Source organism: Nelumbo nucifera, chromosome 3, assembly GCF_055504915.1.
Source record: "Nelumbo nucifera cultivar China Antique chromosome 3, China Antique-T2T, whole genome shotgun sequence".
Lineage (NCBI taxonomy): Eukaryota > Viridiplantae > Streptophyta > Magnoliopsida > Proteales > Nelumbonaceae > Nelumbo > Nelumbo nucifera.
The window spans coordinates 110,419,713-110,490,631 of NC_142651.1; the positions used below are offsets into that span (position 1 = coordinate 110,419,713).

General features: G+C 36.8%; 5 protein-coding genes and 1 pseudogene across 9 annotated transcripts in view; 4 read left to right on the top strand and 2 right to left on the bottom strand.

The window, feature by feature from the left end:
- Positions 1-2,506: 2,506 nt before the first annotated feature.
- LOC104607159 (two-pore potassium channel 5-like) lies at positions 2,507-7,672 on the bottom strand (annotated as a pseudogene). The gene is made up of 2 exons (XR_016084138.1): positions 6,245-7,672; positions 2,507-2,967 (listed from the first exon to the last, which is right to left on the bottom strand). The product of XR_016084138.1 is annotated as a two-pore potassium channel 5-like (transcript).
- A 139-nt stretch (positions 7,673-7,811) lies between these two features.
- On the bottom strand, positions 7,812-13,265 carry PDE320 (pigment defective 320). Of its 2 annotated transcripts, none has more exons than XM_010272712.3 (5): positions 12,786-13,265; positions 11,515-11,761; positions 10,024-10,378; positions 9,046-9,383; positions 7,812-8,195 (listed from the first exon to the last, which is right to left on the bottom strand). In XM_010272712.3, exons 1-5 carry the CDS (start codon positions 13,055-13,057, stop codon positions 7,998-8,000), a joined length of 1,410 nt encoding a protein of 469 aa, XP_010271014.1. In that variant the 5' UTR covers positions 13,058-13,265; the 3' UTR covers positions 7,812-7,997. The 2 variants fall into 2 exon arrangements, with proteins under 2 accessions (XP_010271014.1, XP_088757537.1); XM_088901411.1 differs by having other exon boundaries at positions 11,515-11,769; positions 12,786-13,255.
- A 4,836-nt stretch (positions 13,266-18,101) lies between these two features.
- LOC104607161 (acyl transferase 4-like) lies at positions 18,102-20,812 on the top strand. The gene is made up of 2 exons (XM_010272713.3): positions 18,102-18,574; positions 19,776-20,812. The coding sequence occupies exons 1-2, from the start codon at positions 18,116-18,118 to the stop codon at positions 20,649-20,651; spliced, it is 1,335 nt and encodes a 444-aa protein (XP_010271015.2). The 5' UTR covers positions 18,102-18,115; the 3' UTR covers positions 20,652-20,812.
- A 2,101-nt stretch (positions 20,813-22,913) lies between these two features.
- LOC104607166 (ABC transporter B family member 21-like) lies at positions 22,914-30,459 on the top strand. The gene is made up of 12 exons (XM_010272726.3): positions 22,914-23,732; positions 24,363-24,417; positions 24,512-24,687; positions 24,807-25,028; positions 25,148-25,386; positions 25,597-26,122; positions 26,963-27,236; positions 27,447-28,333; positions 28,729-28,995; positions 29,124-29,387; positions 29,562-29,855; positions 29,946-30,459. Exons 1-12 carry the CDS (start codon positions 23,379-23,381, stop codon positions 30,303-30,305), a joined length of 3,918 nt encoding a protein of 1,305 aa, XP_010271028.1. The 5' UTR covers positions 22,914-23,378; the 3' UTR covers positions 30,306-30,459.
- A 10,597-nt stretch (positions 30,460-41,056) lies between these two features.
- LOC104607165 (ABC transporter B family member 4-like) lies at positions 41,057-49,110 on the top strand. Of its 3 annotated transcripts, none has more exons than XM_010272723.3 (13): positions 41,057-41,197; positions 42,036-42,444; positions 42,638-42,692; positions 42,799-42,974; positions 43,079-43,300; positions 43,424-43,662; positions 43,919-44,444; positions 45,452-45,725; positions 45,908-46,797; positions 47,287-47,553; positions 47,673-47,936; positions 48,100-48,393; positions 48,508-49,110. In XM_010272723.3, exons 2-13 carry the CDS (start codon positions 42,097-42,099, stop codon positions 48,865-48,867), a joined length of 3,915 nt encoding a protein of 1,304 aa, XP_010271025.1. In that variant the 5' UTR covers positions 41,057-41,197; positions 42,036-42,096; the 3' UTR covers positions 48,868-49,110. The 3 variants fall into 3 exon arrangements, with proteins under 3 accessions (XP_010271025.1, XP_010271026.2, XP_010271027.1); XM_010272724.3 differs by having other exon boundaries at positions 41,086-41,162; XM_010272725.2 differs by lacking the exons at positions 41,057-41,197; positions 42,638-42,692 and having other exon boundaries at positions 42,306-42,444.
- Positions 49,111-53,123: 4,013 nt separating this feature from the next.
- LOC104607164 (ABC transporter B family member 4-like) overlaps positions 53,124-70,919 on the top strand; it is a 19,016-nt gene continuing 1,220 nt past the window's right edge. The window contains exons 1-14 of the mRNA XM_010272721.3: positions 53,124-53,820; positions 53,948-54,024; positions 54,344-54,755; positions 55,358-55,412; positions 56,839-57,014; positions 57,150-57,371; positions 57,503-57,741; positions 57,974-58,499; positions 58,635-58,908; positions 59,109-59,992; positions 60,185-60,451; positions 60,554-60,817; positions 60,897-61,190; positions 61,284-70,919. The exon at positions 61,284-70,919 is cut by the window's right edge and continues 1,220 nt beyond it. Coding sequence (XP_010271023.2) covers positions 54,420-54,755; positions 55,358-55,412; positions 56,839-57,014; positions 57,150-57,371; positions 57,503-57,741; positions 57,974-58,499; positions 58,635-58,908; positions 59,109-59,992; positions 60,185-60,451; positions 60,554-60,817; positions 60,897-61,190; positions 61,284-61,649 — 3,903 coding nt within the window. The 5' untranslated portion in view covers positions 53,124-53,820; positions 53,948-54,024; positions 54,344-54,419 and the 3' untranslated portion in view covers positions 61,650-70,919. The remainder of the gene's footprint in view (positions 53,821-53,947; positions 54,025-54,343; positions 54,756-55,357; positions 55,413-56,838; positions 57,015-57,149; positions 57,372-57,502; positions 57,742-57,973; positions 58,500-58,634; positions 58,909-59,108; positions 59,993-60,184; positions 60,452-60,553; positions 60,818-60,896; positions 61,191-61,283) is intronic.

Consider the following 70,919-nt stretch of genomic DNA (forward strand, 5'->3'; position numbering starts at 1 on the left):
TTTTCTTTTTGGGTAAACAGTTTCTGGAATGACCTTTAACAAAATCTGGCAAAGCTTTAGGGATGAAATTTTACCCATGATTAATTGATTAGAAGCCATTTAAGACACAATTGGAATCCCAACTAAACAACTAAATTGCCACACGGGAAAGTCTGTCCTGGTCATTTAGGGAAGCTTACTGGAACATGTTACTTATCCAGTGGGTCCCCTTTTTCATGGTTGTTGGTTGGTTTAGGTTTACTATGGACTATGGGATCCATCTACATGGCAGAACCGTAGAAATAGGTAGGATTAAACCCAATTAGGTAATGTTTTTTCCACGTAGGGAAATTTTACTAAGATTTCATTCTCTCTCTTTTTAAAGAAAAGAAAAGTTTATTAATGATCAAAGAAATACCCTAGAAGGGGGACATAAAACCTACCCCTCAGATCTATATAGAAAGAAATTATATATAGGGTCACAAAAAAACATTCAAGAAGATAGCTTAGAAGGAGGAGGAGGAGGAGAGACATAAAACCTGACTGACCCCACAAATCTATGCAGAGCAGAGAGAATAACTCTTATATATAATTATAATTTAAATGCCTACAGATCTAATCTGCGGCCAGTTTGCAAGAACCCGGCCCGATATTGGATGCTTATGACATTGCAGCTATAAATAAATGGCATGGATGTCAGGGTCTTGTCTCTTGAAGGAAACCACAACCAGCAGCCTTCACATATTGTAGAGGCTCAATCCCAAATAGGCATCTTGGATCATAATGGAAAAAGGCAAGGCATTGGGCTTATGTGGAGTGGGGGAGTACTAGTAGTAGTGAAGGAATGGCTGATCTAGTAGTGGGTCCAATATCTGATGGGTGGTATGGATCAGCCACAGGATTCCTTCACATGACACCCTCCCCCCCCAAAAAAAAAAAAAAAAAAAAAATGCCGTCTGGGAGTGGCTAGTGGGAGGTTCTCTATTTCACCCCATTTTTAAACATTTTTTCCTGACTCTGTACATAATATGATGTGTACATGCATCATGCATGCTACATACCACCCTTAACCCTCCCTTTCCATAATAACTAATGGGAATGGAATGGGTTTGCAAGTCCAATCATTCAGAGTCAGAGAAGACGACTCCAGAGTCCATGTTCCCATCTCAACTCCCCCCTGATCTCTCTTCACGCAACAGCCAACAGGTTAGGTTTCAGTTTGGAAGCCCACAGAACTTATCACCCTTCCTCTACAATAACGTATGGGAATGAGTTTGCAAGTCTATAATAATGAATCAATTAGAGAGATGAACTGTAAACGACCAAGAAAAGCAAGAAGCTACATGACATGAAACCATGGAGCAAGTTTCTTAAGAGGATGATGATGACTGTCGCTGATTTGGATTGCAGAAACGAAGACGTTGTCATTCCACAGTGTCCCCTCTCTGTTTTTTAAATATGCTTATATGCCCATCCTTTTGACTCTACTCCTTTTACTTTCTAAGTTACTAATTTGATTAAAGAAATTGCCTTGTTCTTCTTTCTCAACAAAATCAATAGTTTATCATTTAAAACTAAGACACTGTACATTAATTCCTTTATTACTAAAACTTTTACTTCTATTTTTTTCTAAGTTAGCCCACCTCCTGACCTCCACCACACTGAGTATGTATTAATGCTCTTGAGTCTTAAGGAGACGAAATTTCAATGTTGGGCGTGGGCCCCATTTTGATATCAATGCATATAGAGGTTCTGTCAACTCCTCTCCTCCTTGGCACAATATTGCTTCTTATACGTGGCCGATTGCACCTTCATTTCAACTCAATCTCGGTTTTACTTTTACACTCTCACAGGAGCTGTAACTCGTTTGCTCACTCACTCACTCGCTAGATTTGCTGTAACCACTAATGATTTCCATTCTTCTTCTTGGGTGGGTGATACCCTCATACCCCTTTGTGTATTGTCCCTCTTATCATCTCCTGTAAACCGAGATTCTTTGGTGCAATGAAATTTGGCCTTTGTAGCCTCAGAAATTCATTCATTCAAACAAACAAAAAAAAAAAAAATGCATACAGAGATTCTACTTCTATCCAATTTATGCCATATACTATTTCTAGGTAACGGTTTATATGAGGTTTAATTCCCTCCCCGACCAAATTTAGAAATTTGATGACCTCCGAATGAACTACAAATTAAAACATGGGTTTTGACGACTTGCAATTCTATCACAAGCTATTATTGTGAAATGGTAATTTTGTATGCATGGGCGGACTAATTATCCCTGATTTGGCTGTGCTCTGTGTAGAGACTAGAGATGAGATCTACAAATTGTATTACAATTTTATGCTCATGTTATTCCAACTTATATATAAGAGACCTGCATAATATCGGCAAACTTAAGTATGACAAATTAGTTTGATTCTTCATGGTGATGTCTAAGCTCCGCCTTGGCCTGGCATCATGGTAAGTATTCTAACACCCAGCCTCAGAATATAAATACTCCCGTAATCAAGCAGAAAGACTGAAATAAGAGAATCAACCCAATCTTCAAATGTTTCTCTTTGGAGATCACTACAATAACATAAAGGGCATCACACATTTGAGTCATTCCCTTGGCAAAAGCTTGGTTTAATACAATGAGAAGCCACTTTGCTCCTAAAAAATTTCAATCAGATGTTTATATACATCCTTCCTTGACATATTTTGGTAATTTCCAGCTACAACTTATGGGCCTAAAACCCAGACATCTTTCTTCCCCATTCCCCTCTCTTCCATATAAACAAAGAATCCTGCTTCTTCTACCTCCCCATCACCCAAGTCTCTCCAATAGATCAGGCAGTGTTATCTTCCCAGTGTTGTTGGGGTCAATCTTCTTGAACTGATTGCAGATCTGCAGTATATCTTTTTCACCAAATTTTCTCATCTCCTTAAGCTTGTATACAACAAACATACTCTGACTTACTGGGAAAAAATGGAACTTTAAGGCCTCTTCAACAGGATTAATAAAAAAAGGTAATTATTAAATAACAACACAATAAATTTTACTTTTAGATTGTAAAAGTTTTCAAAATCTATGCTTAAAGCAGAAACAAATAGAGCAAAAATTGCATGAATGATGAACCACTAGTTCTACAGTAGACATGGCTCCATTATCCTTTGTGTGCTAATAGGGAGTTCATAGAAGCATAGAAGGAAAACTAAACAGTCAGGATATTCCAACCAAACAATAAGCATACATTTCTATCCAGGAAAATAAATAGTTATGCGGTCTTAGAACAAACCAAAAGTACAAAATTACTAAGAAACTATCCAATTCACAATATTTTTACCTAAAATCTCTTCTAGGTAATATTTATACTGTATCAATGCACCCCTGCATATGTGCTGTGTTGTTGCTCCACCATCTAGATGATCCAATGCCATTTCTTTTGTGAAATTACAGATACACATGGATTTCCATATCAGAAACATGCATGTAGACGTTATTCAACTGTATTTTTTATAAGCTTCCCCATTTATTAATTTGGTACCGTCCAGTTGAAAAGAATGGATGCGGCTATATTTCTCCTTCAAACAGATCCAGTTAGAAAATACCCAGTTTCATTAATACATGGGAGACTGCTTGGATCCACCCCAGAGTAGGCCAAACAAAACCACATCCTAAGCAAAATCTCATCATTAGCAATTTATTCTAATATTAACATGATAAATTTATGCCTGGAAGAACCTTTTCTTTTCAGGGCAATTGCTTGGTGTCATGCCAAAGATCAGGTCCATATCCAGTATACCCCTCCCAAGACCGCAGGTAGATGGACCAACACTGGGTAATTGCCTTTATGAATAGCGTTTTTTTTTTAAAGTTTTTATACTTAAATGCTAACTAAGTTCGTATCAAAAGAAAGCAAGAAATTCAGTTGTATGATGATTATAGTGACATGAAAATAAATTGCCAGGTCAAAAGATCATGATGATTGGTACTTATCTGTTATAACTTTCTTAATTAGTGGAGGATGGTTTCCTTTCATTCCATGTTGAAAACAGCAAAGAACATGATGATGATGATGAGGTAAATTATCTGTCATTTTGGTGGATGATATGGAAGATGTAATGATTTACAGGGTTTTATGCTTCTATATTTCCTAATTACATTGTATACATGTTTTAAATACATCTGGCAAGACCCATCCGAAACCTAACCAGTGGTTAAATGAGATGGATCACAGTTAGTCTAGTCCTAGGGCTTTGTTATGATAATGTATGAGACTTGGGGCTTCTTCAGTTTCCTACTTTTCAACAGTATAGTCCAGGCGTGATTAAATGCAAAATAATTTGTTCTCCAGACCAAAGTTGTTGGTCCTAATGCTTAGTTTGGAAGGAGTACAAATACAAATATGTAGAGTGCAAAACCTTGTCTTTTGTATGTATTTGCACAGTACATATTTGTATTTGTACTCCTTCCAAACTGAGCCTAAAATGCAAGTACAGTACTGGTGGGAAAATTAAAGGGCATATTCTACATAGAGACAGAAGGAAGCACCCAACACAATATTTGAATTGATGTCATCAACACTAGCTCATACAACTTCAGCTCAGCAATCAGTTGTGCCAACTTACATTAAACTAAGATGGCTTGGTCTTACTATGACATAGGAAACTTGGAGTCTAGGGACCCCAGAAAATCCAGATTGCTCAGGCGAATCACTTACAAAAAAGGGCAGCCCAGTGCATGAGGCTCCCGTCAATATGGGATCTGGGGAGGGATAAAAACACACAGCCTTACCTCTGTACATACAGAGAGGCTGTTTCAAGAATCACCTACAACTTGAGGAAAATTCTATCACAATCAAATTGCTAGTGAACTGCTATGAAGGGTGGTTCGTGCCCAAAAAATGAGAATCATTTTGATACTACAAAATAAATGGTTGCCTCTTTCATTACATCTCCAAGACAATCAAAGAATATCCGTATGGTCAAATGGTTTCTTGGACTTGGAAATTTAGTGTTTTCAATTGGTAATAAAATGGGGTTCTATTATCAAAATCCCATGAGTAACAAAATTCATATGAAACCACTATCAGAGTCAAAACAAGGACACACCAAAAGAGAAACGGGTAAAAGGACACGAGTGATTTATACATAGACAAAGGAAGAAATAGATATACGCACAGACACATGATCAAAAGTATATACAATGCCATACCTGTCAAAAAAAAAAAAAAAAAAAAACAACACTATGCAGCAATTTACTTGCTGTTAAAAAAGAAGATTGTTGTTTCCTCTTAACTGCAAAAAATCTAGAACTACCATTAACCTTTCCACAAAAAAAGCCAGTAGCCTTTTTTAAACTAGAAGGTAATAACACTAAAAACTGGCCTCAACAAGACCGAGACTAAACAATATGCAAGCAATGTTGTCAAAATCTTGCGATTTACAATATGATACACAGTTTGAATCATGAATCCCAAGGGTTTTGATTCGAATCTTATGTCTGAATCATTTTCTGCAAAATCCTACGATTTGATTCATAAATCTTACGATTTCTATGATTCACTAAGATTCAATAGACTTGATTAAGAATTAGTTCTCTACTTTGGCTTTTTTTTTGTTTGTTTATATTTAGTTTTGTCAAGGGAGACTTTTTTAAAGCCCTTACTAGAAAACTATTTATTTATGTTATTTAAGACAAGAAGTTGAGTTTATTTTCCATATATGTAGGTTAAAGAGCCATTGTATGTATATTTGTTTGATTTTCAAGTCCAACTTCATTATATCATCTTAGGCTTCTATTGTATGAGTGTTAAATTCTATTGTTTTAAGTACATATATGGTAGATATAGATTAAAAACAGAGTAAAGTCACTTTCCTATATATGTTTAACCTTTTAGCATATCTATATTTTATTTTTTGACATGTTTGTAAAAAATAGAAATAATCTTACGATTCGATTCAACTTTCTCTACGATTTACGATACGGTTACGATTTTCAAAACATTGTATGAAAGAATGTAATAACAGTTCAAAGCCTTAGCTAGTTCAACTTATATTTCCTGTTTCACAAAATTATCATAGAACAAAATTCTCAGTAGAAACAGATATCCCAGATCTATTATGTAGACCAATAATTTGTTCTCAGTTCATAGGATCTGAAAGAATTCTAAGTTAAATTACTATGCTATAAGAATCTTAAATTCCACCCAACAACACAAAATAAGCAGGAAACAGTTGGTGGAACAAATGAAAGAAAAAGGACAACAGAACACCCAACCTGATGAACCCATTGTTATTCAAATTGGCAGCAAGCAAATCTTCAACAGTAATGTCTCTATGCAAAACCCACTTCGCAATTGTGTTGTGCCTCTTATCAATCCTTGCCTCAGCCAAATACAGAAATGCCCGAGCCACCGCCAGCATCAATAACAGAAGCCAAGCCGAAGCAAACAACCTCCCGGCTCCCGGGCAAAGTCTTCCCCATATCCAACTGTCGTAACTGACATACCCACCAAGTAAACAGAATCAACGCAGTCCAACCTCTCCACAAAGCACAAAACCATAGAACCCGTGCCAATACACAGCACAGCCACCCCAAGTGCAAGGCCCACCTTCATCCTGATCCTCATCCTTCCTTTCTCCACATCAAAAATGTAGTCCTTGGCAGAGAACCTTCCATGTCCATAGCTTACACTGACTTGAATGCTGGTTAAGATCATGGTTTCCTGTAAGTCCAGCACATAATTCACAGCCCCAGCAAGCAGTATATCTATGAAGCCGAACCCTACTAGTACAAATCCACAAGCTAGCACCTTAGTTGCCGGGGTCAGTGGAGTGATGATGTCGCCAAAGCCGATAGTGCACATGGTGACGATTCAGAAGTAGAGTGCATCAACGACAGAGTGCGTCTCGATGCCGGAGAAGCTTTCACGATTGAAGTAGAGGTTTGTGAACCTCGTTCTGGTTTTGTTTGAGGTCCCGCATAACTGCCTAACATGGCCGGGGCCGTCTTGGACCGGTGGAGACCGGCCTTTCTTATTACGGGCATGTGGTGGTGACGTGGTGTGGACTCGGTTGAAGGTTCTGAAGGCGGAGTGAGGACGTTGAGGGGGTATCTCCAAATGAGTCTTCGATTTCTTCGAAGATGCCTTTGTTTTTGAGTGATTTGAGAAAGATTTGAGAGGTGGGTTTTTGTTGGGGAGGCAAGAAACGGCTCTTCGGCTCCCTATCCATCAAAAATTTGGAAACGCATGCAATATTTTCTGGGATATTGTTTGTTTCCAAGACTATTTTTGGTTTGAAGGTTCCTTTCCTTTCCCTACTTTTTTTTCCTTCAAACCAAACAAAGCCGAAAAGAGAAAGCAACTACAGAGATTTTTGTTGAGTTGAGCGTTCAATTTACTGCGTACATAGCAGAGATATCATTCATGGGGAGTTCCCATGAATGAACCATAATACAGCAGCTCCAGCTCCAAGGGAGCCAGATAATGCCTGGCCCTGTGACCTAGTCTCGATTCTCGAGGGCCTACTCAGCCTCGCTAGCACTTTAAGGTCCTCAACTCCTGAGGGACATTGGACTGGTACCAATCACCAAGCCTCCGACCTCCTTATGGCATGTTCTCAGCACAACCCACCAAGACCAAACATTGTCGACAAGTTCACGTTCCAAGATGTTTGCCCCTCTTCACTCTTCAGCTAGTAGGTAGTGTAGGGACTAGGGTGTCGACCCCGCTCCCGCTCCCTGGAAAGCATGAAAAACCTTGGCAAAACACACTTTTTGTGTGGCATCTGGTGATGAATCTCAACTAGTAAATCATTTCTTTCCCCATAATGCATCCCACAAGGAAACAAACTCCACATGTTTTGAATTTTAAAAAGTACTTCTGTTTAATGCATGTCCATGCCATGAATAAACCATGCATTGAAAAAGAATTGAAAACTTAATATGCATATATAGCCACTGATTAAAAAACCAATATAGTCCACAGTCCAAAAAAAATAAGGTCGTTTCCAAGTAAATGGTGTGATGCTTAGGTCTCAAAGAAACGAAGCTCCACCATGGCTTCACGATGCTTCGTGGAATACCAAGCAATCGCCTTTGCCGAGCCAAGAACTTGCAATGCATACTCAATGGCAAACATTGATTCATCAACATGGGTATGCCACCCTCTGCTGTTGAAGTCGAATGAAACTCTTGAATCAATTCGGAAACTGAAAGGTCCAACAATCTGCATCAAATAAATACATAGATGCTTTACTGCTTATCAAAAACTGAATAGGCAAATTCAACCTCGTTGTAAATAGAATGAAAATACTGACAGCATACATATGGAGAACAACTGATTGATATCATCTATGGTCGGTCAACAAAAAAAAAAAAAAAAAGAAAAGAAAGAAAAAAACAGACATTTGGCCCTGCCCAGCATATATACATCTTCACTGGGTAAATGCCTATCATCCAATCAAGTCTCACTCAATTGTCAAGAAAGTGGAGGATGGAAGTGCCAAGGCTTCAAGAAATAGTTCTAATTGACATTTATAAGGTAGCCAACCACTAAGACATTATTCCTGTGCCATAGCAGAGAAGATCAAAATAAATGGAAAGATTGCCTTACTCCCAAGAGCAACTTGCCCACCATTAGCACTCAATAAATGTCCAGATGAGAGTAACCAATTAGGTAATTAAATGGGAATCACAAATAGCTAAATGAATGTAAACTCAAATCCCCCCAAATACCCTGCAACGCAGGCCATTTTATCCAAGAAAGTGAACCAGACAGGCCAACAAAGTGTTGTTCCTAAAACAGGTAGTTACCGAGCAATGTTGTGCATCACTCCCAATGTTCACATTCTCGTTTTCATCTTTTCACAAATCACGCTTATGATATGAAGCAGTGAGATCTTTTTGCTTCTTTTGCACAACAAAAGAGATTTTTTTTTTCACTCTTTTCACATACATGCAGTAGCAGTAGTTGTGCTGCATGTCTGTTAGGACATTATGCTAAATTGCACCAAGTCCAGTGACAAGGTTTTCCAAGGATAGATAGATTAAGGAGGCCAGGAACCAAAATGAGGTACCTGTTGCTGAAGTGAAAGAGTAACATTTGGGCAAATTGCATGAAGAGCAGCCAAATCAGGTGGTTGAGAATTGTTAAGATCTTGTACCAGACGTGCGGCCCCAGATAGAAACTTTGAACCTGAAGGAAAATCCAAACGAGCATGCAATTGGCTAAGATCCAGGAAAAGCCTTTGAAAGTTTCCATGCTGAGCTGTGCAAGAAACAGATGCAAATAAATCTGCCAAAAAGGCACATTTTTTCCCTGGAAAATTTACATCGAAGCGCCCATAACCCTGCAACTCGTCTTCCCTCTTTAATCTCACTGAATTATCTCTGAAGGATGCAGTAGCTACAGTACCTGTATCATGTCAAATCAAGGTTTCTAAGTGTGTAAAGATGGTAGTAAATCATTGAGCCATTGAAGTTCAGATTAACGATTATGTATACCATAGTTAACCAAGTTCAAAGTATAATACTAAAAAGTAGCATCTTCGAGTTAGAATCAGATCCCAATTTATTACATTATTTATCAGGTAGCACTCATCGGAAAAAAAAAAGAAACGAAAAGAATAAAAAAGGCAACATTACTCAGCAGATATAGGGTGAACAAACACCACATCTAGCAAGAATATGTGATTCAGGATAGGATGTGTGGTATACATGGAGATCAAGACCACCATTCAATGTCCTAGCTAGATATAAATACTCATGCATGAAATTTGGGATCATTCAATTTGGGAAGAAGAAAAAAAAGAAAACCCTTCTTGGCCTAAGTGGTCTCTATCATTTGGACTCCATAATGCTGGATTGCCGGGTCCTGAGATGCTGCACCAGATCCATTAGATTGGCACAGATAAGAAGTTGAGTTTCTCATCATTCCGTCTGATTTAAGCCTTCCTCTAAAGGTGGTTTTTGGAATGCACAAACAAATATAGCTATTACTTAAACATGTGGAAACCCAAAACTAAATTTCAAGGAGTGCAGTTGCTGTAACTTACCAACAGTGGCTGATGCTGAAATATGTGGATCTGACAGGAAAATGTCAAATGGTTGTACCATTTTCAATTTGCCTGATTTTCTTCTCCAAATGTCAACATTCTTTTTTATGGAAAACGCGGATTTGACATACAACCCAGGCAGTAGAGATGGAGGTATTGGACCAGTTTGATCACTATTAAACTGCTTAGCAGCCCCACTAATATAATGTATGCAAAAATGATCATTGAAACCAGAATCAGAAGGAACAGAAGCCAGATCAGCTGTTATCAACAATGGAACATCCCAGTAAGTACCAACCTTGTCAACAAAAAGTCCTGGTGATGTTGCCTCTACAGTTAAATTGTGTTGTGGAAACTGCAGACATGTAAAGAACAAAATCCTAGTGAAGATACATTTCAAAATGTGGGAAAAGAGGCAGGTTTTGCAGATATATGAGAAATCTTCAGTACAGAACAACAAAGTTGATCGAATTGGCAGATTTTTGAGGTGAAACCTAGAAATGATTATAAGGGGGGACAGACTCCACCAATTCCAGAGGGTTTCTTTTTCTTAAAAAAAAAACGTTTGGATATGGTGTTCAAGTCATCTTGGAAACCTTCAGCAGGTTATGGAAATCAATAAATGTCTGTTTCCATTTCTACTACTTGATCCAAAAACATCCTAAGATACCAAAACATGAAGTACAATTGACATTACAGATAAATAAAGGGACATTACCCAATGATGGTCCATGTTAATTGGGGTCTTGGTAGGGATAGACTGGATACAGACCAACTTTTTGGTATTTATCCTTTTTTTTGAACAAATAGGCAATAGCCACACTCAAACCCAAAGCCTCATCCTCACACTTGTCAATCCAAGATTTAACCATTGGACCAACCAATGGCCCTTTGGCGTAATAGCTAGATGAAGAAAAGAAATAAGACATGGAAGAGAACAGCAGTAACAGCTACTATGGCATTGAATTAACAAGAAAAGCAAAGATCCATTAAGGCTCAGTTTGTTTGCAATGCAAATTTCTTTTGCTAGGTGTAAATGCATGTGAGTGCAAATAGGCAGAGTGTAAATTCTGGTTTACTTTTGCTTCATATTTGACTCTATTTTTATTTGTTTGTGAGAACTAATTGAGGAAGTAAAATGATGCAGTCACCACCTTATATGGAGGAGAATAGAGATAGGAGGAAGGTTATTTATTTGGGAGTGAGGTAGGAAGCAAGATGATGTGCTATCTACTTTACATGAGAGAGAACTGAGGTAGCAAGAAGGTGGTACAGATTTTCCATCAGTTTTTGAGATGCAAAATTTGCACTTCCAATAATGAGACAATAAGTACAATTTTTGTATCAGATATGCATGCAAACAAATGGATGCAAAACCGAACCAGGGAAAATATGTGCATTTGTTTAAGATTTGCACTGCAAACAAAAATTAAAAGATAAAAAATATAATTACTTAGTGCCACATCAACCTTAAAGCCAATAAGTCCTTGCCTTGTGATCTAAAACTGCTTTCTTCCGATACCGCTTCTTATCACCACATGCTTCTGAGCTCACGAGCAATGTGTCATTTGGTGTGATCAAGAATTCTGAGCAGAAACCAAAGGCATACATTGATTTATCACAAAGGTGCTTGCCAAGGTTTTTTAACCATGAGGATTCTGGGGGCTCTCTTGATCCCTTGTCTTTCAAAGAAGATGCTAATTTCTGCAAATTGAATTGGCCTAGGAAAGTGGCAATCCTGCATGGCTTTAAAGTCAATTATTAGTAAGCATCAGCAGGCCAGTACCATTGAGCACAAATAGCAATGTTACAATTGGAAAGGAAAAAAAGTGATACGCTGTTTCTCTGTAAAAGAGATTTAAATATTTTCAATTGAAATAATCAGTTCTTATTTCCACCCCCTTTATAGAAAAAAATTTACACCCAATTTTATGGAGAAACAGATGCAGCCTAATGGTAATAGTCAGACTGGTTCACCAAAGACAGACAATATAAGTTACAAAGGCATACTGATTTATACATGGTACACATGTATATTAAGAGTGCATTGCCAATATTGCCAAACTACTCACAATTTAATCTTGAACTCAAGGGTTTCAATTTAAATATTACATATGAATTCGTTTCTGAAAATATCCTACAGTTACTGTTTGAATCTTATGATGCAATTCATGAATCTTATCATTGATATGATTCAGGAGATTTGGATCAGTTCAACTGAAACCTAGTTATTTACTTTGTCATTTATATATTTACTTTACTTATTTTTCAAGGTGTAACATGTTTTAAGTTTAACAACCTTACTAGAATAAGATTTGTTCAGGCTACTTAATACCTATAATTGAGTTTTTTTCTTCCCATAATACAATCAATTACACCATTACCTTCTTAAAAAAATTTGAATGCTTACTTGTTTTGGCCAACAGGCAAGTGAAGCAAATTGATCGCAGTTTAGAAGTCATTAACCAACTAACCATCAAATTTTCATCAAAGATGAAAACTACGTTACAGTAGAGATATAAAATTCGGGAATTCTTCAAAGTTGAGGATGACAAAAGAAATAAGTTCGAAGATAACTAATCCAAAACTAGTCCTTATAAAAGCCCCATTAACCAATCCCACCTACTTTACCTTCATCGAAAAAGTTAGCTATAACTTAGAACAGAATGGTAATATATGAATCCTGCCCATTGTTATCAAAAGAAAGACCTTGCCACGAGCTAAGATGTGGGGTTTGTTTTATTAAAATACAGAATAATTACCAGTTTTCGCCAAATGGGAAGGTGAGAACGCGTTGCAGAGCGAGCCCATCACCAACTCGAGCAGGATGGTCAGCGTAAGAAGGAAGGAAGAAGGCTGACATGAACCTCTGCATGAAATCGATCTGCTTAGGCCTTGATAGCTTGGTTCCTCTAGATAAACCCAAGGGGAGTGAGTCTCCAGGGACTGGTCGTGCGATTCCGTCAATCGTAATCGAGGTCGACATGTCCAGGTCCCCGAAGCCGTCGTCCATTGTCCATCTCAGCTTCTTCATTTTTCTCTACAGCTGAATCGAACGCTAGAAAACACTTGTAAGTCCTCTTTCTATGTCTTTTAAACCATAGAAAACCCGCTTCGACAGTTCAAGGAACTGAAACCCTAACTCAGCTACGACAGTTTTGGGGAAAAAGCTTTGAGTAGGTAGAACTGTAGGAGTGCTCCTTTATTCAAGGGCCACCGCCCATGAAGGAGAGCACATGAAAACCGTGAGAATTGAAACACTATCCAATTCTACCGAGTACTGAGGTCTGACGTCTGAGCTTGCGATGAGTCCGGTTGAAGTTTGGTTCATTTCGGGGTGAGCAATAAAACCAAAAAACCATACCGAACCGATGAAACCGAACCCAAAATTTCGGTTATATGAATCGGTTGGTTCGGTTTCGGTTCAGTATTTAAAAAAAACCGAAAATGTCAGTTCAGTTTCGATTAATCAATATAAAAAGAAAAATGGCCATTAACGTAACCGACTGGCATACATATATTTCTATATATTATATGTATATTATATATATTTTTAATATATTTTATATTATCCATATATTATAAATTAATAAATATGTATCATATATAATATATTATTTATTATTTAAAATATAATATGTTATATGCATTTCTAGTTTTTATTATATATTTAGTTATAATATATAGTATACATATAAAAAACCAAAAAATCAACAAATCAACAAATCAAATCGATGGTTAATCGAACCAATTAATCGATTGCCATCGATTTGGTTTCGATTACCAGTTTTCCAAAAACCAATAGTATCGATTCGGTTTAAAAAATAAGTTCACAGTTTGACCGTGGCACCCCAATTATTATTTGAGATTTGAGAAATGGAGAGACTTAGAGAAAGCCCTGACTTAACCTAGTGAGTATAGGCCAAATTTGAATCCAAATCATTATTATTATTATTTTTAAATATTTTCTTTTTGACTAACAAGTGGACTGAAATATCCAATTAATCATAATTGGATTAAATTCAAATATTACTTGCCTCTTTAGAATCACGTTAGATTTGAGATTTAGAAAAACTTATTATTTTATTTTATTTTATTTTATAAATTTATGCTGATTTTTATGTAGATTTATCAATAATTTAATGCAAGGTTCAAAGTATCGACATGTATCAGCTTGTATCGGTCGATATGTATTGTTCCGGGACCCCTCCAATATGCCCCTATAGTGGGTGTATCGGAGGTCTGACCGGTTCAGGGGGTAGAGGAGACCTAAACTGGTCCCCCTGAACCGGTTGCAAAAAAAAAAAAAAAAAAGGCTTGAAACATTGTATCGATTTGCTCGATACGCCCATACCTGTGTATCGGGTGTATCAATATTTTGAACCTTGATTTAATGGGAAAATGGCCGATCAGCCCAGATTTGGAATTTATAGGCTCAAAGTACTATCGGGGTAAGTGCCAGCTCAGAATTGATGCTAATTCACGGATGGACGTTGGTGCATAGAATGTGGATTATTGACCTTTTGAATGTTTATAGTTCTACAGTGAAAATCAGAAATTTGCATTGGGCAAATCCGTACTTCTCCGTAATTTAATTAGATTCAAATAAAATATTTGAAATATATAAACAAATCAAATTGAAATTTATGTTTTATGTATTTGTTAGATATTGGATCTAATTCTTATCATAAGAGATTCGAATAATTCCCCCATGTGAATTTCATCCATTCTATTTGCATTCGTTTTCTTAATTAATTCCTCCCAGTCAACAATTAGGTGGCTTTTGATAATTCAACTATAAAATTTACTTATATTGTTCAACTGCAAATCTAGAAAATAGGAAAAATGCTTTTCTGTTTTTCAAAGGCATTGAAAAATTATGATCGTTTGGTTGAATCAATTCTCCAATGTATGAAACTGTAAAATTTACAATATTTTACCATTGAAAATAGATTGTTTGATACACACGCACACACCAAAAACTTCTAACAATATAGATTTTGATCCGCACACAACCCCAAAAATTTGTAGTTTCATAAAATGAAATAAAAAAAAAACAGAAAATAACAATTGAGCCTGGCGGAGGATGCGCCTATTTCAGAACTCGCCAAAATCTAACTACTATCCTTTGGATTGTTGGTGTGTGTGCATTTGTATATGTATGTGTGTGTGTGCATTTATATATGGCAATATTTTTGAGATAAAATTATTTATAATTTATGAACAATTTTCCAACAGTTATAAGAGGGCAGTTTCTAAAATGAGAGTAAAGGATATATATATCCTCTTTATGCCTATTATACGTTTAGACAAGGAAAACATAAAACATCCAATAAATACTTTGGACCATTAAGTATGGACTGATCTAATTCAATGTCTTCTTGGTTCGTCCAATTCATCCAAATTGATATTAGTTGGGTAGAAGTGACCTCTAGTAAAGTCTAAACATGTGACATCTCTAGGGCACCCATGCCTCTACCTACGAGTGCTCACCTTAGACTAACAGAGCTTGCCTCGAGCAGCCGAGCCTCTGCGATAGTTAAACACTTAAACTATCATCCCAGTAAGGGTAAAGGGCAGTTTAGCTTACAAACTGAACTATATGTGTAAGAAAACACAGTTCACTAAGACGAGCTGCACCAGAAGAAACACCCAAGCTTCACCATGCACAAACAACGTGGTTTTCCCATGCACAAACAACGTCGCATATAAACCACTTGAATGTGTCTCATAGCTCAGGTGTCTTGGCCTACCGCCAGGTATCCAATACTTCTCCGATGCGTTTCTTTTGGCACGAGCATCCCCAATCTATATAAAGGTTAATTGAGCGTTCATTACACACTTTTGGCTTCATTTATTACTACCTTTCACAACCTTTCACACCTTAGATAGCACAACCTCCTACTGACTTGCTCGTCCAAGTTACAAGCTCGGGGTTTTACCCTAGGCCCTTTGACTTCCCTTTTTCTTGCAGGTACCTTACTGATCTCAAATTGTCTCCAAGCCTGTATAGCGACATTTGATCTTCATCAATATACTTGATGTTTTTCTTTTTTGCTGCAAACTAATTGATAGTTGACAATTGTTGGATTTTAATCTCATTAGAGATTAAGTCCAATGGGCTTTGATTGATTAATTACATGAAAAAAACACCTGCACACATGTCTTGAAAAATAGTTTTTTCTCTTACTAAAACCAATTTTTAATGTGGGGCACATTGGAAAATTACAAAATTTGTTTTGTGTTTTTAAATAGGAGCTTATTTACACTCCTTAGATATGAAGAGGAGAGTATAGAGGTTTGCTAACGCACAATGCATGTGTACATGTGCGGTACAATGAGATGCTTTAGAGACGCACTTTTCTCGCACTTCACGTGGCTCGCAAGGGACGACTTTCACTTTTGGTGCGAGGTTGACCGTTGGTGTTTTCAATGGCCACGATTCGATCAGGTGTGATCAAGAAAAACTATTCAAAGTTAATAGTTGATGTAACGGTTTCTGGTCACGTATCAATTTTTTGGCTAAGTACCTCGTCAGCTCCCCAGAGGCCTATGACTCAGAGGCTGAAGTGGAGCTCCCTGGTGGCGAGCTACCTAGTGGCGAACTGCCTGGTGCCGAACTGCCTGGTGGTGAGCTACCTAGTGGCGAACTGCCTGGTGGTGAGCTACCTTGATGAGTTGCTTGGAGGTGAGCTACCTTGATGAGCTGCTTGGTGGTGAGCTACCTTGATGAGCTGCCTGGTGGTGAGCTACCTTGAGGGTTGCTCTTTTAGAGGCCTGTAAGGAACCAAATGTCAGAGGACCCAAGGTGGCTAACCCGATGAGGTCACTCCGATGCCTAAGTTAGCACTTAGTGGAGAGCTGAGAATGATATTAGAGAATGAGAGAGCTAGAGAGCAGAGGTTACCCATCCTCCTTTCGCCCCTAGGGGGTGAGGTCTTTATATACTGGAGTCCTTGTGGGTTAGGTGGAGCAGTTCCTGGATTCCCGCTGTGATGAGACCTGCTTTCGTGTTAGGTGGGGATAAAGCCACCAACTGGTAAGGTTGCCCATTTCCGCTTGACTCAGGGAGTGGGTGAGCTAATATAGCCGTTACAAATCACAATCCCGTAAAATGCGGGGTACGGTGGTGAGCTCATCGGGGTTGTCAGGTTGGCGCCTGTGTCAGGCCGCCAGGTCGGTGCCTGGGCCAAGCCGCCAGGTCGCGCTTGGGCCAGGCCGCCAGCTTGTGCCAGGGCCAGGCTGCCAGCTCGTGCCAGGGCCAGGTCGCGCCAGGGCCAAGCTACCAGGGCCAGGCCACCAGGTCGCGCTTGTGCCAGGCCACGCTTGTGCTAGGCTACGCCTGGTGGGACACTATCAACTTAGCAAAGGTAGGTTGTTGCCAAAGTGGTCCCGGGTGTCACCTAGTTGTTCTGAGGTGCCAAGTGTCATAATGTCATTGGAGGGCCAAATCCTTCCTCATCAACAGTCATTAACTATTAGGAGCCTTTTCTGAACCAACACATTCTTCTACTCCATGACTTTAAAAATTATTTAAAGAGCGTGAATCAAGCATTTGCACACACAAGTTTCGAAAATCACTTTTGTCACTCTCAGTCTGATCTGCTACTGTCTCATAGAATGTTTCTTCGAAGACTCTTCAACTTTGCTGGTTGCATATTCTCGCCCAAGGCTTTGTTGTATCCTGTGTATAGACTTGTCTATATCCCAACAACAAACTCAGTAGAATTGAATGAGGGCAAATAACATTTTAAAGACAATATCTTCATACGCGCATCATATAACTTCTCCTCCAAATTTCAATGTCCCCAATAACCAACAATAATTATTAATTATTGCTGTGTTTGCACCTACTCTACTAGAATATTATCCACAAATAACTAAAAGAATATAATAAATGTACTTACGTTTTAGTTTTACTCGAGCTTGTGAGTCCAAGCAAAGCTAAGGAAGTCATCCAATCCCCAAGTTCACACTACATACATATGCAACTTAACCTACTCTTCTAAGTTAAGCATTTTCGACCTTTATCTATATCTATATATATATATATAGCGTGCGCTTGCTTCATCAATTGCAATTGCTTGTGTGGATGTACTTCCCGGCCCCCAAGAAGCAAGAGCCCATCATGGCTTTCTCTGTGAAGCGAACTGCTGGAGGATTGGTTCCACCATCTAAAACGACGCCCACAGGAGGCACCCTCCATCTCTCAGCCATTGATAGGCTGCCGGCCTTGAGATGCTATGCTAGGACATTGCATGTCTTCAGGCATGGCCCAGCTGAAGTTGCCACGCTCATCAAACATGCCTTGTCCAAGGCACTGGTTCCATACTATCCTCTTGCAGGGAGGCTCAAGGAGTCGAGCAGCCTAGGCGGCGTCCAGGTTGCCTGTACCGGAGAAGGTGTCTGGTTTGTCGAGGCATTTGCTGATTGTGGCCTTGACGCTGTCAATTATTTCGACAATGTTTATAAGGTCCCCCATGATGATCTCCTTCCCGACTTTGTTCCCCAAACCCATGCCCTTGCCATGAATCCTCTTGTGCTAATGCAGGTATATAGCTAGAAGAGCCGTGATTCAGTGAGAATGGGTTTTTGATGAATCAGGGATATGATTACTGCACTTCACACCGACCTCACCCCATCATTAGACCTGTTCATAGGCTGGGCTTTAGGCCTAACTTTGCACTGTTTTGGGCTTGAGCTTCGGGTTGGGCCCATTCAATTTTTGGTAAAAACCAAACCCAAGTCCAGAACATGAATAGGTCTACTCCCCAATCCCCATGAATAATAAATAATACACACGTATAGAAGATTTTCCCGGTGCATGGTTGGAACGTGTTGTGAGGTTGGTGTGAAGAGCGATATATGAGGAACATATGGAATATGTGTATGAGTATCTTTTCTAGGTTTCCTAACACTAAGGCCATGTTTGGGAGTGCTTAAGTTAAAAATAAGTGCTCATCAAATAAGCACTTATTTAAAATAAGCACTTATTTTATATTGGCCGTTTGGTAATCTTTTTCTCTAATAAGCACTTAAATAAGCATTTGTGACTATTTTGTCTTTCATTTTCTATCAAGTTTTCAAAATATACCCTTTAAAAGAACTTTTACGAAAGCATTTTTACAAAAGCACTTTTATAAAACCACTTTTACGAAAGAACTTCTAAGAAAGTACTTTTATGAAAGTATTTTTTTATAAAAAACACTTATAAAAGTACTTTTACGAAAGCACTTTTATTCGTAAAAGTACTTTTGTAAAAGTGCTTTCGTAAAGGTGCTTTCATAAAAGTGCTTTCGTGAAAGTATTTTTATAAAAATGCTTTTTGTAAAAATCCTTTCATAAGAATACTTTCTTAAAAGTGCTTTCTAAAAGTACTTTTATAAAAGTGTTTTCATAAAAGTATTTCTATAAAATTCAAGTAGGGATAATTTTATAAGGGGTATTTTAAAATTCAACTAGGGATAATTTTGGAAGAAAAAAACTGAATAAGTACTTATTATATAAGCACTTAAAAAAAGCTAGAAATTTAGACTTAAAAAATAAGCACTTGAAAAAATTTTAAAATAAGTACTTATTTTGAGCTTATTTTCCAAATATCAATAAGTGTTTAATGGCCCAAATAAACACTTATTTTAAATAAAAAAAAACTCCCAAACATGCCCTAATACATCTAATATTACTTGTCAATTCATTCACTAGTCATAATTCATGAGCTTGCTTTATTTATTTATTTTTACATTAATTGTCAGGTGACTCAGTTTAAATGCAACGGGTTTGTGATGGGGCTCATATTTTGCCATAGTATTTGTGATGGCCTTGGAGCTGCACAATTCCTGAATGCTATAGGCGAGATGGCCAGAGGTCTGCAACATCCCAGTATTGCCCCAGTTTGGCACAGAGAAGCCCTCCCAAGTCCACCACCACCAACAGGCGTGGCCAGAGACGACCCAAATCTACCATCACCACCACCATTTCCATCCCTACCGGACTACCAGCTAGAGCATGCGTCCATAGATGTTACTCTAGACCGAATCAATCAACTCAAGCTTGAATTCTCAGAGCTGACAGGTGGTCGACGTTGCTCCACATTTGAAGTCGTAGCTGCCACAATGTGGAGGTGCAGAACACGGGCGCTAAATTTCAAGGGCGATACCAAAGTCGATCTTGTGTTCTTTGCGAACGTTCGTCACCTCCTTCACCCTCCACTGCCAGATGGTTACTATGGTAATTGTTTCTTTCCGGTAACGGTGACGACCAATTGTGAGACGGTCTCACGCGCATCAAATGCGGAGGTTGTGAAATTAATACAAGAGGCCAAGGCTCAGCTGCGGGTCCAATTCACCAAGTGGATGAAGGGTGATGATGCGGGGGAGGGTATGGACCCATTCGCCCCACCTCTGGCGTACACCACACTGTTTATATCCGAGTGGGGCAGATTGGGGTTCAACCAGGTGGACTATGGGTGGGGTCCCCCAGTTCACATGGTCCCCATACAAGGCTCTAGTATCATCCCCGTGGCAATTATAGGATGTCCACCAACACCAAGGAAGGGAGTCCGTTTGATGACGTGGAGTGTCCAGGGGGTCCACCTACCACAGTTGCTTGATCAAATGTCAAGGCGTTAGTGGTAACCCCAATTAGAAAATAATTTCTTCACCGAATGAATAATGGGTGCAATTAATATTGCATTGAGAAAAATTGCCATCAAAATTTTATAATGATATGCTACGTACGTACTTATTTTCATTATCATCAACTCTCATCAAGGGCTAAGATTTGTGCTGTATATGATATTCACGATGCGAGGCTTGAAAATTAAGACATAACAATGGAACTGACTCAGACTGTATATATATTATGGGTATGGGTTAGGGGTTGGGGTATCAGGTATGCCTTGCCGCAGCTCATCAGTTGGGTGAGAAATCCCATTTCTATTTCTGCTCTTTCTTTTCTTGGAATCCATTTGAAGTGGAAGCAAACATTTTCGTTGGTTAAGATAGATAGAGGGATTATTTCCATAAACCTCTATTAGAGGCATATGGCCCATACATGAGGAAATGGCACTTGCAATCACCGTCTCCTACTCCTTTAGCCATTGAAAGCCCAAATGGTATTTCCTTATTAGTTTATGAAAACTCGTGCTATATAGCCTGTAGAAACATTGAAGGATCCAATGATCCAATCAAACTACTTGCTAGCTAGATCATTATACGTGATGCCCTTGAGTTCATCAGATGTCAATATCAAGATAAGTTGTATTTCTGTTAGGAATGATCATTCTTAGGGTCTATTCACTCTTATCTCTTTTATGTATTCATTTTCTCTTAGCCCTTTTTAGAATTTAGAATTCAACGTTCAAGCCTTAGTCTGGCCCAGCCCAACAAAGCATAGGTTTTTGTGCTTGCAACGAACTTATGATATATTATTCAATTATAATTATATTATTAAACATATACTTATATATATATATATATATATTAATTTATGTGTATCCAAAAATACATCTTTTAAAATTGTTCTTTACAATACAATTTATATTTCTGATGCTTTATACCATGATTGATTTCAATTAGATTCATTGAAATGAAAGCCTTGCAACTTGCAGCAACTAGAGGGGTGATCATTACAAAAGCTGTGGGTTAATGGAGACCAAAGACTTGGACTAAAATGGGTTGGAGGCTCCACCAATGCTGCACATTCTAAAGAATTATTTATGGTCTGTACGCACCGGCATTTTATGGGTTTGACTAACCCCATCGACATCATGAATACTGAAAACACATGTCATATCAACCACCAATGCCTCCGTTAGGCATTAGGCAACATTATTGGGTCCTTTCTGTCAAACTCCACTAATTCGCATCGAAAGGTTTTTCCCTAGACCTAGGGTTAGGTCTAGGTGAGGTGAGGTGAGGTGAGATCACCGTAGTATCAAAGACAGCCAACAGTGGACATAATGCGCATGGTATATTCAATATTCAATTTCCATCAATCTACAATCTTCCAAACTGTATGGAATATGGATTACTACGTACGGCCCACCATGGCCAGCCCCGCACACCCAGATTGCATTGTTTTGTACATCGTGGATACTGTCGTCCAAACCCAACTTGAATGCATCAAATTAAAGTGCGGGCTGGGCTCAGGTTGGAAAGGTCCAGGTTAACCTCGGGCTTGATCTGGACTTGGGCCTTAAGCCCGGCCCAACCCGCCTGACTTGGACAAAGAATTAAACTATTAAGTAATAACAAATAAAGTTGATTTCTGATTTATATTGAGAAGGAACTGGGCATTTTTGACTGATGAAAGCTGCACTTCAAGCAAACTTTGCTGCTGCACGAAACAAGTAAATCCAGGTGCACAAACGACAACCTACATATAAATTTCTACTCAAGTAAGTCCTTGAACCGAATCCTAAACAATGGAAAACTAACGAATTCTCGTAACTTAAAACATACAAGAAGTTTGAAACTTAGATGCCAATTCTAGTGGGTTCTGTACATGATGTCCTTCTCTCTTTTCCAAATTTGTAGTTTTTAGGCTATGTTTCCAACTGTAAATATCTCCACCTTTACCTGAAAAGTTGCAGAATATATTTTTATTAGTTGAAAATATCGTGTAAATACCCCCCTCCCTCTTTACCTGAATATTTTTTTAGTTAGATTGAATATTATTAATGACCATCAGTTGTTGGAACAACAGAAACAGGAACTGTGAAAGATATTTTGGATCCACCCATTTCCTCCTTGTGCGATATATGGTCTCATTTTTTATATTGGTATAAATGAAATGGAATGGGAAAAGAATCTCAAAGTGCTCAACTGCTTAACAACGCCTTATCACAACTACTTTATGTTAGCTACAAGGCTCCTGTTCTGCAACAATGGTATCTTTTCTGGAACCATCATTTTTCACTACATCACAACCCACGTCCCACAGCCTTCCATGTACATGGTCTAACTATTTTCATCTCATGAGTCATCACTCGCTCAAAGTTACTTCTTATAAGTTCACACAAGCATGCTTCTCTTTATAGTCATGATATCCTTCTTGGTTCTGTCATTCACCCATCTCAACGCTCTCCTCTAGGCTATTCTTATTTTATGGTTACGTTGGTTCCTCATTGCCAACATTCTGTTCCTTACGACACTCTAATAATTATCAAATTCTAGTATCTTGTTGGCCTATGATCATCTTCCAATACATCATCATATATCTATTTACTGCTTATAGGTTGCTCATTTCCTTCAGTATTTTCTTCTTATTGTCTTGCAGCTGTGATTTCAGTTCAAAAGACTTGAAATTTTGTGGCGGATGATAGGTAGCAATTAGAAAACCTTCAAGTTGGAAGTATGTCCGAAGAGAATGGTTTGAATGGTGATAAAAAGACCCACCAGGCCAACATGTCAACGAATCATTCACCAGTATATGTGACAAATGAAAACCCAGTCCTAGGAAAAACCAATGGCCAACATGATTTTCAAAAGAACAATGGCGGAGAAGAGGCTACTAACTCTAACACTGTTCCATATTACAAGCTCTTCTCCTTTGCAGATTCCAAGGATGTTGTATTGATGACTATTGGCACAATTGGAGCTCTTGGAAATGGTGTCTCCATGCCCCTCATGACTGTACTTTTTGGGAAGCTAATTGATTCCTTTGGAGAAAATGCCAACACTAGCCATGTGGTTCATGCAGTTTCCCAGGTATGTATCAGCAAATAAACTTGATAATTATATCCACAGGGACATCTCTAATGTGCATTTGTGATTTGTTTTTTGTTTTTGTAATCAAAATATATCATTACTAAAAGAAAATAACACAAGCACAGAGAACACCATAAAAAAGCCGCTTCCTTCGACTAAGGGAGACTAAGGCAGGGGGGAGGATGGTCAAAAAAGAGATTACCGTCACTAATTCAAACCCTGTTAGCTATAGTATGAGCCGCTATATTTTTTAGATTTTTTACATGATAAAAACTGAAATTAGCAAAAAAGGAAATGGATTCTCTATCTGAATTTGTCTGTTTGACCCTAAAGGTGTGGAAGTATATTTAACTTGAAATTTAACTTTGAATACTAATTTTCAAAGGTATAAGGATTCATGTAGTTGGTGAGTAGAGCTCCAAGTTTGTTTTTTTTCGATATGGCATTTCTTCAATGTTCAGAATATCTCATCTTTTTATACTCATTCAACTATTATCTCCCTTTTCAATAGAAAGTCCAACTTCATAGTACAATTTATAAGTTTGTCATACTTTCTCTAGAAGCCAGAGGGAAATATCAAAATGTAGACAAGCTTAAATTAGTTATAACTTTATCTTATCATGCCTTCAGGTATCCTTAAGGTTTGTTTACTTGGCTGTGTATACAGGTGTTGCATCATTCTTGCGTAAGTAAACCAATCACTTATTACACAAATCCATTGTTAATAGAGAATATCTTGACAACTAACACTTAGAAAGCCTCTCTCTATTATCTGCCAGAGGTGGCCTGTTGGATGGTTACAGGGGAAAGACAAGCAGCACGGATAAGGAATCTATACTTAAAAACCATATTGGGGCAAGATATAAGTTTCTATGACAAGGAAACAAACACTGGAGAAGTTGTAGGGAGGATGTCAGGTGATACTATTCTCATTCAAGATGCCATGGGTGAGAAGGTATTGACACTACCACTTCAAATTAATGAAACTAACAATCATCAAATTATACTATATTTACATTGAACATTAAAGATTAAAGTTGAAGGTAAACTTCCTTTCTTTATCCTAATTTTCAGGTTGCCAAGTTTATACAGCTTACATCAGCTTTTATAGGAGGCATTCTTGTAGCTTTTATTAAAGGGTGGCTTCTCACCCTTATTCTGTTGTCATCTGTTCCTGCTCTTGTGGTATCTGGTGCAGTGACATCCATCATTACATTCAAGATGGCATCCTGTAGACAAACTGCTTATTCACAAGCATCAGTTGTAGTAGAACAGACAGTTGGCTCAATAAGGACTGTATGTAGACTTGCTGTTATAGAAGATTTATATGTTGTATTGGACTCTAGTTTGACATAAGGCATTCTGTTTTTCGTTTTGGATTTTTCAAGGGAGACTGACAATGAGTTTGTATACAGGTTGCATCATTTACTGGAGAGAAGCAAGCTATTTCTAAGTATAATAAATCTCTAATGAATGCTTACAAGTCTGGTGTTCGTGAGGGATTGGCAATTGGATTAGGTACTGGCATGGTTATGTTTGTGGTATTCTGCAGTTATGCTTTGGCTTTATGGCATAGTGGAAGACTGATACTAGATAAAGGATATACAGGAGGTGATGTCATTAACATAATTTTTGCTCTATTGACTGGCTCCGTGTAAGTTCCAATTTGCTTCTTCCTTTGCTTCCAACATTCTTGATTAATTTATTGAGCTCATTGTATCAGAAAAACTAAAGACGCTTGCCTCCATTTGTTTGAATGTATGTGCATGAAAATAGAGAGCTCATCATGAATGGTAGTATTGTTGGTCTTTAATTTGATAAAGGTCTACTTGTTCACCCTTTTGCATGCTTCTGATCTATTTAGGAATCTGGGTCAGGCATCTCCGTGCCTTGCTGCATTTTCTGCTGGACAAGCTGCTGCATTTAAAATGTTCAAGACAATCGAAAGAAAACCTGATATAAATGCTTATGATAGTCATGGATGCATGTTAAATGATATTTGTGGTGACATTGAGTTAAGAGATGTTTGCTTCAGTTACCCAATTAGACCAGAAGAGCAAATATTCAATGGATTCTCTCTCTCCATTCCTAGTGGCAGAACTGCAGCTTTGGTTGGACAAAGTGGAAGTGGGAAGTCTACAGTGGTTAGTTTGATTGAGAGATTTTATGATCCACAAGAGGGTGAAGTTCTTATAGATGGTATAAACCTCAAGGAGTTTCAACTAAGATGGATGAGAAGGAAAATTGGGCTTGTCAGCCAGGAATCTGTGCTGTTTGCTTGCAGTATCAAAGACAATATTGCCTATGGGAAAGAAGATGCAACTATAGAAGAAGTCAGAGCTGCTGCTGAGCTTGCCAATGCTGCCAAATTCATAGATAAGCTACCTCAGGTTCCCCTCTTTTTTATTATTAAACCAATGTTTTGGAAAACTTGATGAGGCATTGAATGAAAAAGTGTCTGATTCCTGGTTGGGGTCCAACTCTGGTTTGACCGCTTGGTCTGGTCCAGTTTCCAACAATTGCCCTTAATCACTGCTATGAGTTTTTATTTTATTTTTTTTCTTATTGAAATAGTGTATAAACAGAGGAAGATGCTGCTACTCATTTTAATCTGAATACAGAGAAAGAATTCTTCCCTCTAGTCCACCGAACTTGGAGTTTCCAAAGTAAAAGAGCCTTTAGTAGAGAAGTAGAGAATAACAACTTGAGATGGAATATCTCTTATTACTAATTCATTTTTACTCCATTCACTAATGATTCACAATCCAAAATCTTACCATCGTACCAATCAGGTTTTTCTAAACTCTCATGTGCATTCACTGAACATAGGGAGATATTTTCAGTTGAAAGGTTTTATTAAATTGAAGATTCTGTTTTAGCTGTTTGACAGAAAGAGGATAAAAAGGATGCTAAAATCCCAGACAACTTTAGGAATCAAGAATACCTATATTTCGAAAAATTTATACTTACAGGTTATAGGTAGTGAACTCCATTTTCGTAATCATGAATTCATTAGACAAAGTTGTACCTGTTTCATGCAGTGTAATGGATGACTTTTCTCGACCTATCTGTGCCTTGTCATTTTCTTTTTCTATGTAAACATCTATTCAAATGAATTTGCCTGGTTTGTAATTTTGGAATCATCAATTGTTGACAACTACATCTGATTGATGAGAATAGTGATCTGTTTACTTTCCAAATCTCATTTTTTTATTCATTTACTGTATTAGGGATTGGACACTATGGTTGGTGAGAATGGCACTCAGCTGTCCGGAGGCCAAAAGCAAAGAATTGCAATTGCTAGAGCAATCTTGAAAGACCCACGGATTCTACTTCTAGATGAAGCTACAAGCGCACTTGATGCAGAATCTGAAAGAATTGTGCAAGAGGCGCTTGACAGGGTCATGGTCAATAGAACTACTGTCATTGTGGCTCATCGCTTAAGTACTGTGAGGAATGCTGATATAATTGCTGTCATTCATCAGGGAAAGATTGTTGAAAAGGGTAAAGTATTTCGTTTAATACTTATAGTCAGGGTACACTTTACTGAACTCCTTTACTAGAAGAGACATCTCATAGGTTCAATATCTACTGAATATGAGGTCTTTCTGCTTTCTTATTTTTAAATTTTTGAATGATTGGATTGTCAGACATTTTTCTGTATGTAATTAAAAGAGAAACAGGCACTTGAAGTTGTTTGTTTCTGCATACCAGGCTCACACTCAGAGCTGCTTAAGGATTGCAGTGGAGTATATTGCCAGCTTATACACCTTCAAGAAATGAACCAAGAGTCAGAACAGCATGCGATAAGTGTTGAAGACAGACCAGAAATTACGATGGATTCTGGCAGGCCATTGAGTGAACTAATGTCATTCATGGATTCCATAAGTCTAGAGTCATCTGGGGCTGGACATAGTAGCTACCACTCCTCAGTTTCATTTGGCTTACCTACTGGACCCAAAATCCAAGAAAACGCAACTGCAGAACCTAGAAGCCTGCCTGAAGCACCACCAAAACAGTCTCAAGAAGTCCCACTCCACCGGCTTGCCTATCTCAACAAGCCAGAGATCCCAGTGATGCTACTTGGTGTTATATTTGCAGTCATCAATGGCTCTATCTTTCCAGTTTTTAGTATATTACTTTCTAGCATAATCAAAACATTCTACAAACCCCCAAGTGAGCTTCGGAGGGATTTACAGTTTTGGGCTTTGATGTTTGTCATACTTGGGCTGACAACATTAGTAGCATCTCTTGCACGGACATACTTTTTTGCTGTGGCTGGGTGTAAGTTAGTAAAACGGGTACGGTCAATGTGCTTTGAAAAGGTTGTTCTCATGGAGATTGGTTGGTTCGATGATCCTGAGCACTCAAGTGGTGCAATTGGTGCAAAGCTTTCTGCAGATGCAGCAACCGTCCGCAGTTTGGTCGGTGATGCACTTGCTCAGCTTGTTCAGAACACCGCAACGGCAATTGCTGGTTTGATTATTGCTTTTGAAGCTAATTGGCAACTCGCTCTTATATTCCTTGCTTTGTTGCCTATGATAGGAACTAATGGATGGATTCAGACGAAGTTCAAGAAAGGATTCAGTGCAGATGCAAAGGTTGAACTTAAACTCATGGTGATTCATTTTATGTCTGATTGCTAATGAATGCTAAGCAATAGTCTGTTTTTCAAAAGGAAAAGAAAGGTAGAATAAAACCATATAATATGAATGTAAAAATATGTAGCATTTGATCCTGTTTTCTTTGAAGAAAATGAGGTTGCATTTGGTGGTTTGGGTGTCATTTATGATCACAATTCAAACTAAAATGTTGGAGATTCTAGTACTTAACAAATCATACTCTGGAGTTTCATTCTGATGTTCATATGACCAAGACCATCAACAATTTTGTCACTATCATTGTCTATTTCACACACTTACTGTCCCACATACATTGAGCACCCTTTGGTAAGTAAAACCTGAAATTTCTAACATCTATATGATTTAACTTGCAGCTGATGTACGAGGAAGCAAGTCAAGTGGCTAAAGATGCAGTTGGGAGTATAAGAACAGTTGCTTCTTTCTGTGCTGAAGATAAGGTGATGAAACTGTACAAAAAGAAATGTGAAGGCCCTTTGAGGGCAGGGATGAGGCAAGGGGTAATAAGTGGAGTTGGTTTTGGGCTTTCTTCTTTCTTTCTGTATACTGTATATGCAACTATTTTCTATGCTGGAGCCCGACTTGTCGAGGATGGAAAGACAACATTCTCCAAGGTTTTCCATGTAAGTATTCATTTTGTATTTTCAACATTTCATTTAAGTTGTGTGAAGATGCTTTTGAATTTCATACAATTGAGATTCAATATGTTTTCTGATTTAATATATGGGCCGTCTCTCAACCTGACTGGCAGGTTTTCTTTGCTCTTACCATGGCTGCTACAAGGATTTCTCAATCTAGCTCTTTCATAAATGATGCCATTAAGGCCAAGACTTCTACTGCTTCAATATTTTCTATTCTTGATCGAAAGTCGAAGATAGACCCAGGTGATGGGTCTGGAATGACATTAGAAAATGTGAAGGGAGAAATAGAGTTTCGGCATGTCTGCTTTAGGTATCCCAGAAGGCCTGACATTCAGATTTTCCGAGATCTTTGCTTGACAATTCATTCTGGCCAGGTAACTCTTGTTGACATGTTGTCTTTCATGTTTAACTCATTTGAACATATGGACTCTTGTGTATAAAGTATTGATATAATCAACAGTTACTAGACAATTCAAACCATCACTTAGACTAGTCAGATGGCTCACTTGCAAATTAAAACTAATGATCTCAAAGTCTCATTTTGTCAGACAGTTGCCTTGGTTGGAGAAAGTGGATGTGGGAAATCGACAATAATCTCCTTGTTGCAGAGATTTTATGAACCGAATTCAGGTCTCATCACTCTGGATGGGATTGAAATTCAGAAGTTTCAACTGAAGTGGTTGAGGCAACAGATGGGATTAGTGAGCCAGGAACCAGTTTTGTTCAATGACACAATCAGAGCCAACATTGCTTATGGGAAGGAAGGAAATGCATCAGAAGCAGAGATTTTGGCTGCAGCAGAGTTGGCAAATGCCCATGAGTTCATTTGTGGATTGCAACAGGTGCAACACTGTAATTGAACTATATATATTTGATTCTAAATTGGTTTCTGTTTTCTGTTTCTCAAAACTGAAAATGAAAACAAAATGCAGGGGTATGACACGATAGTAGGAGAAAAAGGAGCGCAATTGTCGGGAGGGCAGAAGCAAAGAGTGGGAATAGCCCGTGCAATGGTGAAGGGATCAAAGATATTACTCCTAGATGAGGCGACAAGCGCACTTGATGTGGAATCAGAACGAGTGGTACAGGAAGCATTGGACCGGGTCATGGTGGGCCGGACGGCAGTGATGGTGGCTCACCGGTTGTCAACAATTAAAGGTGCTGATCTAATAGCGGTAGTGGAAAATGGAGTCATTGTGGAGAGAGGAAAGCATGAGAATCTGATCAATATTCAAGATGGTGTTTATGCCTCTTTGGTAGCACTTCAAACGAGTGTTAGATGTCAGCACTAGCAGGGGAGTCCGGTTTTCTTGCAATACTAGCGGGGATCCGGGCTTTGTTGAGTGAAAGTGAATGGAAATAAATAATAGTAAATACATTTTTTCTATTTTCCATTGTAACATTATGCACTAATATCATCATAGGTAAGGATTATAATGTTTAAATTATATAATTTATAATTTATACGAAAAAGCAAATGTATTTTATTTTAAATACACTATGAACTAATTACATTTACTTCTTGAAGATTATTGATAATTAGTACATATTTTCAAAAAGTAATTTTAATGGTTATATATATTTTTTTAATTTTTTGTAATTTATCATATTAATTGGAAATCATGTTAATCCATTTTTGGTAATTTCTTGGAAATTTTTGGTAATTATGACAAAATTATTGGTACTCTATTTTTGGTTATTTTCTTGGCTAACTTCTGTTCATTAAATATAATCTTCTGCTATTTATAGCTTAAATCATATTTAAATATAATTGCTTTTAATTACAGTTTATAATTTAATTTTATTACTTACAGTTTCAAATATAATTTAAATAATATTAAAATACAATTTAAATTATAAGTTACGTTAATTAACAATTTAAAAATATGTTAATTATTGAATTAATAAAAAATATTAATATTTTTTAATAAATAAAATATTTCAATAAACAATGTTAATTAATAAATACTGTAATTAATAATACTACAATTATTGAAAATATTTTAAAATATGGTTAATTATTAATACTGTAATTATTAAAAAAACTATTGACAAAAATATATTATTTTTAATAAATAATGTTAATTAATTAAAATACTATAGTTACTAAAATTAATATATTAATTAAAAATAATGTTAATTAATAAATTCAGTATTTGAATAAATACTTTTAATTAATTAATAATACTATAATTATTAAAAATACTGTATTAATTAAAAGTACAGTTAATACTGCTAATGAATAAAGTACTATAATTATTTAATTACTATATTAATTAATATACTTATTAATATTTTTTAATAAATTATAATTTACATTATATTAATTAATAAATACATTATTTCATACTATTTTTGAATAAATACTGATAATTATTTAAAAAACAATATATTTAATAAAAATATTATTAATTAATAAATACAGTTAATTAATAAAAATACTATTAATTATTATTAATACTGTAAATTTTAAAATATTGTAATTATTATTACTACTCCCTCCCACTCTCTCTCTTAAATCTCTTTTTGAAATGTATTAATAACATGCATTAAAATAAAAGGCCTTGGAAAACCCAAAGGTCTCTCTCTCGAATAGTGTGCAGCTTTATTAATCTAATCAAGATAAGCAATGATTACTCTTTTTTATTTTTAAAACAAAAGAAAATAGAAAAAATGCAAAAAATTGAGAAAATAGATAAATAGCTTCTCTCAAAAAGTAATTTTAAAGGTTATATTTTTTTAATTTTTGGTAATTTATCATATTTATTGGAAATCATGTTAATCCGTTTTTGGTTATTTTCTTCGATAATTTCTATTCATAAATGTAACTTTCTGCTATTTATAGAATAAATTATATTTAAATAAATAATTTAAATATAATTACTTTCAATTACTGTTTAAAAATGTAATTATATTACTTACAGTTTCAAATATAATTTAAATAATATTTAAAATACTATTTAAATTATAACTTACATTAATTAACAGATTTAAAATATTAATACTGTAAAATATGGTTAATAAGTAATATTAATATTGTAAAACATGGTTTTTGAACCGCCATTGACCCAAATGGTCGGACTGTTCGGCCCAAGAACCGTTTAGGCAACTAGTTCCATTTTACCCCAAACCCGGTTCCTGGCCAAAAACCATTGAATCGACCAACGGTTGATCATGTTGACCCAGGCGGTCGAACCGTCGACCCGTTCAACAGTTTTGGCTATTTTTATTTTTAATTATTTTTTTAATTTTTTTTGTCAAAATGGGCTGCCCGTTCAAACCGAATGGTCGAACCGTCAACCCAGAAATCGGTGGCTAGAATGGTTCCATTTTTGTGTTGTTTTTTAAAACCATGCTATAAAATACATTATTTTAATACTGTTAATTAATAAATACAATAATTATTGAAAATATTATAAAATATGGTTAATTATTAATACTGTAATTATTAAAAATAATGTTAATAAAAATACATTATTGTTAATAGATAATGTTAATTAATTAAAATACTATAATTATTAAAAACGTTGTAATTATTAAAAGTACTATATTATTTAAAAATGCTGTTAATTAATAAATACTTTTGATTAAATAATAACATTGTAATTACTAAAAATACTATATTAATTAAAAGTACAATTAATACTGTTAGTTAATAAAATACTCTAATTATTTAATTATTGTTAGTTAATAAATACTATTTTTAATAAATTATAACTTACATTATATTAATTAATAAATACACTATTTAATATTGTTTGTGAATAAATACTGGTAATTATTTAAAAATACTATTAATTAATAAAGCCATTATTTTTAATAAATACGGTTAATACTATTGTTAATTATTAAAAATCTTGTAATTATTATTAATACTGTAAATTTTAAAATACAGTAATTATTATTAGGGTAAATTTCTTAAACTACCCTTATGGTTTAAGTAATTGACTAACTATACCCTTACTGTTTCAAAATTGATTGAGGCTACCCCTACTGTTTCTCACAATTGACTAACTCTATTCTTATTGTTAACTTCCACCAAAACCTGTGAAAATGCCTAAACTACCGTGCCGCTTAAAAAATAGAGCTCTAAGACAACCTTGTAACTCCCGTTGCTGGGTGGAGTTACATGGCAATGCTGTCTATGACAACCCTGTAACTCCCGCTGCTGGGTGGAGTTACATGGCAGTGCTGTCATCGTCGCCCAGAGGAAGAAGAGAGAGAGTGGAGTTTAGAGGCGAATGTTGTCATCATCGCCCATAGGAAGAAGGAAGAGAAGAGAGATCGGTCTTTTAGAGGGGTTGTCGCCGCCATCATCCAAAGGAAGAAGAGAGAGAAAGATCGAAATTCGAGTTACCGCAGCTGTCACCTAGAGGAAGAAGAGAGAGATAAACGGACTTCAAAGGAGTTGCCACCGCCGTCGCTCAGAGGAAGAAGAGAGAGAAAGAAAGGTTGGACTTCAGAGGGGTTTCTGCCACTGTTGTCTAGAGGAAGAAGAGAAAGAGAAAGATCGGACTTCAGAGGGGTTGTCGCCGCCGCCATCGCCCAGAGGAAGAAGAGAGAGAGAAAGATCGGGCTTTCGCCATCGTTGCCTCAGTTCGCTCATACCACTTCGGTTGCCAATGCCGCAGTCACCTAGAGGAAGAAGAGAGAGAAAAATATCAGACTTCCGCCACCGTCGCCTTAGTTCGCTCATACCACTTCGGTTGCCGCTGCCGCTGCCTCACTCGTTCTTTGCTTTTCAGAGCACCCCCATTGTTGAAGAAGAAAGAGGATGAAGTGTTCTTTGTGTGCTTGAGCCCTGTGAAGTTCAGAGAATGATTTCAAAGAAGTGCTCTTTGACCCTCGTATTCATCCTTCAGTTTTAGATGAGCTTCCCAAAATTTGCCAGGTGCAACACACCAGTGATTCGTCTTTCTCATCTCGTGTTCAAAGTGATTGTGAGTATGCAACATCTCAATACACAGGATAAAGTCAATGTTTAATGTCTGAGAATGTAGCTTTGTCTAGTGCATATGGTGCGGATACGGTGTAGTTTTCTCCAGTGATCTAGTGTTGATGGAGACTGTGGGAGGAAGATAGAGGGAAGAGAGAGAGGTGGAAGGATGAAGGGTGTGCCAGGTCGAGAGGAAGGAGACAAGGGTAGCTTTGGGTTTTAAAAAATTTTAAACGTCACATAATATCGTGTGTGTACGGATTTTAATGGATGTTAATCATAAGGGTAGAGTTAGTCAATTATCAGAAATAGTAAGAGTAATGTTAGTCAATTTTCAAATAGTAAGGGTACACTTAGTCTTTTAGCTAAACCATAAGGATCGTTTAAGAAATTTACCCTTATTATTACAACTCCCTCCCTTTCTCTCACTCACTCACTTCTCTCTCTCTCTCTCTCTCTCTCTTAAATGTCTTTTTTAAATGTAATAATAACATGTATTAAAATAAGAGACCTTTGAACCAATGGTCTCTTTCTAACAATGTACAACTTTATTAATCTAATCAAGATAAGCAATGGTTACTTTTTTATATTTTTAAAACAAAAAAAAAAGAAAAAATGCAAAAATGAAAAAATAGATAAATAGTTTCTCTCAAAGGAAAGAGTTCCAACAACATCATCTGAAATAATCTGAATTTCCTATTTTATTTTTTTTAATTTGATATTGGTGGTGTTTTTAATTATCTGGAATAATCTGAATTTCCTATTATTGATTTATATGTATAGTTAAAAGTATCATATTTTAATTTTTTTGTTGATTTATATGTATAGTTAATATTGTCCTATTTTATTTTATTGTTTTAAAAATCTGGATTTAGTCATCCAATTTTATTTTTTTAATTTGATATTAGTGGTGTTTTTTTATCAATGTTATTCATTATTTGTTATAGGGCAATATGAAAAAGGAATCAACGAATGAAAGATACATGCCGTGCGGGTTGCTGTATAGGGCAAGTTGGCACTTGGTGACACGATCACAAGAAACTTTTTTCATATAAACAATTTCTACTTTAACTATTATTCTAGTCAAAAGATGCATTATTATTGTTTGTATTCTTTGAAATTGTCCTCTCACCAATTGTTAAGAGTGTATATATAAAACGTGATTATCCGAATTTTTAAAATGTGACAATGCAGTACATATCGCTAATCAGTCCATCAATCAGCCATTAAGTGATATTTGAAAAGTCAAAAATGTCTTTCGAATGTCATCTAATTATCTTTATAAACCATCCAAACGTCGACAAAAAAACTAAACAGTCCCAAATCCTAGCCTCTTATATTTAAAAATGTTGGTGACTCTTTAGAATAATCTAGAATTTAAAACTGTTCATTTTATTCGTTAATGTTCAGATGGTTGATAAAGAGAATTAGATAACATTTTTAGGGCATTTCTAACTTTGCAAATGTCACTTAACAGCTAATTAACGAACTGATTAACAACAGGTACTGGATTGTTATATTTTAAAAGTCCGAATATTGAATTATCACATTTTAAAAATTTAAGTACTGAATTATTGCATTTTAAAATTTGGGAACCAAATTATCAATCGAACCAAATTACAGGATACTGATGAAAAATTTTTCCTAAATTATATAATGAAGGTGAATCGTTAATCACAGTTTGGGAAATGTGGATCCCGACATTTGGAATCTGCCACAATTATTAAAATTTGACCAATTGATCATCCGATCCCCAAGAGTGTGAACTGTGAAGCTTTTCTTTATCTTAAATAATAATAAATATTTACTTCTTGCATGAGTGGGGAGAAAGAAATTTTGAAATGTGAGGGGTCCCCTCCGCAAACATCGGCGTTACGTAATAAATAAATACTAATAATTTCATATAGTTAGTGCTGTGGAGAATCTTTGGTCTTAGCTTTATTCAATTGCGTAAAGTAATTGTATATGAATCTTTGGTCTTAGCTTTATTCAACTAAGTAAAGTAATCGTATATCTGTTTGGATTTTTGCGTTTGTTTTACATGGGAATAAGTCCTCTCTGTGGTAATCGGATCACATATATATCCCTTCTTAACAATTTTTTTTTTTTAATTATCTCTTAATCTTAAGCTAGATTCGGTTTGAAATTCCTTAAGCACCTTCCTGTTCAATTTCCTTCTCTTCCCATATTTTCTATTAAAGATGTATTTGGTTTTAAGAAAAAAAAATGAAAGAGAGAAAAGTTAAGGGAAATTTCGTAAAGTTCACAAAATTCCCTGACGCTGTGTTCTATTCGATAGAAAATACCAGAGAAACAACAAGTTGAATGAAGAAAGTTTATTATATTATAAAATTTGTGAAATTCTTGAGAGCTTTCTTCAAAATCCCTCTTCCTCTCTTATTTTCAGATATGTAAGTTTAATGATAAAAACATCAAAATTCGAAAGGAACAACATGTCGCAAGGATTTCGAGCTAAAATTTAGTAGCAAGAGGAACTTGTCGTGGCAATCATATTTCCGTACATATGGAAAATTAAGGCTGTGTTTGGTTGCGGTGCAAATTTATTTGAATGCAAATTCTTGTTTAATTTTGTTCTGGATTTTACTTTATTCTGCTTCATGTCTTAGATTAATTTATTTGTACTGCAATCAAATAAAATAAGCTAAAATTTAAAACAAAAATAGGTTAGAATTTATACTCATATCATTTGCATTGTCATGGTTTTGCATCACTACAAATTTATTTGCATTGTAACCAAAAACAGCCTAAGGTTCAACTCTCATTCTTGCTCATTAGTTTCAATAATAAAATTCTAAAATGAATAAAAATGAGTAGAATAAAAAAATATTGTTATGAACCAAATTATTCTTCGCTTACAGTCATAAACCACTAGCACAGATTGGCACAAGTTTTCACGAAAGTTGATTGTCCACTATCTGTCAATAAAAATCTATGCTGGCAATTTGAAGACATAGACCAGCGGTTTATGACTGCCCGCACAAAGCTTCTTTGAAGAATTAAATGAGCAACATGGGGCACAATTATTTTCTGTGCTGCAAGTTACTTCAATTTTTGTATACTCAGTTCATTTTTCAGAATTCGGCTTCGGTCAGGGCAAAGCCCATCGAGCAGTTTTTTACAACCTTGCATTGAGAATATCTCCTTACTTATGTACTTTATTTTATGGGGAGATATTCCCAATACAAGGTCGCAAAAGACGATTGGAATGGTGTGGGGCATGGGCTTGCCTTGGCGAAAGCTGATCTCCATTTTTCATTCTAAAAAGAATGACACCCATGATAAGAATTTTGCAACCAAATGGTCTCATGCTATTCATTGTTGCCTAAAATAAGAATTGAAAGAATGAAGCTTGTAACAGTGAATCAAACATGGTCTAAATTCCTGATTTGCTTGAAACTTGGACTTTTTCTCTAAAAAGCCATAGAATCTATGGTTTTTGAATCATCATTAACCTAGATGGCCGGACCATTTGGCCTGGAAACCATCCAAGCAATCAGTTCTGTTTTACCCCAAACCTGGTCCCTGGCCAAAAACCATTGAATCGGTCAATGACCCATTAACCTGAACAGTCGGATCGTTCACCCGTTTAATGAATTTTGTTTTTTTTTTTTTTAATTTGTAACGTAAGAACGAACTGTCCGTTCAAACTGTTGGCCCACAACCAGTGGCCAAAATGATTCCGTTTTTGAATCCATGAAAAAATCCCATCCGATCATAGCTTCTTTTAAATTCCAATTCAAATACTTATTATTCAAAATATTAGTAACATATAGTAAAAATAAAGAGTGATTCTAACAACTACCAAGTGCATAACACATGCCACAAATAAGACACTTTTATAGCAATCAACTCAAGTGCATTGTTTCTTTTTCCTTTTTTAATTTTTTACTAAGTCCATTGATTTATCCTCAAGATTAGGGGTGGTGAAAAAAAATAAAAAAATGGGAAGCAATCAAATATTTAAAACCTGTCCAAGCCGCCAAGTCCTTCCACATTCAAGGTTAGGGGGTTTTAAATTAGCCAAACACTTATTTTATTTCTCAAAACAAAAACAACCGCTACTCTATACAAGCAAAAATAAGTTCGGTCAAGTTTGTTTAATAACAATAATTGTTAGGATTTGATTATGATACCGAAAAATCTACATCTAATCAACCAATATAATTAAAAGTGTTATTTATCAAAATTCACGGGAAGCCATGTTGGTGCTGGTCATTTAGCTCTTTCATTCTTTCATTCCCACAACTAGGGACTAGGTAAACCTATCAAAGTAATTTAGTTTTTAATACAACATATATGTGCAAATTAATCAGGAGGCTGAGAGAAAATTTTTGACAAATTTTCCTCATTTCAAGAAATTTTATTTTGCGAGTTCGATTATGATATTAAAAAAAAATTTATAACCAATCAACCTATATCATAAAATGGTAACCAAACAGGTGGTATTTGTCAAAATCCACAAATGTCTCTATTGATGTCTCTATTGATGTTTTGCATCCCGGTTCGATTTTGCATACATTTGATATACATGTAATTTTACACCCAAAATCGATGTAAAATTGCACTCAAAAAAAACTACCAAAAATCATTAAACGATTTTTGACCAAAAAACAATTCTGGAATAAAACGAAAATGGTCCGGTTTGGTTTTGAAAGCATTGCAAATAGATTTGTACCACGTACGCCGCCCTAAAAATAAAAATAGCCCACCTCTCACAGGTCACAGCTGTTTGATAATGCCAATTAATTGCTAAATCTTCAAGTCTCACCAGTCACCACCAAGGCACCAACCAAGAGCAGTCCAATAAATGTAAATGTACATATTAGTCACCTCCGGATAAAGTTTAAAATATCAATATGCACATTTCAATTTAGTAATTGACAAATAAGCTACTGAGGTTGATTTCTAACATTTACAACCTCCAATTTCTCAGGCGCCATTGCATACGGTTGAAGTCGTTGAATTCGAGGACGACGACTTATTTTTCAGTTGATAAAATAACTAAATAATAAAATTTTCTGATCTACCGTCTTCGTTTCTGTAATCAAAGAAGCTATAAACTCTATAAAAAGTATATAAGTAATAAAAATGTTCAACATCACCAGCTGTGATCAAACGGCATCTTAATATATTTGAGTATCGATGTCCTAATACCAATATAATACGTACATATATATACAATGTGATACATGCATACGTACATAAATATCAAAGTTTCCATTAGGTTATCACAAATTACCCTAAATATAAAAAAATATTGGGTCTAAAATTTCAGAATATTCATATTCCAGCCATGTACTTCACCCAAAACTATGGATTTAATATTAAAATTAATGAAAAATATCATAAATAATTAAAATGAAATTCAAAAATTTTAATTCGACTCCTCGGCCTGAAGTTTCCAAAATTTTTCAGCAAACTACAAGGCTATAGAATTTCATTATCTAGTTTGTGTTGATATCTTTTTCATGGTATTTGAAAATCCCAAGAGAGAAAAGAATATCCGGTTTCTGGACCAATTGAATTATATTATATTTTGTTTTATTTCTAAATTCTAAAACTTAAGATTAGTTTAATTTGCAGTCAGAATGGGAATTAAAATCCATTGGAATCAGATTCGAAATATTCTATTCTTATAATGTGTTTGGTTTCATACAAGAATTGGAGTGGGAATTAAAATTAGGTTGGAATGGAATTTCATTTCCAAAGTAGGGGAGAGAATGGTCATTTCATCATTCGAGGCATTCTAATCAAATGGGCCTTTATATTTTAGAATAGTAAAAAGCCAAATAAATGTATTAATTGTAAGTAACTTGTAAGCTGGTAACTGTATAGCTAGCTATAAGGTATGACTTTCTACTATGCCACGTGGGGGGATGATTTTTTTTTCTTTTGTGTATGAAAAGAATATTATGTTCCTTGTTGGAATCGATCGTGGAATCCTCTAGCCCAGAGGCCAGAACCGATCCATGTTCACTTTTACTTAGAGAGATGACGTGGGCTTTGGGTGGCATTACGTCAATACCTTTGGCTAGCATGAATCCTCTAGCTCCTCTCACAGACAGGCTCACACTGACCTTACGGTCACAGTCAGTTATATTTCATCGTGCATTGGGAACATCTCCTCTCCTCTCCCGTAAGTTTAAGTTTAAGAGAATGGAATTACAGGCGCATCTCGAAAGCTGGGGGCCACGTATCCTTTCCTTCACCCCCAATACTTAGGAAAATGGGTTCCACTTTGATATGAAAGAGATGTGGTATCTGAAAAACTTCTACTGGATGTATAAACATCCCTTCTTTTCTCCTTGTCACCCAGGAATGGGTGCTAGGCATGATATCGAGAAAACTAATAACCAATCACGTGAATTTTCATCAAAACTGACCCGCGGCCCGCGGCCCGCGGGGGATTGTGATTGGTCAAATCTCTATGTGGTATCATGTGTTTCCCGCATCATAGATTTCCCCATTGGAAAAGGGACATGCTATCTATATTTTGGACGATAATGTGACAAATTTTGTCTTAGCCAGACAAGGTCAGTCAAGCCATAGCCATGGAAGCATCAAGCATGGATGTCTCATGTCTGAGACTCTGAGGTTCAGGGCCTTCAGGAATCAGGCTAGGCTAGGCTAGGCTAGGCTCACTGGTCACCCGATAACCCACCCAATGAGGCAATCAGACTCAGAATAGTACGAGTAACACATCATATGATCTTGTAATTCTACCACCTGGCAGTAGCAGGTTTGGGGGAGTGGAATGATCTCTTACACATATACCTTGTTTTGCAATGGGCCATCTGGTCAATGCCTAACAAATACTTTCTGTGCCATCAAGAGCAACTGAACATGATCAATTATATATTTATTTATGTCTAATTTTCTACATTGAAGTTTGAACTTTGAACTTAACCAAGTGGCAAAACAAAGAAAAAATTAAAAAAAAAAAAAAAAAAAAGAAAAAGAAGGGTAAAACAAATTTGAATTCTACATTCTACCAACTTTTGGGAAAAAAAAAAAGGTATCTGTCCCTTTGACTAAATGCTATTTGAATAATAATTAAATCCATCTACTCGTGCTTGCGCCTCAAGCATAACTTTCTAGTGCACCGAATATATAACACCTTGGATCATTAAATGAATACCCTTGAGCCGATTAACAGAAAAAGCACAGAATCCTCTGAACCCAGATCACACAGGTCTGAATTTTCTGACCACCCTTTTTCATTCTCCGGTGAGTTCACTTTCAGCTCTTGTTCCTTCTTTTATCCTTCCAAAATAGCTTCTGAGTTTTATAGCGTTCTGCACTTGATTGGTTTTTAGGCGATGTTTGATGTGGATTGCCACCTCTAACGCTGAAAATGCAGAGCCTTGTTAGTCATATGTTCTCAGTTTTCTTGTTTTTCCGTTGAAAAGGATCAAGGTTCAATTTTCTTTGTTCCCTGTATTTGAAATTACATAGCATTCCATTTTCTGTATTGTACGAGTTTGTGAATCTTGGATTAGTTTCCTGCTTCTCTGTATGCTACAAATTTTGTTTTCTTTTTCTATGTGCTTTTGTTTTAAGATTCACTGACAAATCATGAGCTCCTCTCTCTCTCTATAAATTCTTATTCTGTTTCCTTTTTACCCTTTTTGAGCTGAGAACTTTCGGATTTTAGTGGGTTTCTGGTTCTTTCCATATCTGTTTTGAATGACCTTGTTCCTGAAATTTTTAGAACTAACCACCTTTGTTTAAGCATTTTCCTACTGCTCCATTTGCGTTCTTTATTTAGTTAAACTAGATATGGGCCATCAGTTGTTTGCAATAGAAACAGGGATTGTACATTCTAGTAGATCCTTTTGAACTCATCTGTGGTCAATTTACTAAATACATAGCTTAAGATATCACAATCCGGTAAAATTCATTTCTTTTTTTTATTTTTTAATTTGGAAATTGCCAAATACTAGTATTCGATCTGTTGACCTCTGATAATCTTCAATTATAATTATATTTGCCTAGTTAATCGCTTTTGTAGATTTGGTTATAACTTGGTGATTTCCTTCATTTTTGTTGTGTTAATTTCTTGCAGCTATTATTCAAGTGCAAAATTCGTGGCGGATAGTATCATTGCCAATCATAGATTGGCAAAAATGGCCGAGGAGAATGGCTTGAATGGAGAAATAAGCACCCACAAGGCCACTGCATCAACAAGCCATTCACCAGTAACAGAGACAGATAGAAAGAATGACCAAGGGAAGACCAATGGCCAACATGATCCAGAAAAGAACAAGGGAGGAGATGAGGCCACTAATACTGTTCCATATTACAAGCTCTTTGCCTTTGCGGATTCCAAAGATGTTGTGTTGATGGTCATTGGCACAATTGGAGCTCTTGGAAATGGAACCTCCTTGCCCCTTATGACTGTACTTTTTGGGGAGCTGGTTGATTCTTTTGGACAAAATGCAAACAACAACAATGTAGTTCATGTAGTCTCCAAGGTATATATCTGGTTCCATTCACATAATATCAATGAGGACATGTCTAAAGTACATGATTGAATTTGAGCTTATTTGAAACTAAAGATGTGGAAAACATGTCACTGGAAATTTGATTTTCTTTTTCTAATGGTCTGTAAATCTCAAAATAGAGACAAACTTAATTACTCGTACAATTCTATCTGAATGTCTTCAGGTATCCTTAAAATTTGTTTATTTGGCCATGGGCGCTGGCATTGCATCATTATTCCGTATGTAAATCAAGTTCTATGCTGCCTCAGTACTTGACTGTCCTTACTATAATTATAGAGAGTTTTCACTGTTAGAAACTAAAGCCATGTCTGTTATCTTTGTCAGAGGTGGCTTGTTGGATGGTTGCAGGAGAAAGGCAAGCATCACGAATAAGGAATCTGTATTTGAAAACTATATTGAGACAAGATATAGGCTTCTTCGACAAAGAAACTAACACGGGAGAAGTTATTGGGAGGATGTCAGGTGACACTGTCCTTATTCAAGATGCCATGGGTGAGAAGGTAATGCTTCTACCTTGACAAACACAATATCATGATTACTATCATTCATATTACACATAAAGCTTAACAATTCAAGAGACCTCTGTTATGTGTATATTTTTTAGGTTGGCAAATTTATACAGCTGACAGCAACGTTCATAAGTGGCTTTATAGTAGCTTTCATTAAAGGGTGGCTTCTTACCCTTGTTATGGTGGCAACTATTCCTGCTCTTGTGATCTCTGGTGCAGCCATGTCCATCGTAATATCTAAGATGGCATCTCGTGGACAAACTGCTTACTCACAAGCATCGGTTGTGGTGGAACAAACAATTGGGTCAATCAGGACAGTATGTAATCTTGCCTAAATTGAAGATGTCCATGCAATATTGGACATTGTTTTGAAGTGAGAAGCTGAGTTTCTACCTTGTTATTTCAAGGGATATTTAATTACCAAGGTGGTTCTTGTACAGGTTGCATCATTTACTGGAGAGAAGCAAGCTATAGCCAAGTATGATAAATCTCTAAATAGTGCATACAAATCTGGTGTCCATGAAGGCTTGGCTGCTGGAATAGGTCTTGGTGCGGTTATGTTTATCGTATTCTGTAGTTATGCTTTGGCCATATGGTATGGCGCAAAGCTGATACTCGATAAAGGATATACAGGTGGTAATGTCATAAACATAATTATTGCTGTCCTATCTGGCTCTCTGTAAGTTCCACATTGCTTCTTCATTTTTTCATTTTATTTTCGTCCTGATCAAATTATTAATCCTTCCATATTGAAAAAAGAAGTAAGATATCTTCCAGCAGCTTCTTCTGGTAAATAAGATATCTTCCAGTAGTTGCTTGCATCAAATTGCATGAGTATTCATACTTAGTACTTATATATGATTTTACATCTTTCCTTTGTGCATTGGGATTTGTATATATTGGTTAATCTTTCTGTGTGATGCTGGATTATTTAGATCTCTAGGTCAGGCATCTCCATGTCTGGCTGCTTTTGCTGCTGGACAAGCTGCTGCATTTAAAATGTTTGAGACAATCAATAGGAAACCAGACATAGATTCATATGACACTAATGGGCGTACATTAGATGATCTTCATGGAGATATTGAATTAAGGGATGTTTGCTTCAGTTATCCGGCTAGACCAGATGAGCAAATATTCAATGGATTCTCTCTGTTCATACCTAGTGGTATGACTGCAGCTTTGGTTGGGCAGAGTGGAAGTGGGAAATCCACAGTGATCAGTTTGATAGAGAGATTTTATGATCCACAAGCTGGTGAAGTTCTTATAGATGGTATAAATCTGAAGGAGTTTCAGCTAAGATGGATTAGAAAGAAAATCGGGCTCGTGAGCCAGGAACCTGTTCTATTTGCTTCCAGCATTAAAGATAATATTGCCTATGGGAAGGATGGTGCAACTATGGAAGAAATCAAAGCAGCGGCTGAACTTGCAAATGCAGCCAAATTCATAGACAAACTGCCTCAGGTTCTAAATTTTTGCACTTCCAATCTTTTGTGTACCTTTATTTGTTCTTTAATGTCATTACATTACATTACATGTACTTTTCTCCCTCTCCATAAAATGCCACAAGTTCATCCTTACCATTTAAACCAAGAAGGAAAAAATAGAAGAACAATGAAAAGGAAAGAAAGAACAAAAAGTTCAGATGCTTTACACAACATCCATTTGAGAAGTAAACTATCCTCTTATAGTAATAGTCTAGAAAATTCCAGTAGTTATTGTCTTTCTTATTATCATTAGTTATTGTAACTGATTCGATCTTGGAGAAAAATGGATTTATACTCTCTTTAATCATATATGATAAGTTAAAAAATAAGAAAAAAAATCATGAATAGAAACACAGCCAAAAGAGCAATACTTTGACAAATAATTTCAGTTGGAGAATCCACTCACTTTACTTTTTCACTCCTTCCATTTTCTAAGGCAGAACATTTCCAAAATTCCCCTTTTACATTAATAGGTTTTACTAAAGTCCAATTGGAGTTGTTGTTGTTGTTGTTGTTGTTATACAGGTAACTTGACCAACTTCATAATTTTGCCCAATTCAACCTTACCACAACTGAATTATATTTCCCTGTTGAAACTCCTGTGAAACCTCTGCGAATGGAGATACTTTCTCAAAATTTTCTATTAGTGGAACTTGTTCTGTGAATGTAACCCAAGGACAATTAAGATGTCATAAACCCTAGAATTTTTTAGATACAGAAATCCCCTTTTAAGTTGTTAATGTAGATCCTCTACTGGTGCTCCAAGGGCATCAACATGAATTAATATGACAAAGTTATACCTGTTTTATGTAGATTACATGTTGCATGTCCTGTTGCAGCCCTGTAATTTCACATGAACATAAAATACCGCATGCTTTCCCTCTATAAAAAATCTACATTGTTAATTGTTTTAATTTCATAGTTGATTAAGAGAAGTGAGTTGTTATTTGCCTCTCTGATATATAATTCATTTATTGTATTTAGGGACTAGACACCTTGGTTGGTGAGCATGGAACTCAGTTGTCTGGGGGACAGAAGCAAAGGGTTGCCATAGCTAGAGCAATTCTAAAAGACCCGCGTATTCTACTTCTAGATGAAGCTACAAGTGCACTTGATGCAGAGTCTGAGCGGATTGTGCAAGAGGCACTTGACAGGGTAATGGTAAACCGAACTACTGTTATTGTCGCCCATCGCTTAAGCACAGTGAGGAATGCTGATATGATTGCTGTTATTCACCGAGGAAAGATTGTTGAAAAAGGTAAAAACCTTGGGCTAATAGTCAGAGAAACTACTGTGCTACAAAAGCCATGAGTACTACTTTGATACTGCTTCTTCCTTGAGCTTGGGAACAACTCTCTCTCTCTCTCTCTCAGTTCCCTCATTCTGCATGTGAGTCAGAGAAGTATGTACAGTAACTTATTGTCCTTTCTTGTTTACCAGGTTCACATACTGAACTACTCAAAAATAGTGATGGAGCCTACTGCCAGCTTATACGGTTGCAAGAAATGAACCAAGAGTCAGAACATAATGCCATCAATGATCAAGACAAACCAGAGCTTACAGTGGAATCGGGAAGGCATTCAAGCCAACGCATGTCTTTATTAAGATCCATAAGTCGTGGATCATCTGGAATTGGAAATAGCAGCCGGCATTCATTCTCAGTCTCATTTGGCTTACCTACAGGGCTCAACATCCAGGAAACCATGTCAGAAAAATCTAATACCCTTCCTGAAGAACCACCGAAACAGCCCAAAGAAGTCTCAATCCGCCGCCTTGCACATCTCAACAAACCAGAGATCCCGGTGATGTTACTTGGTGTTTTGTCTGCAATCGTCAATGGCTCTATATTTCCAGTTTTTGGTATATTAATTTCCAGTATAATCAAAACCTTCTATGAGCCACCAAGTGAGCTTCGTAAGGATTCACGATTTTGGGCTTTGATGTTTGTTGTCCTTGGGCTGGCTTCATTAGTGGCATCTCCTGCACGAACATACTTTTTTTCCGTGGCTGGGTGTAGGTTAATAAGACGGATACGGTCAATGTGCTTTGAAAAGGTGATTCACATGGAGGTTGGTTGGTTTGATAATCCTCAGAACTCGAGTGGTGCAATTGGTGCAAGGCTATCTGCAGATGCAGCAACTGTCCGCAGCCTGGTTGGTGATGCACTGGCTCTGCTTGTTCAGAACACTGCAACAGCAATTGCTGGTTTGGTTATTGCTTTCCAAGCAAGCTGGCAGCTGGCTCTTATAATCCTTGTTTTGATTCCTCTGATAGGAATTAGTGGATGGGCTCAGATGAAATTTATGAAAGGATTCAGTTCAGATGCAAAGGTCTGAAGTTAAACTCATATAGATTTATTTTTTGTTTAATTGCTAATGCATGCAGATTAAGAGTGCGCTTTTTAAGTGAAAACAGAGGAAAGACAACCATAAAAGCTGTAGTTTATAATATTTGCTCCTGTTTTTTTTTTTTTTTTTTCTTTTCACAAAGCAAACGATCTATTTATTTAGTTATGGATACATTATTGTTTGATCACATTTCAAGCTAAAGTATTTAAAATTGTCTTTAGCAAGGGATACTCAAATTTTATGATACTTCTTAAGACTTGAGCCCTCTTACTGGTTCCAAGATTTTGTTACTCTTATTACTAACTTTTAGACATCATCTAGCCCACATATGTTTAGTTGTTTCCACTTTCTAGTATGTGGAAAATAAAAATCTACTCTTGTTACACCTGAAATCTAAATGTAACTATTTGATGTTTCTATCAAACAAATCACATTAGCATGTGACCAAGACAAAAACTCTCATGGTTGCAGATGATGTATGAGGAAGCATGCCAAGTGGCTAATGATGCGGTTGGGAGTATTAGAACGGTTTCTTCTTTTTGTGCAGAGGAGAAAGTGATGCAATTATACAAAAAGAAATGTGAAGGCCCTATGAAGGCAGGAATAAGACAAGGGTTAATTAGTGGAGTTGGTTTTGGGCTGTCAAATTTCTTGCTGTTCTGTGTATATGCAACCAGTTTCTATGCTGGAGCCCGACTTGTTGAGGATGGAAAGACAACTTTCACCAAGGTTTTTCGTGTAAGTATTCATTTCATCTCATGCGAATCTTCTCAAGATATTCTGGCCTTCATATTGAATATAACAATTTGTTGTGCTTCCAAAATTTAAGATTCAACATACTTGCTGGTATTTGGCAGGTATTTTTTGCTCTTACAATGGCAGCTATTGGAATTTCTCAATCCAGTGGTTTTGCACCTGATGCTAGCAAGGCCAAGACTTCCACTGCCTCAATATTTGCAATTCTGGATAGGAAATCAAAGATAGATCCAAGTGATGAGTCTGGGATGACATTAGACAACATAAAGGGAGAAATAAAGTTTCAGCATGTCAGCTTTAAGTATCCTACCAGGCCTGATATTCAAATTCTCCGAGATCTGTGCTTGGCAATTAATTCTGGGAAGGTAATTCTTATTGGCATTTCATGCTTTGTGTTTCTTCTATAATCTTTTAAAAGGAGGTCTTATTTACAACTTGTTAGAAGCTAGCTGCAATACAATCAATTCTACTGCATGATTGGCATGACCAACATGCAAAACTAATGAACTGGATTGTCTAATTTTTCAGACAGTTGCTTTGGTTGGAGAAAGTGGGAGTGGGAAATCAACAGTTATCTCGTTGTTGCAGAGGTTTTACGACCCTGATTCAGGTGACATTACACTAGATGGGGTTGATATTCAAAGGTTTCAGTTGAAGTGGCTGAGGCAGCAGATGGGTCTAGTGAGCCAAGAACCTGTCTTGTTCAATGACACCATCAGAGCCAACATAGCATATGGAAAGGAAGGAAATGCAACAGAGGCTGAAATTTTAGGTGCAGCCGAGTTGGCAAATGCCCACAAGTTTATCAGTGGGTTGCAACAGGTTTGAACACTGCAACCAAACCAAGCTCTCTTCCCTCTCTTCAAGTCAATTCAATTTAGGTATATGAAATATGAATCTCGTTTAAACTTTAATGAATGAATAAAACCATGGCAGGGGTATGATACCATGGTAGGGGAACGAGGCGTCCAATTGTCAGGTGGTCAGAAGCAAAGGGTCGCAATTGCACGGGCTATAGTAAAGGGACCAAAGATTTTACTACTTGATGAAGCGACAAGCGCGCTGGATGCCGAGTCAGAACGAGTGGTACAGGATGCATTGGACCGAGTTATGGTGAACAGGACGACGATTGTGGTGGCCCACCGGTTGTCTACCATTAAAGGTGCAGACCTAATAGCAGTTGTTAAAAATGGGGTAATCGTAGAGAAAGGAAAGCATGAAAAATTAATAAACATCAAGGATGGTGCCTATGCTTCTTTAGTTGCGCTTCACACGAGTGCCAATGCCTCCTCTTAGTCTAGTCTTCAGATTCTGGGTACAGAGAGAGAGAGAACGAGATGCTCTCCTTTTTTTTTTTCTCTTTTTTGTATTCCTTTCTGGAGCCCCCAATTGAATTTCTGATAAATCAATGCTAATTAAATAGTAAATACACAGAGAAAGAACAGAATAGGCGTGGACCGTGGAGAGTTTCTAATTCTTCGCCTTCTCATAGCCACTCCATTTGCAAATTAATTCAATGAGCTGAGTTTTCAGTTGAAATATATATTTCTTTCACTACCTCTTCTTCTGGGTCGGTTGATCGAGGACTCTGTGGTGTGGGTAGGAGTAGGGGTCTCCATCACTCGATCACCGACAGTTAGGAGCTGTGGAGATGACAATATTAATAGTCTATTACTTTAGTCTTGGGGACAGTTTGATGACGGCTGAATTCCAAGTCGCTGGATTGAATGAATATTAATTGCAGTTTGCTTTATCAAATTTAGTTGATATAAATAATGGGTAAAAGTATTAAAACTGTCTTGACATTTCTGCTAAATACGGAAGCCTCCCCTCGGTTTTCAGATTGGTCGGCAGGTCGGGTGTTGTTGTCAGACAAAAAGACCTCCCCTCCATTATTATTATTATTATTATTATTATTATTATTGTATATTGTTGAAAAATCCAATGTTGCCACTTATGATATTTTGGCCATGACTAATGCCTAATGACCCAAAATCTTTGAAATAAAAAAATCATGATTTTTAAAAACGATCCGGTGACCAAATTGGTCAGGGGTCTGGTTATCGGTTTTGATAAAAAATAAAAAATTTAAAAAAAATGAAAAACAGTTAAAACCATTCGAATGGTTAATTGGCCAATTCAGTGGTTTGCTGATCAAAATCAACGATTTTAAAGTAAAAAATGATTTTAGATGAAAATGGAATCAGTTTTTAGTTTTTCCGGTCCGACTGTCTGATCCAGTCCAGTTTTGAAAACAATGAAAAAAACAGAGATGCAATCGTTTAAGATTTTTTATCATTCCGATTTCTAAGAATCACCGAAAGATGGAAGTCATTTTTAACCTACCAGACAACCACTAGCTCGTATTCTAGTTTCTGTATTTTGCACCTCTCTACTCCACTTCATTATGGGTAGTTGATACATAAAATGACAAAATACTTGTAAGGTTATATTTGAAAGTACTTATGTTAAAAATAAATGTGTACTCAAATAATTGCTTATTTACATTTGGTATCTAACTTTTTCAAGTGAAAATAAAAACTTTTTTTTTTTTATATTGAGGGTTTGATAGTTATTTTTTCTAATAAGTACTTAAATATATATTGTCTTTCATTTTCATTAATATCTTACGAAAGCACTTTAGCTCTTTTTCGCATGGGTTTAGACAAGGCATGAGCCAAAGGATGTGTAGCTTATCCTTGCCGTGTGCAAACCGTGTGACCGTATGAGCACCAGGCTTGTACTGACCAAAGCCAAACTGGAATGACAAATATCTGGGAACCAGCCTATAAAGACCTAGTGGACAAATTAAGGCAAAAACCATTTTTGTGGAAAGCAAATCTGGTATCACAAGCAGGAAGATCAACAATGATACAAGTTGTAGCTCAGTCTCTACTCTCTACCTATGTATCAAATGTCTTCAATTCGTTGCCTAAAAGCACCATTGAAGAGATGGAGAAACTTCAAACAAGTTTTTGGTGGAAGGGCAGAGCTAGAACAAAGGCTTTCCACACAATAGGTTAAGATAAATTTTGTCATCCTATTGATAAAAAAAAACAAGTGTCATCCTAAAAAGGAGGGTGTCTGTGCTTCAGAAAACCAAATACATGAAAGATGGATCCATGTTCCCACTTCAAGGTATGACTTCATATGGAAAATTAGGGACAGAAGGCAAGTCTCCATTTGTGATAATTTCCCACATTAATTAAGGGTGGATATCCTCAACAGGCCGAGGGATCTCAGCACTGCCATACTTCATTAAAAGTTAAAAGACCTAATTTTCTCTATAAAATCAGCCTATACATGCTCAACAAGAGATTTGTCATCATCATCGTCGTCAGTATTTGCAAGCTGAAAGTTCCTTTTAGATATCAGATCTTTACATGGAGGCTCCATTGGGATGGCATCCCCACGAATGATAAAATGAACTTTTTTGAAGGAGGACGACAAAATTTGTCTAGTGTGTAATATGGAAATTGAAACAACCTATCGCTTCTTTTATGCTTGTGCATATATGGAATTGTCATTTCTCATAAAGTTGCATGACAATACAACAGCCGGTCCTATATGGGTTATAATAGAGAATATTGTAAATGCATATATCATAAGGCCCCATATGCAAAATAGGATTGTTACAACTCCATAGAGCAGGAGTTAATGTCGATGGCTCTTTTGTACAATCATGAATAAGTAATCCAACCAGAGTAATATATAGCAGCAGCAGGACGTTGGGTAAAAGTAAAACATCCCTGCATCCAAGGCTGACTGGGTCTACAGGAAGCAAAGAAAAACAATGTCAAAGAGATAACAGTCTTCTATGATGCACCATTAATTGTGCAAATTTTGGACAATAATTCTACTGATCAAATATCAACTAGCTACAAAAGCATATAAGAGGGGAATAAATCTACTATATCAATATCAACTTACCCCTCAATGGATTTCATGTATCATCTTTTAAAGCATAGTATGAGGTTTTGTTGGGGTCAGTGACTAACAGCTATAAAGCTCAGGGGGTCTTTGTCATTGACTGCATAGTATTAGGGGGTGGGGGTTGTAATTTATCCATATAAAAATAGATTTCAATGGATGTAAAGGTGTAAATAGATCTAATTCGAATCAAATTAGGCAAACCCAAATTCATATTTGATTCAAAATTCGATATCTGATAGATATTGAAACTCAATATTGTCCAAATTTGAATTCGATTAAATATTTGAATATTCGATTTGATTCGAATTCATCCAATTAATTATTTTATGTAATTAATAAATATATAAAATAAATATTTTATTTATAAGAAATAGGGAAATTGCCCAAAACTCACCATGAGTTTTCAACATTTCTCTTAAACTCACCACAACTTTTCAAAATGTCTAAAACTCAATGTTAGTAAGTTTTTATTTTCCAAAACTCACCTTCCGTTAGTGCACCATTAATGCTTCTTAACAGAGGTGTCCATGTCAACATAAATAACAATTTTCATGACCAAATTACCCTTGAATGGTGAGTTAGAGGAAAAGTGGTCTTTTTCAGTTTTCAATTTTCTTGTTTTTTTTTTTGCATTTTTAATGTTTTGTTATAATTTCCAATGTTTTTTTTTATAATTTCTGTTTTTTTTACATTTTTCTATTTTCTACAATCTATAAATTTTCCTGTATTTCTGTTATTTATTTACAATGTCTATGTTTTTCTATAATTTTTGGTGTTTTTTCTACAATTTTAAATTTCTGATTTTGTTTTTCAATTTCTACAATCTATGTTTTTATGTATTTTATATTTAAAAATATTTTTTGAATTTTTCTTTTTTTCATGTCTAAATATTAAAATGGTAATATATTAACACCCATTAATTTATTTTGTATATATTTTATATTTTTTTTATGAAGTTTAAAATGGTAATATATTAATGCACGTTAGTTTGTTTAACGTCAAGTTAGTGACATGGTGAGTTTTAGACATTTTGAAAAGTTATGGTGAGTTTAAGAGAAATTTTGAAGACTCATGGTGAATTTTAGACAATTTCTCTAAAAATATATAAATATAAAATTATTTATATAATTTAAGTATTATATATAAATTATATAAAATATCTAATTACTTTATATATTATATATAAAAATTAAATAATTAATCAAATTCAGATATTTATCGAATGGAGTCAGGTCATATCCTAATTCGATCAATTGTAATATTCAAATTATCCGAATTTTAATCGATTATATCAAATTTTGAATTCAAAATTCAGAGTTTTAAATATCGCGCGTTGACACTCTAATGGATGTTTAATTTTGATCAGTATTTGGCTGACATACAGGAATCCATCATCTGCTTATATATCCTAACAACTTGATCCCCAAGCAAACATCTATATATACAAATACAATTCAATAGTTAGCTGGATTAAAAAATTGGCAAGTTGGCAAATTTAAGGCACGTCAGAGGCTGTACATAACTACATATACAATACAAATACATCAATGAAACAACGATGGTTCTACCGCCCACAGTTTTTCTCCAAATTGATTAGTATATTTTTTACATGTTTTGACGAGAGAGAGAACCGAAAGTTGGGATCTGCTGCTCCCATGTCGCACCGCTGCGTGTAACGGGCTACGGAGAGCGATGCGACTCGCGAGAAGAGCAGAAGATCCGGGTTCACCCCGTCGGCTCTAGCCTCTAACGGCAGGCTAATAACCAGAGCTCACATCACATCTATATATCTTCTCTCCACGACGCATGCGCTTCATTTTGACTTTGCAGCTTTTAAAATCATTTTAATGGCGCATGACCCACATCAGTACAGTAGTACTACTCTAATTCTAAAGCCTCAATTCATATGACTATGAGCTTGTTTTCATATATAATTCATTAAAAACTAGGCCTTTGAGAAGTTTATATCTTACGGCCATGACTTTACTCAGCAGCTGCACTAAGTTAAACTAGCTATTGTTGTAAAAGAACCAACTGAAAGCCCGATACATTCTGAGTAGGGGAAAACGGAATCTTCCATTATCCGTTCATTAATTCTTTGACTTCTGATACTCGAGTACATCTGTAGTACTGCTTGCTCCCCACGGAAACTCCTACAAAGCACCCTATATATATATATATATATATAATTTCTTTGATAAGCACATATAAATATTTGGGTTGAATAAAAAGAAGAAATAAGTACCAAGAATTTAAACAGGAAGCCGAAGAAATCAGCAAAGGTGTAAACCCCCCAGATTCTGCAATTCCATCAAGGTACACTCTTTTCTGTTTTTTTTTTTTTTGGCAGAGTAGCTTGCATTAGGAAAATAAAAGAAAATGTACATCTTAGAGGATTGGCAACAGTCAACTATTATGTTTATGGTCGTTTTGTTTTTTTCAGTGATTTCTGCTGGTATTAAATGGTGACTTTGTAATGCTAATGTGGAAGGCGAAATTGCAGAGTAATGAATGATAGAGGTCTCTGTTTTTCTTAATTGAAAATGATGTCCAATTGTCCTGTCCTCTACTTTTCATTTCCATCTTTTCATTGTTTTCACTGATCTTGTTGTTTGTGAAGGTTTGTATCACCATATTTTCCTAAAAAGTTGCAGCAGCAGATATTTGTTTCTGCAATTCGTACTCTTAGACTTTCAGGTGCCAAGATGCACCGGTTCTTTTCTCTGGTGTCGTTAGTTACTTGAGTAAAGATTGATTGTTTTTTTTTTTTTTTTTTTTCTTCGTTTTGGTGTGGAATCGTCATTTATAAGAAGAGAACTCAAATTATAGTGTTTTGCAGTTATATGATTTAGCTAGGTTCCGTTATTCCAAGCTGAGAAATAGCAGAACATAGAATAGAAGCGAGTGCTGGCAACATGGATGATGAAGAGAGGAGGGGAGATACAAATACAAACCAAGAGGCCACCGTTGCGATGAATCACCACCCACCTCAGACAGGAAATGGTGGAGATGAAAAACAAGATTTGAAGAAGAAAGGAGAAGAAGATGAGAGGAGTGAGAAGAAGAGCATCCCATACTACAAATTGTTCTCCTTTGCGGATGGCACAGACATGGGAATGATGGTGGTGGGCACAATATCTGGAATTGCAAATGGGGTGTCCATGCCCCTCGTCATCCTACTGTTTGGCCAGTTGATCGATTCTTTTGGACACACCCAGGGCACCAACAATGTGGTTCACGAAATTTCCAAGGTATGTACTATGTACTAGGTATGTATTACTACATTCTAATTAATTAAAGCCTATTTAATTAAAAGAATTAATTCTAATACCATATTTTTCTTGCATCATAGATTTTCCCACCCAAACATATATATGTATATATATATATATATATATATATATTGCCTATATCGCACTGATGTGACAGTGTTTTACCTTGAAACAGGAACATATATTATCAATCAAGCTCTCATAAACAAATTGACTAGTTCTTTAAAAAAATAAAAAATAAAACAGATTCAGTTTTACCGACTGTTGGTGAGCCAATTGGTCCAACCATTTGAACTGGCCGGGTCATACAACAGTACTGATTCAAACATGGAGACATGAGAGCATGTGTCACGTGAAAATCTCATCGTCCTTCATTTATCTTTCCGCTATTGTAAGCGTAAATTGTCTTCGTTGAAATAAATCAAATATGTTTAATTTCTCTGCAGCCAAATATAATTTCTTAATTGCTAGTATATATAGAAGAATATATTCTTCTTATTTCTTCACTTGGGAATGCTTAAGCTCAGATGGGCTCAATCAGTAACAACTTTTCTTTTCTGATTATTATATATTATGTTCAGGTTTGTCTCAAACTGATCTACTTGGCTGCGGGAACCGCTGTAGCAGCATTCTTGCGTAAGTTCATCTCTCCACTCCTCTATCTCTTAGGACAAGGTAAAACGATAAATCATTAAAATAGAAAAAATGAAAATTAATGTTTTTAGTTGATGGTAAGTTGGCAACCTCAACCAACCTGAATGGGCATTACAAATGCAAACAGATGGTGGTGGTATGGTCAATTATAATTTTAACTAGTTCAATTATAATTTTGTAATTTTAATTTTAACCAGTTCATCGAATATAAAAATCAATTTGAAAGGAAAATGGCCAATTATACAAAGAATAATCAAAATGGTCAATCCAGAATGTCATCAGATAGGGGACCCACTGGGGTGTGGTTATATTTTCAATCCTATTGTCCATATCAGTCACATACTCATACATATGTCCCACCTATATATGTTGGTGATTCCACAGTTAATGTTTCAAAGCTTAAACATTTTAACATTACCAACAAAAATGGGCTTACTTTCAAATGTGGTAATATGTTTTGGACTGAACAATTTCCATTGTGATTTAGTGAAACTATGAAATATTCTACATATATTTTTGTAGTTTTTATTAGGGTTATTAACTAAAACATTCGCTACACTTTCATAGATTTACTAAGACCTATCTTATAGTTTGTATTTTACTAAAATATCTACTATAGTTTGCTTAATTAATCTTCTATGTAAAGAATTGTTTGTGTTGCTATTTGAAAATGATCAAGTGATCACCTAAACCAAATAAAAAAAAAAAAATGTTTAAGGGCATGGGCCAATGTTTATTCCCAAATTACCCTTGATATGTCATACCAAACTTTGAGAAAGAATCAATGTTTAGTTTCCAAATTTACCTAACAATTAATGTTTGGTTTCAACACAATGAAGAAGAAGAAAGAGAACAATGCATGGTCTTCAATTTCTTCATCTATAATAGTGTATCCTCCTCCTTGAACAAAGAAAATAACTGATGGAATAAAATGATTATCCACATTTTATTAGGGTCAAGAATGACATTTTCATTTGTATTTTCTTTTGATTAAACTAGAATAAAGCAACGTGCTATAAGTGTAAAAACGAAGAGAGGGACATAAGTTAAGGTTATATAATCAAATTTAACTTTTATACTTAACAACTTTTGTCTTAACAAAAGCTTGATTAAATCAGTTGCATATTATAAATAAATATATAACATACTATATATATTTATATATAATACATAAATAGTTAAGCTGGTTTTTTTCTAGATTAACTGAAAACTGAATCGATCATTCGGTTTTCAAAAATACCGTACTGATCGGTTCGGTTAACCGTTTTTTTAATATTTTTTGGTTTTTCGGTTCGGTTTTTTATGAGCACCCTCGCCCGAGTTGCAGCTCTACCATGGAATGGCTGTGGTACAGTATCTGTATGTCAACAGGTAGAACTATCACTGAGAGAACTTTTATTATTTGCAGAGGTGGCTTGTTGGATGATCACAGGGGAGAGACAGGCTGCACGGATACGGAGTTTATACCTGAAAACGATATTGAGGCAAGATATCGGTTTCTTTGATAGAGAAGCAAACCCAGGAGAAGTTGTTGGAAGGATGTCCGGTGACACTGTTCTGATTCAAGACGCCATCGGTGAGAAGGTAGACCTCTTAGAGTAGCTAGCGAATTTCTTTTCCTAACATTTTCACCATTTATATACTTGATTTAGGTTAAGAAATATTAATTGAACGGCAAATTCATTTCCTCACTCTCTTCCTTGTCAATGCATGTTGCAGGTTGGCAAGTTTATACAGTTGATGTCGATATTCGTGGGTGGCTTCGTGGTAGCATTCGCCAAAGGCTGGCTTCTCACCCTTGTCATGTTATCTTCCATTCCTCTTCTTGTAGTCGCTGGTGCAGTCATGTCCATTGTTATAGGGAAGATGACATCCCGTGGACAAACTGCTTACTCACAGGCAGCAATAGTTGTGGAACAGACACTCAGCTCTATCAGAACGGTATGCGCTCAGCTCGCAAATTTCGACTTTTCTCCTCTCAAAGTGAAACTGATGTTCATTAATATATATATATATATATATATATATATTAATTGTAAAACTTTCTTTCTTTTATGACTATATACGTACAGGTCGCCTCATTTACTGGAGAGAAGGAAGCTATAACTAAATATAACAAGTCACTAAGGACTGCATATAAATCCGGTGTTCTTGAGGGTTTGGCTGTTGGGTTAGGCCTTGGTGCTGTCTTTTTCATCATATACTGCGGTTATGCTTTGGCAGTTTGGTATGGTGGAAAGCTGATACTTGATAAAGGCTATACAGGGGGCCGAGTTGTTAATGTAATTGTTGCTGTCTTGTCTGGTGCCTTGTAAGTTGCAAATTTCTTCTTCTTTTGCATGGATGGTTTTCCCCCCACTTCTGATGTCAAATTATTAATCCAATAATGCAAGAAAACTTGAAGATGTCTGCTCATTGTTTCTACATATATACATATATACATGTTTGTAGTCTCCAAGTCTATGACATTTGCATAGTATGATTTTGATTGTTTATGCTTTAATAAGGTTTTCTTTCATTATTCAATTCCTTTTGCATTCCAGGTCCTTAGGTCAGGCATCTCCATGCATGAGCGCATTTTCTGCAGGGCAAGCAGCAGCATTCAAGATGCTTGAGACAATCAAGAGAAAGCCAGAGATAGACTCCTATGACAACAAGGGGAAGCTTCTGAATGATATTCGTGGAGATATCGAATTGAGGGATGTTTACTTCAGTTATCCGGCTAGACCAACTGAGCAGATATTTAGTGGGTTTTCTCTTTCCGTTCACAGTGGCACAACTGCAGCTTTGGTTGGACAGAGTGGAAGTGGGAAGTCGACAGTGATCAATCTGATAGAGAGATTTTATGATCCTCAAGCTGGTCAAATTCTCATTGATGGAATAAATCTCAAGGAGTTTCAGCTTAAATGGATTAGGGGCAAAATCGGGCTCGTTAGCCAGGAACCCGTACTGTTTGCTTCTAGTATTAAAGACAATATAACCTATGGGAAGGACGGTGCTTCTCTTGAAGAGATCAGATCTGCAGTCGAACTTGCCAATGCTGACAAATTCATAGATAAACTTCCTCAGGTATTAATTTTGGAATACTTTGGTTACTTTGATCTCTATTTAATTGCCATTCTAACATTGTTGTAATCAATTTGAAGAAATAATACTTCTTTTACATTTTATTGTTATTATACTGTGTTCATTTTTTCCATTCAGGGACTGGAAACTTTGGTTGGTGAGAATGGAGTTCAGCTGTCTGGAGGCCAGAAGCAAAGAGTTGCTATAGCGAGAGCAATTCTAAAAGAACCACGAATCCTACTCCTAGATGAAGCAACAAGTGCACTTGATTCAGAATCTGAGCGAATTGTGCAAGAGGCATTGGACAGGTTTATGGTCAACAGAACTACCATCATCGTTGCTCATCGCTTGATTACAGTTAGGAATGCTGATATGATTGCTGTCGTTCATCAAGGAAAGATTGTAGAACAAGGTATTTTTAATATGTAGATTCATTAATTCCTACCATACCAGGTGAGCTTTCCCAGTAGAGTCAATTTCATGGATTCTATTTTGTTCTGTAGTCATATAAGAATTTCTTAGGCATGAGGGTTACCTACTAATCTACTATATTGATTTTATCAATGTATGGGAAAATAGTTTTACATTAATTAATAGTTGTCAATTGATCAGGCTCTCATTCTGAGTTACTCAAGGATCCCAATGGAGTATACTGCCATCTAACACAGTTGCAAGAAGTGAACCAAGATTCAGAACATCAAGCACTAAATGTAGAACCAGACATTATAGTGGATTCTCAGAGGCATTCAAGCAGTCGTATTTCCCTATTACGCTCCATAAGTAGGGGATCATCGGGGGTTGGAAACAGCAGCCGCCATTCGTTCTCAGCCTCATTTGGTCTACCCAATGGATTTAATATCCAAGACACTGCAGTAATAGAATCCCGTACCCCACTTCCACCACCTTCTCAACAGCCAGTGACAGTCCCACTCTGGCGCCTTGCCTATCTGAATAAGCCAGAGATCCCAGTCCTAGTACTTGGAGTGATATCAGCAGGAGTCAGTGGTGCAATACTTCCAGTTTATGGGATATTCATCTCTAGTGTAATAAAGACATTCTTTATGCAGTCAAGTGAACTTAAGAAGGACTCACACTTTTGGGCTATCATGTTTGTTGTCCTTGGCCTGGTATCATTACTGGCATTTCCATCAAGGACATACTTCTTTTCAGTTGCTGGTTGTAAGTTAATAGAAAGGGTCCGATCAATGTGCTTCAAAAAGGTGGTTTACATGGAGGTTGGTTGGTTTGATGACCCCGATCACATGAGTGGTGCCATTGGTGCAAGGCTTTCTGCAGATGCAGCAACCGTGCGGGGTCTGGTAGGGGATTCCCTTGCCCTGCTCGTGCAGAATGCTGCAACAGCAATTGTGGGTTTGGTCATTGCTTTCCAAGCAAACTGGCAATTGTCTCTTATAATCCTTGCTTTGCTGCCTCTAATAGGTCTTAGTGGATTGGCCCAATTTGAGTTCGTCAAAGGATTTAGTGCAGATGCGAAGGTTTGATCTAGACTCGTGTTGATTCATTATATTTTTAATGCATTTAGAAGGAAAAAATGCATTTCAAAGTGCACAAAGTTAACAAAATATGTAAAAATAAGTCCATATGAGGCCTTTTAGTGACTATTTTTCAAACTAAACCTGTATCCTCCTTGGTTTGTGTTGAACATGATGTCAAAATTAATGTTGCAGATGATGTATGAAGAAGCAAGCCAAGTTGCTAAAGATGCTGTTGGGAGCATTAGAACAGTTGCTTCTTTTTGTGCAGAAGAGAAGGTGATGCAACTGTACAAAAAGAAATGTGAAGGCCCATTGAAAACAGGGATGAGGCAAGGGTTGGTAGGTGGGGTTGGTTTTGGGCTGTCCTTTTTCTTCCTGTACTGTGTTTATGCAACCAGTTTCTATGCTGGAGCACGGCTTGTTCAGGATGGAAAAACAACACCTTGGAATGTTTTCCGTGTAAGTATCCCATCCATCCACATTTATGATGTAAATTATTCTAGTCCTTTGAGATGAGTTCCTGGTTTTGATTTTCTTTATTGCAAATCTCCTGCTCTGCAGGTTTTCTTTGCACTCTTCATGATAGCTGTTGGAATCTCTCAATCTAGTTCTTTTGCACCTGATTTCACCAAAGCCAAGTCTTCTACTGCTTCCATTTTTGGAATTCTTGACCAGAAGTCCAAGATAGACCCAAGTGATGACTCTGGATTAATTTTAGAAAATGTGAAGGGAGAAATTGAATTTTCACATGTCAATTTTAATTACCCAACAAGGCCTGACATTCAAATTTTTCAAGACCTCTGCTTGGCCATCCATTCCAACAAGGTAATTGTTATCAACATTTTAGAATCTATTAATTCAAATGATCATACTGTACTAATAATCTGAATCTCTTGTCCATCAGACAGTTGCTCTGGTTGGAGAAAGTGGATGTGGGAAATCAACAGCGATATCATTGTTGCAGAGATTTTATGATCCTAGTTCAGGCCACATTACTCTAGATGGAATAGATATTCAGAAGTTTAAGCTGAAGTGGTTGAGGCAGCAGATGGGCTTGGTGAGTCAAGAACCTGTCTTATTCAATGACACCATCCGAGCCAACATTACATATGGAAAGGAAGGAAATGCTACAGAAGCTGAGATTATATCTGCAGCTGAACTGGCAAATGCCCACAAGTTCATTAGTGGATTGCAACATGTTGGTACACTGTAACACTTAACTGTGCTCAATTCATCATTTCTCTGAAACAAAAGAAATAATTAGTTTGTTTATCTGTCAAAACTAATACAGGGGTATGATACAATAGTAGGAGAGAGAGGAGTCCAATTGTCAGGTGGGCAAAAGCAACGTGTGGCAATTGCACGTGCCATAGTGAAGGGGCCAAAGATCCTACTACTTGATGAAGCAACAAGTGCAATTGATGCTGAATCTGAGAGAGTGGTCCAAGTTGCATTGGACCAAGTCATGGTGGATCGAACCACAGTTGTAGTGGCTCACAGATTATCCACAATTAAGAATGCAGATTTGATTGCAGTGATCAAGAATGGAGTCATTGCTGAAAAAGGGAAGCATGAAACATTAGTCAATATCAAAGATGGTGTTTATGCGTCTTTGGCTGCAATTTACATGGCTGCTGCTAATGAGTCATCTACATGAGTTTCTAGTTATGATTCTTCATTAGTGTTAAGAATGCAGATTTTATTTGCTTTTTCTTTTTTATTATTTTAGGATGTAAAATTAGAGGGTGAATCTTTGTGGTCTACAATCTCTATTATATCTATACCTGGCCAATCGATATAACTATACGAGGGAGAAAACTTTCCAGGGACATTTTTGTGGTACGAATTAAAACAAGTTCTACATTAACACCAAACAAGTTACTTGCGTGTTGTGACATTGCAATTTGCAAGTTGCATTTCACCCTACTACAAGTTGCGCTTGATGCTATACATGTTATGGGGCTCATGTATCAACATGTGGACATAAAAGTGTATCCTTTTTGTTGAAGATTAATTAGTCTTATGATGTTTTTCTGAGTAGATGTTTTATGTTAGTTGTTAGATAGGAGGTGGGGACCACAATAGTTATGTGAGTCCAAATTTTATTATGTTTTTGAGTGTTATATATGCTGTTTTATGTTTTGCCGCTCTATAAGGGCATAGTTATCTTTGTACTGTTCTATTATTTTAATATAAATAATAAGTGAAGGGGGCGACCAGATTATTGCTCTCTTTTCTTTTCAACTTCTCTTCTTCTCTTCTTCTCTTCTTCTCCTTCTCTCTTCCTTCTCTCTTTAATAAACTACTTTTCTTTTATATTTTTTAATTTAGCAGATTTCTACTCTTTTATGAGCTCCATTTGTTTGCAATGCAAATCTAGACCGGATGCAAAACTTGCACCTGGTTCAGATTTACATTTTTTTTAACTACTAGTGGTGGGGCACGTGCATTGCACATACAAGTTTGTCATTGTAAATGAAGTCCCATTAAAATACATCTATCTCTGTTTCACTTGCCCTAATAGTAATGTGGCTGATCCAAGCCTTGCATTGGATAAAAGTTTTAGGAATAATAAATATTAATTGGAAGATGGGAATGTGACACATCTCACTTGGTAACATGAAGGTCCCAAAGGGATAACTTTCATTGATGAAGGCCAACAGTATAGGTGGTTGAGAGCGATTTTGGGCTGGTCACATTCAATGGTCCACATGTGTGAAGGAGAACACAAATAAGCAGACTTACCAGCCAATCGAATAGCAGAAAAAACAGAGGAAATAGCCAAGGATATGAGCTCATGAATCTTATCTTCAGTCAAATTTCCCTGTGCATCTAGTTTGTGAGCTGATGAGGATGATGTAGTATCAGTTGGAGTTGGTTCAGCTGAGGCTTGATAAGCCTTATGTTGTCCTTTCTTGGGGGGTTTGACTAGGCATTCTACAATAATGTGTCCCTGTTGTTTGTAGTAGGTGCAGAAATTTTTCTTCTTACAGTGGGATGCTACATGTCCATATTCTTTGCATTCATAACATTGCATCTTCGAGATATCCTTCTTCCCCTTCTGTTTGGTGGCCAAGAAGACAGTATCCATTTCATGTTCATTCTTCTGATCAAGTGTAGACTAAGTGAGGAAATGAGATTCATCCCTTAATAACTCACCAAGTATATATCAAGATCTGGTACAGGCTCTCTACTGAGTATACTAGAGTGTAGGGTTTCATAATCAGATCTTAGATGCATCAAAAAATGCAGTCTTTCTCTTACTGAGATGTTTCTTCATAGTTTTCACACAACAGTCTATAGAGAGATCCCCAAAACGAGCCAATTCATATTCAGTCCAAAAGTTCACAAACCCAGCATAGTATTCCTGAATCCGCTTCTCCCCTTAAACACGAGAAAATATCAACTTCAATTTGATATTGCCTAGACATATTCGATTGTTGATAAACCTTTTCAAGGTATTCAAACATGTCATGGGCAGATTTGAGTCCCCTCATCGAAATACTGACATCTATAGTAACATCCATAATTTTGGAAGAAAAGAATTGAATAAGTGCTTATTATATAAGCACTTAAAAAAGCTGGAAATTTGGGTTTGAAAAACAAGCGCTTATTTTTAAATAAAAATTTATTTCGGGCTTATTTTCCAAACACCAATAAGTGCTTAATGGTGTAGTCTTGACTCAAATAAGCACTTATTTTTAAGCACTCCCAAATTAAACATGGCCTAAAATAATCATGATTCATGAATCTTGGTCTCAGATGCTTGAAGACTTTGTCTCTCCCTGAACGTCCATTGCCAAAGAAGGTCTTCTTGAAGCTTTAGAAAAGTATCTCTCGATTAAGCACCGTTACTCAGGTTGTTGAATTCCAGCAAGTTTCAGATATGAACCTAAGCTACCATCTGTGGAATGCGTATGTCAACCTCTTAAATGCCATTGCAACATGATTTTTGACAATCCAAGTGAAGGTTAGTGATGGAGGCCCATCCCAAGGCCCATCTCACTCCTAGGGGCGGCAGCTCCTAGGATAAGGTCAAGATTATCCCAAGACTCATCAAGAATTCAAGAATTCAAGACTCATCAAGAATTCAAAGAATCCAAGACTCATCAAGAATTCAAAGAATCCAAAACTCATCAAGAATTCAAAAATTCTAGATAATCCAAGATTCATGCATGGATAAGATCAAGGGAGATCAGACGGGGGAGATCAAGTCAAGAAGAGTTCGATCCTATCTACAAGTTTGAGATGTTTAGATCAAATCTAATTTCTTTTCCTAGTTCTTTTATAATTTCTCAATGTATTATAAATACTGCTATTTCCCAGAATTATGAATCAATTCATACTTCAGATTTCAGAATTTCTTCAAGTTCTCTTCTTCCTATTTTCGCCACCTTTTCTCTCTCCTAGAGAAATCGGTGTTATTCGCTAGGTGCTAGCGAACGCCCGGTGCTTGCATAGCCAGCTCCGGTTCTCATTGCTTCCATGCTGCGTCAGGTGGTATCAGAGCAGGGAATTCGCCCAGTCATGTCCAACCCAAACGGTAGCAGTCGCAACCCACCCCGTGACGGAGATCAGGGGTTCCCAGCTATTTGGAGAGCAATCGAAGAGCAGCGTACAACCACACGTAACATCGAACGGCAGTTGGCAGAGGTGACTGAACAACTGCAAACCTTGTTTCGGGAGGTTGTCCCACGAATCCAGGAAAATCCACAGCAGATCGCAGGAGACGACCACAACAGACCACCCGTCGCTACTGCATCCCGACGCCCAGTTCTTGACGACGACAGTGATGACGATTTCGAATTTGGTGGTGCTCCAGTTCTTCCCGGCAACGACGGAAACGGTAGAAATTGGCACAATCAAGGTAATTTCAACCCCCGTAGGAATAATGATGAATTTAAACTCAAGGTAGATATTCCTACTTTTAGTGGAGATCTTGGTATAGAGGGACTTCTAGATTGGATCACAGAAGTCGATAGGTTCTTTGATTACATGGAAATACCAGAGGAATGAAGGGTAAAATTAGTAGTTTTCCGATTAAAGGGAGGCGCATCTATTTGGTGGGAACGGATGAGAGAGACCCGGATGAGAGAAGGAAGGGGTCCTATTCGAACCTGGAGGCGCATGAAACAATTGATCAGAGGTAGATTCTTACCTCCTGACTATGAACAATATATGTTTGAATCTTATCAGAGGTGTGTGCAGGGTTCTCGTAGTGTTAATGAATATACATCTGAATTTTTGAGATTAGCTGAAAGAAATCAATTATCTAAAAGTGATAACCAACAGGCAGCCCGTTATCTAAGCGGTTTAAGACCGTCTATCAGAGATAAAATTGGTGTACAGATGGTTCTTAGTGTGCAGGAAGCAAGGAACCTAGCCTTGAAAGCAGAATTAATGTTCCAAGACAAGGCACGCAATGATAATTATCGCCGGTACAGCGGGAGCGACAATAGGTCGACAACTGTCGATAGAAACAAATCAGTTCCGGTAGTACAACCTTCTCACCTGGCAAGTACAAGTAACGCCGGTAAGGCTACTACAGGAGGACATACTCGAGGTAATCCTTCCAACCCTCATAAACCCAGTAACCCTTATGCAAGGCCTGCTCCTATTAAATGTTTTAAATGTAATGAGGTTGGACATAGATCTAGTGATTGTCCCAGGAGGAAGGCAGTTAATATGGTAGAAAGGGAGGAGGAAGAAGATATTGAGGATGAAGTATATTGTGGACCTGATGGAGAGGATGAAGAGGGTCCATATGAACATGAGGAGTATACTTGTGTGGTAAGAAAATTAATGTTGTCCCAGAAAAATAATGATACTTCTCAAATGCACAGATTATTTCGTACCAGATGTACTATCAAGGGAAAATTATTTAATTTAATTATTGACAGTGGTAGTCAGGAAAATATTATTTGCAGGGATGTCATCCAACAATTACAGCTGATTCCTGAAAAACATCCCAACCCATACACAATTGGGTGGATCAAGGAAGGAGGCGGCGTACGAGTGGAAGAATGCTGCAAGGTACCTTTTTCAATTGGTAAGTACCATGATGAAGCATATTGTGATATTGTAGATATGGATGCTTGCCATATTTTATTAGGGAGGCCTTGGCAATTTGATACAGATGCAAGGCACATGGGTAGGAAGAATACCTACCAACTTGAAAAAGAAGGTACACGCTATACTTTGTTACCCATAGCAGAAAAAAATATTACAAATACTCCAAAGGCACATGAGAAAAATTTCCTTACCATCACCCATCATCATGCTGAATTTGTTAAAGAATGTAAGGATACTCATGAGATACATTTGTTAGTAGTAAAGGGAGAAGATGTTAATGATGAAAATACAATTCCAGTTGAAATATAGGGACTACTGGATGAATTTAATGATGTAGTCCAGAGGAGTTACCAAATGAACTCCCTCCCCTAAGAGATATACAGCACCATATTGATTTTATTCCAGGTGCTAGTCTACCTAACCTCCTACATTACAGGATGAGTCCCACGGAGAATGAAATTTTACGTGAAAAGGTAGAAGAATTATTGAAAAAGGGACACATTCAAATCAGCATGAGTCCTTGTGCAGTACCTGCCTTATTAACACCTAAGAAAGATGGCAGTTGGAGAATGTGTGTCGACAGCAGGGCCATTAACAAGATCACCATTGGGTACAAATTTCTCATTCCTAGGCTGGACGACATGCTGGACCAATTAAGCGGAGCTGTAATTTTCTCAAAAATAGATCTCAGGAGTGGATACCATCAAATCAGGATCCATCCCGGAGATGAATGGAAGACAGCCTTCAAGACTAGAGATGGCTTGTTTGAGTGGTTGGTCATGCCCTTTGGACTAACCAACGCACCTAGCACTTTCATGAGGCTGATGAACCAGGTATTGCGCCCCTTCATTGGTAAATTTGTGGTAGTCTATTTTGATGATATTTTGATATACAACAAGTCTATCACTAAGCATGTGGAACATATTAGGGAGGTCCTGAAAACATTGAGGGAAAATAAATTATATGCTAATTTGAAGAAATGCATCTTTATGAATGATAATTTATTATTCCTGGGATTTATTATAAGCAAGGATGGTGTGAAAGTAGATGAAGAAAAGGTGAAAGTCATTAGGGAGTGGCCGACCCCATCCATTGTCACAGATGTCAGGCAATTTCATGGGTTGGTAACCTTCTATAGGCATTTTATTAAGAATTTTAGTAGTATCATGGCTCTCATTACTGAATGCTTGAAAAAGGGGAAATTTCAATGGGGGGAAGAACAAGAGCAAAGTTTTGCTCTCATAAAAGAAAGGTTATGTACTGCTCCTGTTCTTGCCTTACCAGACTTCAATAAATTATTTGAAGTTGAATGTGACGCCAGTGGAGTTGGCATAGGGGCTGTATTGTCCCAAGAGAAAAGGCCCATTGCTTTCTTTAGTGAAAAATTATGTGAAGCCAGGAGAAAGTGGTCTACCTATGACAAGGAATTTTATGCTGTGATAAGAGCCTTGAAAACATAGGAACACTATTTAATTGCAAAGGAATTTGTTCTCTATACTGACCACCAGGCCCTAAAATATCTTAGTGGGCAAAAGCAATTAAGGAGTGATTTACATGCCAGATGGTCTGCTTTCCTAGACAAGTTCCCATATAAAATTGTGTATAAGATAGGACAGCAAAATAAAGTGGCTGATGCACTTAGTAGGCGTGTAGCTCTCATCAAGACCCTCAGTGTTGAGATCGTGGGTTTTGAATGCCTAAAAGACTTATATGCCCAAGATGAAGACTTCCAACAGGTATGGGAGAAATGTGTGAATAAGCAGCCAGCAAAAGACTTCTTTATTTATGATGGGTTCCTTATGAAAGGGGAACAACTGTGTATCCCTTGCACCTCCCTCCGCGAAAAGATCATCAGGGATTTGCATGGGGGTGGTTTAGCAGGACACTTGGGAAGGGACAAAACAGTAGAAGCAGTTAGGGGGCGATATTATTGGCCAAAATTAAGAAGGGACATGTCTACCATCGTAAGCAGGTGCTATGTTTGTCAGACAACTAAGGGACAAACCCAGAACACAGGTCTCTACATGCCCCTACCCGTTCCTACTGCTATATGGGAAGACTTGTCCATGGACTTTGTGCTAGGCTTGCCAAAGACCTAGAGGAACATGGACTCCGTCTTCGTGGTGGTTGATAGGTTCTCAAAAATGGCTCACTTCCTCCCATGCAAGAAAACAGCAGATGCATCCGCAACAGCCAAATTATTTTTCAGGGAGATTGTTTGCTTACATGGGGTACCCAAAACCATCACTTCAGATCGTGACACACGGTTCCTCAGTCACTTTTGGATGACCCTGTGGAGGTTGTTTGATTCATCACTTAATTTCAGCAGTACAGCCCATCCGCAGACAGATGGACAAACAGAAGTGGTAAATCGAACCTTAGGGAATTTAATTCGCAGCATATGCCAGGAACGGCCGAACAGTGGGACTTCGCCATAGCCCAGGCTGAGTTCGCCTATAACAATGCAGTGCACAGTTCTACAGGCAGATCCCCATTCTCCGTCGTGTATATGAAGGTCCCTAACCATGCACTGGATTTAGTGAAGCTACCCAAGGAACCCAGTGCCAGTATCTCAGCAGAGCAGATGGCAGAACAAATTCAGTCCGTCCAAGAGGCCGTGAAGCAGAAACTAGAGCAATCCAACGCCAAGTACAAGATGGCCGCAGACAAACACCGCCGACCTCAAGTATTTGATGTAGGTGATGAGGTTATGGTCTTCTTAAGGAAGGAAAGAATTCCCGTAGGTACCTACAACAAGTTGAAGCCTCGGAAGTATGGTCCATACAAGATCGTGAAGAAGATTAATGATAATGCCTATATAGTGGACCTACCAGATCATATGGGTATATCCAAGACCTTCAACGTGGCTGACCTTCACCGGTACCTGCCAGAGATAACACTTGCCTATCCTCGTCATGACTCGGGGTCGAGTTCTCTCCAAGTGGGGGAGAATGATGGAGGCCCATCCCAAGACCCATCTCACTCCTAGGGGCGGCAGCTCCTAGGATAAGGTTAAGATTATCCCAAGACTCATCAAGAATTCAAGAATTCAAGACTCATCAAGAATTCAAAGAATCCAAGACTCAACAAGAATTCAAGAATTCTAGATAATCCAAGATTCATGCATGGATAAGATCAAGGGAGATCGGACGGGGGAGATCAAGTCAAGAAGAGTTCGATCCTATCTACAAGTTTGAGATGTTTAGATCAAATCTAATTTTTTTTCCTAGTTCTTTTATAATTTCTCAATGTATTATAAATACTGCTATTTCCCAGAATTATGAATCAATTCATACTTCAGATTTCAGAATTTCTTCAAGTTCTCTTATTCCTATTTTCGTCACATTTTCTCTCTCCTAGAGAAATCGGTGTTATTCGCTAGGTGCTAGCGAATGCCCGGTGCTTGCATAGCCAGCTCCGGTTCTCATTGCTTCCACGAAAAGATCTGGGGAAGCTCCGTTAATCCCAGATGAGTTGCCATTTAAGTCAAGATGTAAAAGGAATTCCATCTCCAGCATTCAAATCTGCCTCTTCTTGTACAAAATAAGCTTGATCTAGCATGATTTGAAGACATGTGATTTAACTGTGAATTGCTTCAAAAAAGCCACCGACCTAACACCTAGTCGAGCTAATTGAAATTTATGACATTGAAGAACTAAAGCTTCTCTCAGATCTGGAATGGGTGGACGAACTATGCATTAATTTCTGTAATTTCTATTAGTTTTTTACTGTTTCAGTGTATTTTTATAATTCCTATTGTTTCTGCAATTCTGTTGTTTTTTTTTTCCATGTTTTTCTACAATTACGATGATTTTTTCTATAATTTCTGCCTTTTATGCTTTTTCATAATTTCTATTATTTATCTTCGTAAAAGTTAACATTATATCTATGATAAAGCCAAATACATGTAGTATGAGATCTGTCCATACTCCATACACAAAAAGAAAAAATCATGAAGTACAGTTAGAGGTGATGAATTTTGCCCCTGATACTATTTCCAACTCATAAATGTGCCCCTCACCACAATACTTAAAAAGAAAGAAACAACAAAATGAAGCCTCAATGATTACTGTAGCATTATCATCCAAATACATGAATCAAAGACAATACCTACTTATGTAGAAGCTAAATAAATAGAAGTTTTCAATCACCACAGAGAGAAAGCTTTATTTGTTCATGCATTAGCTAATGGAGATAAAAACATTCATGAAGGAAAGCAAAACAGCTGTCTTCCTTCAATATACAACCTCCTTGGCACTCTGAATTAGGACTGTTCCATTTGTCTCAGTTGCAGATGTATCAACACCGCTAGAAAACACGGCAATCTACAAAAGAAGCCATCAAGTAGAGTTTTGTCAAACAGGAGATAAAATTTGTAAAAATTACCAGCAACCAGATTCAACAAAAACTAAATTCTACACAACCAATATAGACCAAGAATAGTGAAGCGAGCCAAGCTTGAACCCTTGATCGTGAAGAAAACACTCTACCAGTGAGCAGTGAGTGAACCAATTCAAACCAAACACAAGGTATGTACATCTTCTTCTTCTTTCCTCTCTGTGTTTGACACCAAAACAGGGGCTCCACACCATTAAGCAGGGACTCCACATTTTCACCTTTTTAAAGTTCCCCCCTCCTTTTCGATACAAAAACAGGAGCTCTGCTCGTATTCTTTATTTATATTAACTGCTGTTTTGAATGTAAATGTAAATTCACTAAATCAGAAACCATTTCTGTGGATTGGTAGTTGGGGGAAAGACCTGATTACACAGTTTATATTATTTGTTATTCAGTGTTAATCTTGTGAACTGTGATAGTTACAGGGTTTATTGTGGATTCACGTTCAATTAGAACA

What these genes read in the sequence shown, in the direction of transcription:
- PDE320 (XM_010272712.3), bottom strand. Translation starts at nt 13,057, where the DNA reads ATGAAGAAGCTGAGATGGACAATGGACGACGGCTTCGGGGACCTGGAC. An exon ending in TTCCCATTTGGCGAAAACTG is followed by an intron (nt 11,762 to 12,785) that starts GTAATTATTCTG and finishes AAAGCCATGCAG; the next exon opens with GATTGCCACTTTCCTAGGCC. An exon ending in AAGCAGTTTTAGATCACAAG is followed by an intron (nt 10,379 to 11,514) that starts GCAAGGACTTAT and finishes ACATGTCTGCAG; the next exon opens with TTTCCACAACACAATTTAAC.
- LOC104607165 (XM_010272724.3), top strand. Translation starts at nt 41,101, where the DNA reads ATGAATACCCTTGAGCCGATTAACAGAAAAAGCACAGAATCCTCTGAA. An exon ending in TCATAGACAAACTGCCTCAG is followed by an intron (nt 44,445 to 45,451) that starts GTTCTAAATTTT and finishes TATTGTATTTAG; the next exon opens with GGACTAGACACCTTGGTTGG. An exon ending in TGGCAATTAATTCTGGGAAG is followed by an intron (nt 47,937 to 48,099) that starts GTAATTCTTATT and finishes CTAATTTTTCAG; the next exon opens with ACAGTTGCTTTGGTTGGAGA.
- LOC104607166 (XM_010272726.3), top strand. Translation starts at nt 23,379, where the DNA reads ATGTCCGAAGAGAATGGTTTGAATGGTGATAAAAAGACCCACCAGGCC. An exon ending in GCTCTATTGACTGGCTCCGT is followed by an intron (nt 25,387 to 25,596) that starts GTAAGTTCCAAT and finishes TGATCTATTTAG; the next exon opens with GAATCTGGGTCAGGCATCTC. An exon ending in CATTCTCCAAGGTTTTCCAT is followed by an intron (nt 28,996 to 29,123) that starts GTAAGTATTCAT and finishes CCTGACTGGCAG; the next exon opens with GTTTTCTTTGCTCTTACCAT.
- LOC104607161 (XM_010272713.3), top strand. Translation starts at nt 18,116, where the DNA reads ATGTACTTCCCGGCCCCCAAGAAGCAAGAGCCCATCATGGCTTTCTCT. An exon ending in ATCCTCTTGTGCTAATGCAG is followed by an intron (nt 18,575 to 19,775) that starts GTATATAGCTAG and finishes ATTAATTGTCAG; the next exon opens with GTGACTCAGTTTAAATGCAA.